Source organism: Alosa sapidissima, chromosome 24, assembly GCF_018492685.1.
Source record: "Alosa sapidissima isolate fAloSap1 chromosome 24, fAloSap1.pri, whole genome shotgun sequence".
Lineage (NCBI taxonomy): Eukaryota > Metazoa > Chordata > Actinopteri > Clupeiformes > Clupeidae > Alosa > Alosa sapidissima.
Window position 1 is genome coordinate 23,407,356 of NC_055980.1, and position 63,800 is coordinate 23,471,155.

A 63,800-nucleotide genomic window follows, 5' to 3' on the forward strand; every position below is an offset into this window, starting at 1 on the left:
TAATATTGTTAAAGGGATCACATATTAATCTTTACTGAAATTCAATCTTAAGTTACAATAACAAAGTGACAGTGACACTAAAGGCTATATACTGTATATACTGTTGTTGTGTAATATATGTGATTTATATTGATACATCACCCCATCAATGACTATCCAAAACAGACTAATACTGTGAGTAGAACTAGTGCTGACAGTTGGACAGACACAGATCTGTAGCTGTAAACCATACATACAGGTACCCTGTCTCTGCTAAGTTACTGAGGCTAAATGTGAGCTTGATTAGGATCTTTATGGGTGATCTCCTTGCAAGCTTAATTGCTGCTAGGAATGGTGGTGTTAGTGGCTGTCCATTACATGCACTCTCCTCTCTGGTCAGGATATTAATATCAACCCCAATGCCTTCACAACATCATGGATACGCTGAATTGCAGAAATCAGGCCTTTGAATGCAGTGGTGAAACAAAATCCTGACTCACTGTTGAAAGATTTGGGGGGTCCCTGAACCACTAGTCAATCCCAAGTGAGTGCCACATATTGGTGGTACATAGTGAGGTTTCCCCTTCACTGTAGTAGTTCACTGTAGTTTCAGACTGTAGTAAAACAATATACATATGTCACATGTTGCTGATGTTCTACCAGCATTAGAGTGTTTTGGATAGTCATCTACTTGATGGTGCGATGCATCAACATAAATTACGCACCAACATAGTATATAACCGTTAGTGTCACTGTCACTTTATTGTAATTTAAGATTGAATTTCAGTAAGGATTAATATGTGATATCTTTACAAATATGTGGGCCAGGGCAGTGGCTTTCTGGAAATGCATTGTGGGAAATGTAACATCAGTTAGCACACCTTGTGTTTAATAAACACACAATATACTTTACTTGTAATGACCAAGTTAGGTTAAATAGGAATTCTCATTAGTGTAAGTGTACTACACAAAGTAAGCATTTGTTTGCACAACAAAATACCTATTCCAGATTAGTCTGTAATTTCAAGGCAATCAGTTTGCATGTTTTTTTTAAACTAAGGTTAACTAACAGGTTAAGTAAGGTTAACTAACTAACTTCACAGTGTAGCAGTGACCCGTAGCAGTGTAGCAGTGTAGTTAAATTACTCCTTTTAGTCAAGTAATGTCAAAAAGCAAAATCATTCTTCCTGTTGTGGAATTGCTTTGAATTGCCATGAATTTAATTCCACTTCCTGTCATTCCAATTACAATTCAAATTCAACTTCCTGTGGGGTGGAGCCAATTCAATTCGAATTCCAATTTGTCAATTGAATGGAGATCCATTCTAAAATTCGGAATTTTGCACAAGCCTGTCGCTTACGGTAATTAGCTGATTCTAATAAGCACAAGTCTTCAGCCAGGTAGATCAGCTAATTAGTGAAATCACCTGTGTTAAGCGCACAGGTAGAACCAATAAGCTACATGGCAGGACTTTTACATTCTAAAGCCGGACGTTTATACCTCTGTTGGGGATCGATAAAGTATCTATCTATCTATCTATCTATCTATTTCTCTATAAAGTCTCTGGCTTACTTCAATGGTGAGCTTGGGGCTCTCTAGGACGAAGTCCTCATCAGTGAAGTAGGCCTCTCCTGGGCGCTGTTTGTCCCGCACCAACGCAGAGATCTTCAGACTGTTGTTGTCTAGCATCTTGGTACTGTACATGTAATATGGAATCCGAATGGGAATCTTGTGTTCTGTCCACACACACACACACACACACACACACACACACACACACACACAGGTTCGGAGAAGGGATGTTCAGATGAGAATTACTACCAACATATTGCTTGTTAGAGCAATAGATACTATAGATAGATAGATAGATAGATAGATAGATAGATAGATAGATAGATAGATAGATACTTTATTGATCCCCAGGGGAAATTCCAGCACCTGCCCCAGGGTGGGGTCCAGCACCTGCCCCAGGGTGGGGTCCAGCACCTGCCCCAGGGTGGGGTCCAGCACCTGCCCCAGGGTGGGGTCCAGCACCTGCCCCAGGGTGGGGTCCAGCACCTGCCAGCCATCGTATGTAGACCCTGCAGCGAGATCTGGACGCTTCATCCACCCCTCTACCCACACGTGGAAGTTCCTGAACACACACACACACACACACACGTGGAGAGACAGAAAGAGAGAGAATGAGCGAAATGAATGTGTGTGGTGGATATGGATGGCATTAGAAAATGTGTCAGGAAGTTGAAAACGTATCCCTCTGTGAGCCACCGATAGCTTTAGTATGTCTTTCAAACCTGTCACTCACATTCTGAAGATAGATAGATAGATTGACCAATAAAGTATCTATCTATCTATCTATCTATCTTTCTATCTTTCTTCAGAATGTGAGTGACCTGTTACCATTAGGTCAGTGTTGTGTACTTGCTTTCGGCCAGAGACACTCACCACACACTGTCATGACTTTGTTTAGTCTGCACACCATCGTCAGAACAATATTTGTCAATGGTCAGGCTTTTATCGGTGTCGTGGGCTGACTGGAAGTTGGTGACCACACGACATGGAATTCCCAAACACCTCATAACTGACACACACACACACACAGATACACATACACATACACACACACACACACACAGATACACATACACACACACACAAACACACACACACACACACATACACAGACATAAGAATCAACAGTTGAGTTGAGGCTAACTTTAATCCTGCAATCCAAACACACTGTGTTAGAATCAGACATCATGAAGGAGCCTTTGTTGGCGACTTGTGACACTAACACCATGCCCTCATAAGTACTGGTCGAGTTCTCTCTTGTTCAACAACATGCATTGGCAATGCAATTACTCTGAACCTGCTGTCTAAACATTCTTTACCCTACTACAAACACTACACTTACCCAACTTGTTCTCATGAGACTACTGAAATTCAGTATCTAACACATTACTCAATATCAAAAACATGCCAATCAAAAAGTCAAAGGCTAAAACGATTCCAGCAATGACATTACAGGAATAAAAGGAGCTTTATAATCTATTGATACTTCAAGGTCAAGGACTTAAACAAAACCATCATAATGTTTACAGTTTACAGTCTTTCTTGTCTATGTATAAAAATAAAGTTATAGCCTAATATAACGATAAATAGTTACAATAGTATCAATCGTTTTGTTGATCACTATAAGGCTTTATAAATGCTTTATAAGCCTTTATGGATGTATCCTATAATGCGTAATGGATGTATTGTTCATAGAAAGTGTTAACCAGACTTTCTCTAAACCAAGTGACCTTCATGAGTAGCCTACCACTCTGGCTCTCACCAGCACTGTTACCAATGAAATTAGACAATTGAAATAGAATGTTCAGGACAGTTCCAGTTCTCACCTGTGCACATGACCGCTGCATACACCCAGCACTGGCCGTACTTGACGGGGGAGTAGCTGGAGTCACGCCAGTACCGCAGGATGTCCACGCTGTCGTCCCAGTGGGTTGGGGCCCACGCCACCAGTGTACTGGCTGCCATTTGCCAGCAAGTATACCGCGGTCACCGTCGGCATTGATCTGTGGAAAAGACACCAAAGTCAGTCAAATTAGCTTAGTTTTGCTTAGTGTGTGTGTGTGTGTGTGTGTGTGTGAGAGTGTGAGCATTGGTCTGTGGAAAAGGCAAGGCAAGTTTATTAACAGCACATTTCGTACTTAAAGGCAATTCAATGTGCTTTACTCCATTGGAGAACAGAGAATAACAAACAATAGAAAATAAAGTTAATTATTAATAGTTATTCATTAAAAGGTTAAATAAATAAATAAACAAATAAATAAATATTGAAAGTTATGAAACATAAGTAATAAAATACATAATTAAAATACATAAAAGAAAATAAAATCAAGTCAAACTGGCCATTTTGTTTGTTCGTGTGAGCTTCGGCAGCTTTACAATGACTGAGGAAGCCTAGAGACGAGTCCATAGCAACAAGTTCATGTGTTGAATTTGTTATTACCCAGTGTGCTTTGTTAAATGGTCTCAATGTTTTATTGTTTTATTTCATGTGAATACTTACTAGAGGAGTAACTTATTTCAAGTAGCCTAGGCTAATGCAGTTGCAGGAAGTGTGCATTTAGTTTCCATGCTTATTGTGTTTCCACAACAATGTTAGTGAATAAATCTACTGAAATGGCCACCATCTCGGTGAAGTGTGATGTGTGATGTGATGTGATCAGAAAGCAGAGGGTGAGTTTAGAACGATAGCATACGTCGATGTGTTATAGCGCTTAATAACGTGATCGGAAGGTATCGACAATTGGCTGGGGAGGGTCATGTCTTTTTTGAAAAACCTGCTGGAGGGTTGTTGAAAAATTTTTTGCAGCCTTTGGAGGATCATGCGATTTGTGATTGAAGCACTCAAAATCCCTCCGGTGACCCCGATTATAAGTAACGAACGGTCCCTAAGCAGAACATGTGAAAGGAAGATTTGTTTATTTTTCCTGACATGGGATAAAGTTAGCCTAGAAATTTAGACGCTCCCTAGCGGTAGCAAATTTGCAGCCAGAGTAGGATGAAGTGTGAGACCAAACAAAAGCAATGGTTGTGAAAACAAAAACAAACTTAAAAACAACAATAGCAACAATCCAATGGTGGTGAAGACTTTTCAGGATCAGAATCAAGGTCTTGTTGTATTGGCCAAGTATGTTGAAACACACAAGGACACACAGTTGGACTCTATCATTCTCTAACATATTTCAGTACATTTATTAAATATCTTAACAGAATCTCATAAAGGTGTTATACAGAAACTCTTAGAGTAGGCTTTTTTTTTTCAGAAAGAACAAACAATCAAATGAAGAGTTTGGTTCCAAAACACTAAATCTCCATTTTTCAAAACATTAATAACTCATGTTATTTAATTATTATTAAAATATTGATACAATTGCAGTTTTGCTGTTTTGATTGAGAAAAGATAAATCAAACAACAATAACCCAATTACAGTTGCACTCAAATCACCCAAACTAAATGTAAAAAAAAATGATTTATGAAAATTCGTAGCGTTTGGAACCAAACTTTTAAAATTATGATTATGGTTGTGTATTATTTATGCATATTATATCAAGGGACTCACCTAAAGCCCCAATAGTGCACATTTTGGTTGGTTTTCAGCTCTCAGTGGTCTTGGTCTTAAAGACGTCTGGTCTTCTTCAGTGTCTTCTGTGAGTGTGTGAGACTTTTACTGACGGTGTGTGTGCTTTTAAACTCTACCTCGTCCTGCAGTTGAACGTACAGGAATTTGCAACGTTTTTAATCTTGGCCATGATACACGATGTAATCCATGCATGACATGGTCACTGTCTTTGTCATTATCACATCTGTACCAGCACACACAGATGTAATCTTGATAACAAATGGGTGGTGGCGTTATCACTGTAAAATATTGTAAAGGTTTTCAAGTTTGTTGGCCACAAGACAAAAACACAAGTCTAGTACTCATTATATCCACAATGGAGTAAATGACACACAACTAGATGTACCGCAAAGCGGTACAAATATGACCGCTGCTCAGTCCTGCACATTCTCTCTCTGTGTGTGTGCATGTGTTTGCTTGTGTGCATGCCTGTGTGTGTATGTGCGTGTAAGTCTATGTGTGCATGCCTGTGCATACCTGTGTGTGTGCACTGTGTGTGCATACCTCTGTGTGTGTGTGTGTGTGTGTGTGTGTGTGTGTGTGTGTGTGTGTGTGTGTGTGTGTGTGTGTCTGTGCTTGTGCGTGTGCGTGTGCGTGTGTGTGTGTGTGTGTCTGTGCTTGTGCGTGTGCGTGTGCGTGTGCGTGTGTGTGTGTGCTTTTGTCCAGGGGGCGCTGTGGCGCAGCAGGCTACAGCGCTCATACCATATACGGGTCCGAGTGCCCACGGGGACCCAAGTTCGAATCCGACCTGCGGTCATTTCCTGATCCCACCCCATCTCTCTCTCCAACTTGCTTCCTGTCTCACTCTCCACTGTCCTGTCCAAATAAAGGCAAAAAAGCCCAAAAAAATATACTTTAAAAAAAAAATACTTTTGTCCATTCTGAAATGTCTGAAGTGTTTCTATCAGTTCTTGGAAGATATACTGGCTGGTCCAGATGCTCTGTGATCTGTGATGATATAGAACTGTCCTGAGGGGTATTCCAGAAAGGAGGTTTAACAAACACTGAGATAAAACTTAACCTCTGGGTTGTCTGAACCTGTGGCGACTAAACCCGAGCTGTCGGTTCCAAAACACCAGTTACCAGTTAGTTCAATCAACCCTGTGTTAGATAACCCAGAGTTGTGCGCGTTCACGGCAAACTTATAAAGGCATCATCTATTGAGAGTCGAAACCATGAGTGAAACCGGCGAAAGGAAGAGCACCGTATTTTTCAGAGGCGGAGTAGTCGAGGCTTACGAGGAGGAGAGAACTGTAATAACAAAAAAAAAGAGCAATACTTAAGCGCCTGCGTCCGAGACCTTGCTTGGCAGAGAATAGCCTAACTGACCGTGTAAATGCGTATGTTTAAGATAGCCATGTCAAAAGCACAATTAAACAATTCACTGGACATCACGGATTGTATTGACTGCTTTCAATGAGGCTTTCTTAAACTAGCCTACCTTGTCACAGATTGAGTGGGCCATAGAATTCTTTGATAATCCCAAATGTAATTTTCTATTTTAACGCGGGTTCTGCAGCTGTGGGCCAAGTTAAACTTGTCAAAAGCACAATTCTGAGGATGTTGCAGGATGTTGCGCTCCATCATCGGAAGGGTGAATGTCGGAAGGCATGGGTAGCCTATTGGAGACATTTCGGTGCACATTTGGAAAATTTAATAAGTGATGCTGACCTGCCAGTTTGTGAAACTACACTTTAATGATCCTCGTGGGTTTGTGTCCAGGAAAACGAATGAAGTTGCGCAGGAACTGCTTTAGCGCAAGGCAAACTTTACGCACCGACCGACAGTTTGCCGATATGCTCTGCGTCTCCAACACTACAAAAACTCCCAGTCTTAGAGCGTGTGTAGCTTATTAAAAAAATATTTTATCCCAATGCCATCAGCATTCTTAACCAAACTTAGTGACAACATGCACACCCGGCTGAGCTGCACAGCTATATTTAAACTTATTTATTAATTTTCTATAGGCTATGTTTCCCCTTTTTTGTACTGTACTTGTTTTAATTAGCCTATATCTTCAATGTGTCTGAGATGTTGTTTGTCCATCTGTCTGGTGAGCCAAACACAAATGTCCATATGGTGTAGGCTAGCTAGCCTACATTAAAGATTTATTTTATTCTGTTCTAATCCACCATGCCTAATGTTGGGATGGAGAATGCTTTTCAAGTAGCCTATATTTAGGATTCAGCTGAAAAACTCTAGCGCTCTTGAAAAACTCGTTTGGAAAAGAATGAATGTGAATCATGTGATGTCGTGCTCTTCTCGCCCTCTCACGGTGAATTGCACGGATGAATATTACATGATTTCGTGCTTTTTTGTCAATTTTTTTGACAACCCAAAGATTTCTCTACGCTCATCAGCTAGCTAGCTGGCAAATAAGCCAAGCTAATGTGACAGTATGGTTCTTTGTTATCTGTGACTGAAGTGATTGAAGTTAAATGTTAATTTCGGTGGGAGCAAATAGGCACAATTTGCTTGTTTAATTTCTGAAGGGTTGTCAACTGTAGATATTTATTTTTTAAATGATAACACCAGAAAATAATTTTGCAGACCCCTTGACTATGAGTCACTGACTCATGACTATGGGTCCCTGGACCCCACTTTGGGAACTACTGGCATAGGTGACTAAAGTTACTGTAAGATCAACATTTTCACACATAACAGTGGTTTGATGCAACAGTGAATTTGTTTCTGTTATCATAATCACCATGTCCCATGTTCCCACAATGAATTGGCGATGAGATATGAGATCCTTTTGAATGTTACACAAACTCAGCATTGTGCTTAAAAACAAAAAAAAAGTGGTCACATTTTTTAAACAAATTTGTTGATTGTGCATACATCATCAATTCTTATTGACATCTTTTTAAATCTTTTGCTGCAGTACACTCAGGCAGGTGTCAGTGCACTCCTTCTTGGACCGGTAATTGTTACGGTTGCCCTGGCAGCCTCCATACATGAACTGCTCACACTTGTTCGTCACAGCATTGTGATACCAGCAGGGGATTACAGTTTTTCTCGATTGCTTTTACCTGCTTAAGTAAACTAGAACCCACTTGGTCTTCATGACTACTTTCTTTGCACAGCAGAAGTAATCTCTTGCGAATGTGTTCACACATTTTCATTGGGTTCACACATTTCTCACACCCTTTTGCAAAACAGGTAACACAGGTGTCATTCAAAAGCCCCAAACTCTATTGGTTTTCCCATGCTAAACAAAAGGAAAACATCTTTTCACAGGTGGTATAGATTCCTTGCATAAGTCTGAATCTCTGATACACCTGTGTGAAACTCCTTTGCACAATTCTTTAATCAGCAATCATTCATTATACATAAGAGATGTCTGTTCTGTGTTGCTATTTGCAAGTATGGATCTAATGCACATTTAGACAAAGTACTGTATTGCCTATTTGGTGGAGAAAACAGTACAAAAGGTGTTTACTGTAGGTCTATTTCGATGAAAGTTGTAGTTCAATGAAATTTACAGTATCTTACTAGGTGTTTGCTGTATGTCTTACAATGACTATTACATCTTGGGAGGAATGAATAAATTATTTTTTTATTCAGCACATTTTGTCTTTTCACAGTTTTTTTCTGATACCAGAAAAATGAGAAAGAACAGACATAGCAAAAATGCTCATTTTGAGAACTAGATTTTGCATTTTGTTGTCCAGTGTGTAATGATTGATTAAAGAGTGTTTTTGAATTGGCAACAAGTTGTAGTGTTTGAAGGCAAGATTTGCTTTTGCTGCATGTTTTAAGTGTTTTGAGAGAGTAACAGCCTTTTGCAAGCAAAATGTGTCATTTTGTCCAGAGTGCTTTTGTTCAGACACGGGTGTTAACTGTTTTGAGAACGTGATGTCAGAGTTGACACAGGTATCAAAACGTTGGAGAAAAACTGTAATGCATGACAGGGGCCCTGATCCATTGGAGCCAGACACTGATCTAGAGACAGTCGCATAAAATATACAATTACGAACAAATATTCACACATTTATCATACATTGCAGACACACACTCAAATATACATGAGTTACAAGAGTAGGGGATGGACACAAATTGAAAAACAAAATGTATTTTTTGCGGAGAGAATGTTTTTTAGTTTTTTTGTTTTGATTAGGGACAGAAAAAGAGTGAGTGAGTGAGTGAGTGAGTGAATGAGTGAGTGAGTGTGTGAGTGAGTGAGTGAATGAGTGAGTGATGGGTGAGTGAGTGTATGTGTGTGAGTGAGTGAATGAGTGAGTGTGTGTATGTGAGTGAGTGAATGAGTGAGTGAATGTGAGTGAGTGTGTGAGTGAGTGTATGTATGTGAGTGAGTGTGTGAGTGAGTGAGTGAGTGAGTGAGTGAATGAGTGAGTGATGGGTGAGTGAGTGTATGTGTGTGAGTGAGTGAATGAGTGAGTGAATGAGTGAATGTGAGTGATTGGTGATTGAGTGTATGTCAGTAAGAGTGTGAGTGAGTGAGTGAGTGTGTGAGTGAGTGAGTGAGTGAGTGAGGGGCAGCATGTAAGAGGTACCTGAGGAACATTTGCAGGTGTCAGTGCACTCCTTCTTGGACCAGTAATTGTTGCGGTTGCCGTGGCAGCCTCCATACATGAACTGCTCACACTTGTTCGTCACAGCATTGTGATACCAGCGGGGGATTAATGCGCGACAGGGGCCCCGATCCATCAGGGCCAGACACTGATCTAGAGACAGTCGCATAAAATATACAATTACGAACAAATATGCACACATTTATCATACATTGCACACACACACTCAAATATACATGAGTTGCACCAGTGTGTGTGTGTGTTTTCATCAGCAGTCATATGAACATAACTACAGTATATGTCTGCATGATGCAGTCTTACCTCTCAAAGTGTTTTCTCCAGGTTTAGTTGAAGATGTAGTTCACACACAGGACACACATTTACATTGGCCTCATCACAGACAGGAAGTGACTGTGTCTGGGGCAGGGGATTGGGAGGAAGGATGTGTCTTGATACTCTGTGTTTGAATATTTACTGTGCTTTCATTAGTTGTGATGTGGGATTCTTGAGGGGAGTACTCACCCCTCAAGAGCATTTGTAGTAAACATTTGTAGTAAACCTGAATGGGTACATGAACGCATCTTGAGTAAAGAGTTAACAAAAGAAATAATAAGTTATAATGATATGATATATATACCCACCATAAAGTTGAATCTAATCTAATCTAATACCTAATGCTTTAGTTGCAACATGGCATCAGGGGGCCATATGTAAGCATCATGGTTCCGATCTACAGTGTTGCTTTGATGAGAGAACATTTTAGAAGATCTAAGGCGTTCTAAAATAACGTAAAAAAAAAATGAAGATAGATACATCCCACTGCCCACCAGGTACGTCCAGGACATTTACATTAATTCATTTTGCAGACGACAAAGTGCCTTACATATGTAAATTATATTACAAGGGCCATTGTCCCTGGGGCAACTCTGGGTTAAGTGCCTTGCTCAAGGGCACAGCAGTGGATGCTGGGAATTGAACCCACAACTTTTCCAGGTTACTTCATGATAGCGCAGGTCCTTATCCACAACACTACCAGTAGCCGTTTTTGGCGTGTGCGAAGCGGGCAGCAGCGGGCATAGTATTTTTTCGCTTTCATTTGCGCTAATCAGTTTTCTATTGCTCGTTTGCACATCAACCGTATGTCACCATGTGGGAAGTGGGCGGCCTATATAGACCCTTTCAAGAGAGTTCCATTATTAGCATCATAGTTGGCCCCACAAGGCTTCCGTTTTAACATTCCATATGTTATCTTAATGCAGAGGAAGTAGATTGGGAACCAAATAGAACGTTCAAGCATTCTTTCAGCGTTTTTGTTTACCTTGTTGAAAGGGTCCATAGGCCCCTTTGTAGGAAGTTGAGAAGGGAAAGGAGGAGGGATTCACCTCTTGAGCATGTCTCCTTAAGAGCGGGGAATAGTAGCCTACATAGCCTAACTAACGCTAAAGTCATTCATGCTACGAATTGCTTCCAAAACCGCACATTTCATTCCAGGGTCCCCGCGGATCCTTAAAAAGTCTTAAAATGTCAATATTTTATTTCTGATATTGCCGAATTGTTGTCGTTTAGCTACTATTCAGGGACACGTTTCCCAAAACCATAGTTGCTAACAATTTCCCATTGCCAACCAACTAAGTTGCTAACAGGTTAGCAATTATGGTTTTGGGAAACACACCCCAGACTTGCCAGCCTAACCACATTTTGCATATACTGTATATCTGCGTTTTTGACATTGGAAGTACTCTAGTAGGCTACACTTTTTCCCTGCACAGTTGGCTTGCCAATAAGCTCTGAACCAGCTTAAAAGCTTTTGACCAATCACAATAATTTCCCTTGATTTCATCCATTAACTAAGCAGGAATGATAGAATGTGCTAATGCCACAAGTCGGTACCAGCACTCTTCATCTCTCGTTCCCCCTCTTCCTTCTGCATGTCTGGCTCCTCAAGTGACCGCTCATGAGCTCTTTTACAAAGGTAAACGGACTCGAAGCCCCCACCGTCGACTTCAAGGCAGCGCTGTGACCGTCAACTTCAAGGCACCTAGCCTTAACCGTAACCGTAACCCTAGTGCCTTCCATGCAGCGCAGCCTGGAAGACGACGTTGGGGGCTTAAAACACCAAACACCTAAACGGACAGGGAGGGATGTGGATTAAGAATTAAGTTATGTATGTATTTGCAAGCTAGTCTGGTTGTTCATAAGCTGACAAAGTTTACATTGTCCATGTAGGCTTATGCAGGTGGTTAACATAACTTTTCATAGTAGGCCTATCCTCCCTGTTTATAACCTCAACTAAAGGGTAGGCTACTCTCAAGAGCACAGTTTTGCAAATAGCAATATCTCGCAATGTTACTAAAAGTGTTTTTTTCAAAAACATTTCAAAAAGAGAGAGGCTTGAATGTGTCAATGCTTATCAATTGTGCTATGTTTCAGTGATGACTGACAAAGTAATTATCTTGCCTTTTTAACAGAACTTACACAGAAACATAAACAGAACACTTTTAATTACCTATGTCTATTTCATTTCATTTCATTTCATTTATTTATTTAAAGGACAGTGCACATTAATCAACATTTCTGTAAATGTGCCAGTGTTAGCCAGCAGGCTAATTTTCAAATTTCAAGTCCATTGGCAAGATATTATACTAGGCACATGGTGGCTAGAAAAAGGAACAAATTAAATCACACAGCAATTGATATACAGCAATAAAACATAATGCCATATGACTGGCTCCATTAAAACATTTAAAACATAAGACATACAACCCTTAAGGGATCAATAAAGTATCCATCTATCTATCATACATACACCATGGGTTACAGGACAGCTAAACTACAGAGGCAGACAAACATTAATGTATTATGAGAGGTGCTCACATTTTTGTATGCTTAAAAGCATGTCAAAAGTATGTCAATGTCTTGATTGACCCCCTCATTTTCATAAGTTCTCAGGGCTTTAAGGAACCGTGGGAACCCAAGTGACCATTAGAAGGTTGGCATGTTCTCCTTAGCAACATTCAAGACACACAAACAGCATCTTAACATATAATGAGATAAAAGGTCAAGTGTTCCTACTGTCCATAAAAGAGAACAGGACTGTCCCACTTGCCTTAAATGGAAATACCTAGACTAGATGTTGCAATCTCTAGTGTTTGCACAACTTCTAATTCAGAGGTTCTTGAAGGATGGCTGCTATAAGGCTTTACCAGCGGGACACATCCTCAGTTGTGTACCTCAGCATCACAGGGTGTTATTATCACAATACTCCCAATTATCACAATACACCCTCTGCTGAGGCAGGCCCTGTTCGCCTTAGCAGCCCAGGTGGTGTCGCTCCTCTTCAGGAACAGCCAATGGCTTGTCCTCTCGGCAGTGTTGGCCAGCACTTTGATGGCTTGTCCTCTCGGCAGTGTTGCCCAGCTCTTTGATGGCTTGTCCTCTTGGCAGTGTTGCCCAGCTCTTTGATGGCTTGTCCTCTCGGCAGTGTTGCCCAGCTCTTTCATGGCTTGTCCTCTTGGCAGTGTTGCCCAGCTCTTTGATGGCTTGTCTGTGAGCCTGACCCCTGACTCCGACCTCCCTAAGGAGGAACATCATGACGTTGCAAGGGATTCTGGGAAGGAGTTGACATTGCAAAGTCAGTGAAAAACTGCCCATTCTTTTTTTAAAACATTTATCTATAGCTGTTTGTGTGTGTTACATTTATACCTGCATCACAGAAATTACTTGGATTCTGTATTCAGTTTCAGATTCAGCCAATTCTTAAATCAGGATTCGGTGCATCCCTTATGTGCATGTTAGTGCATGTGTATGTGTCTTCATACAAGGAAAAAGTTGTAGTTTATCTTGGAATCATATCAAGGGAATTAGGTGAGAGACAGATAATGTGTGGGTGTGTATTGAAGAGTTTAGCATGAGTAATGTCAGCTCTGTTGTCACGCAACAATTTCATAGACCATTGAATGCACACTGAATGCATTGACCCGTATTTGGATGTCTAGTGTGTGTGTGTGTGTGTGTGTGAGAGAGAGAGAGAGAGAAAGAGCATTCACCTGTATTGTGTGTGTGTGAGGGAGAGGGAGAGAGCATTCACCTGTATTGTGTGTGTGTGAGGGAGGGGGAGAGAGCAGGGGGAGACAGCATTCACCTGTATTGGGTGTGTTTGAGAGAGGTGGCAAGACGTTACTGAATCATCTGTGCAGGTAGGGGCGAACAATAAACAGCAAAGAGGGAGGGGTGCCCATTTTCCGTCCAGGAGTTTACACCTTTTTGCAATAGCTGCACGAAAACTCTGTGGCTGTAAAGGGCTTAAAAAGCAAAGGATATTGTTAAAAATCTTGGCTTAATTGACAATCATCTAAATTTAAACAGCCACATGAAAGCAATAACTAAATCAGTCTTTTACCACCTCAAAAACATTTCCAAACTTAAAGGGCTAATGTCAAAACATGATCTAGAAAAATTTGTTCATGCATTCATCTCCAGTAGAGTTGATCACTGCAATGAGCTTTTCACAGGCCTTCCAAAAAAGATTATCATGATACAAAATGCAGCGGCTAGGGTTCTCATGAAAACTAAAAGAACTGACCACATTACTCCAATAAGTCCCTGCATTGGCTTCCGGTAAGTTACAGAATTTACTTTAAAGTGCTTCTGCTTGTTTATAAATCGCTAAATGGAATGGGACCAAATGACCTAGCAGTCAGCAGTCAGCTTCAGCAGTACACACCTTCCAGACCTCTCAGGTCTCAGGAGAAAATAAATACTTGTTAGTAAAACCTAATGTTAGAACTAATGTTGAAGCAGCTTATAGTTGCTATGCAGTTCAGCTCTGGAACCAACTTTCAGATGAGATCAAAGCCCCAGCTGTAGCCAGTTTCAAATCTAGACTTAAGACCAAACTTTTCTGTGATGCTTTCAGCTAACGGATCAAATGTTCATTGCCCAGTTCGCAGAGCACTCTTCGGCTGAGTACTATTGTTCCTTGTAGTACTATTGCTGTCCTTAGTTGGGCAAAGGGGGATTCTGTGAAGTAGTTGTCCTGATATTCTAACAAAATAGACAGATCGGGCATAATCAAAGTGTAACGGCTCATTTCGCACCGTCATTTCGAATCTTATCTGGTGTGTATGGCCTTTAGTTTGGCTTGCCACGAAGCAACTCGCTTTGGGCACCAAAATGGCCAGCAGCTGCACTGGTTAAGTGCATTAGTGCCTATGACATAATTCTGAATGAATGAATTCATTTTGATCAGGTAATCTACAATGCGGTGCAGTTAGTTTGCATTAATTGTTTTGAGAAATGTGCTAACTGTTGTGCAAATGTTAATACTGATACGAGAAATGCACCAAAGCAACTGAGAAAAACTTGTGATGACAACTTGTGCACAAGTTGAGTTTGAGCAAGCACGTCTGATCTGAAAAATGTGCCAAAGTGACAGAAAATAAACTGTAGCATCTATATGACTGTCTACCCTTCTTTGGAAATTGAGGCCAGGGCTCCTGACCAAACAGCCATGTGTGATGAGAAGGGAGTGAGACTGGGTTACAATGAACCATGCATTATGAGGCATGACTCAAGAAGTGAAATGTCAGTGCCATGTCAATGTCATGTGAAATGTCAATGTCAAAATGACATGCTTTATTGATCACCAAAATCACAGACAATAAAGTATTCATCATTATTCATGATTATTTGAAAGAGAGAGCTGAAAAAAAAAGTCAACCTAAACATACCACCACACAAAAGCACTTGATGCTGCACACTGTTGTTTTCAATCTACACAATATATGTGTTTTTACTAATCAACCAAACTGGATAATTACCCAGAAGTGGTAAAAACCAGAAGTTAGTAATAAATAATTCAGAATAATAGAATAATAAAGTGACATGAATAATAATAATAATAATAATAAATAAATAAATAATAATAACTAGATGTACCGCATTGCGGTACACAATATGACCGCCGCTCAGTCCTGTACATCCGTTCCGCGAAAATAAATCACACTTCAATTTGTGAAGTTCATCCATTCATCCATTGCAACTGGATTGATGAAAGGCCACTTACACCTGTAGGCTACATTGTATTTGGGAAAAGCAAAAAGTATCAGCATAATGTTATTTATTTATTTATTTATTTATAAACAAAAACATCTCTGTCAGTTCCATGCCGTTTTCAACAGCTATCAAAAACAAAGGTAATTTTTGGATGGATGGATTTTTGTGAATGTTTCTTCTTCTACATAACATTTTTGTCATCTTTAGTTCATGTAATAGCCTACTTTACTTTTTGTCAATGCACAAATTAAGTAACAGTACTAAAGCAGCCATAATGAAATGAAGGTGTCATTGTTTGGATACTTCACACACACGTGCTTTTTAATTTCACAGACTACAACTACCAAGCTGGAATCAAAGCACATCGATTCCCCTCTCACACCCTGCACGCACTTAAAACAAATAAACAGGCGTCTCAGTCTCACGCATGTATAGGCAAAACTGTGTCAGACCGGTGTAACATTGGTAAATCTTCCATTGCACAGAATGATTTTGTAGCACGTGCAACAAATGACAGTCGAAAGATACAATTACAGTGCTGCTATCAATTTGCTTGGTATAACCGCATTTATAGTTTTCTACAAATGCAATCAGTCAAATTGGCCTCCATCACTCAACCAACGCTAACGGTAACATTACCTAGGTCCTTATTGATATTATAAGATTAATGCACCTGCAGTAAAAACCAAGCATGTCCGATAAACATCCTCAGATTTATTTCGGCTTCAAGAAGAAATGGGAATTACATTTCACGTGAACATCATCCTATCCTTATTAGATGTTCTCTGCGGTAAACTACAGTCCTTGTAGGAAGCGTCCATTGTTTTTCCAACCCACTTTTAACTTCCAACAAAATTACGTCTCACTGCAAAGATGCGCCATCTATTGGACAAACGACTACTTATCGCCAATACTGGAAATGCAGCCATGATGATGATGAATATTTATTTTGGCTTTCTTTTAATCCTACTGAATTTGTAATTATGTATCGGCCGTTCTAATACCGACAGTATGTGGGTGCCTGTGTGTGTGTGCAAGTGTATATGTGTGCACCGCCATCTACAGGCCAATGAGTGTACAGTCACTAAATGTACACATAACGTAATTTTGTTTATACCCCCCCATGGATGAAATTCTACGAAACTTTCGTATTCCCCCAGAGAATGCCAGGTCAATCATACACATAAAATTTGGTGCAGTTCTGAACATCTTAACTGAAGATAGGGGCGATTAAAGCAGAATAATATTGCATTTTAATTATTTTTTATCGGGGGGGTGCAAATCACAAATGAGTGATTATGGGCCAGGTTGATGTGGGCCCTTGAGACCAACATACCATAAAAGATTCTTCATCCTCAGTGCCACGGTTCAGGTAGTTATTTAGGAAAAACTGCTTTTTTTGCGGTTCGGGGGGCCCAGCACGGGGGGGGGAGTGGCCCCCGAGTGGACGAAACGAAATTTTTCCGTAAAAGAGTGGGGCTACATACCCACCAAATTTCATGTGGTTCGGTGTCCCGGGTATCGTTGACCAAAAATTCAGGAAGTAGATGACGGAAAAAAAAAAAAAAAAACTTTGACAATCCCTATATGACCGCTCCGCTAGCGGCGGTCATAATAATGTTATTAAAATGGGATGAAGTCCATGGTGTTCATAAGTGTTGGCATGTCCAGTCATGTTGAGGAGTCTAATGGCCTGAGGGAAATAGCTTTTCCTTAGTCTCTCAGTTTTGGCCTTCAAACTGCAGAAGCGCTTGCCTGACTTCAACAAACTGAACAGACAGTTACTGGGATGGGTGGAGTCCTTTACGATTTTAGTGGCTCTGTTCTTGCAACGTCTGATGTATATATCATGCAGGGAGGGGACAGAAGTCCTAGAGATGCGCTCGGCTGAGCACACCACTCTCTGCAAGGCGTTGCGGTCTTACTCATGCTGTTGGCATACCACACAGTGATACACTGTGTCACTATACTCTCTATGACCCCACTGTAAAATGTTTTTAAAATCACTGGGGGGAACCTGATTTTCAACTGATTTCCAGAGTTGTCTTAGATGGTACATTCGTTGTCTGGCCTTTTTAACCTGAGCTTGGATGTGAGTAGACTAACCCAGGTCAGGTCCTCAGAGATGTGCAGTCTCATCGTTGTCGGAGATGAGGCCCAGGACTACTGTATCATCAGCAAACTTAACGATGGAAGTGGAGCTGTGAGATGACACAGTCATAAGTGTAGAGAGAGTAGAGCAGTGGGCTCAAGACACAGCCCTGTGGAGCTCCTGTGTTCAGAATGATGGAATTTGAGGTGAACTGGCCCATTCTCACTACCTGGGGTCTGCCAGAAAGAAAGTTCAAAATCCAGTCACAGAGGGAGGTGTTTAGTCCAAGACCTTTGAGCTTAGAGTCCAGCATGTGAGGAACAATGGTGTTGAAAGCTGAACTATAATCAATAAACAACAGCCTCACATAATTCCCTTTTCCACTGTCAATATGCCTAAGGGTGGTATGAAGGACATGAGAGATGGTATCCTCAGTAGATCTATTAGATCGGTAAGCAAATTGCTTAATAAATACTAGCCTTTAACATATTATCATGTTATAATTGACATTCTAAAACATGACTCTAAAAGTCACTCACTCACATATTCTGAACAGGTTAATAAAACCCTAGATTAGGCTATAGTCTAGGCTAGGCCCAGTATATAGCCTACCCCACCGGTGTGCAGGTATGTTTGTGTGTCTGAGAGACGTGTGTGTGTGTGTGTGTGTGTGTGTGTGTGTGTGTGTGTGTGTGTGTGTGTGTGTGTGTGTGTGTGTGTACTCCAGCTGAGAACAGCCCAAGATTCAATTAGTGGTTAAGGAGCTGGGCTAACATACAGCAGCTTGAAAAGTTGTGGGTTCAATTCATGTCAATTTTATTCATATAGTGCAAGAACATAGTGCAATATGCAGAATATAGTGCAAAGTCGTTTTTTTTCCCCTATTCATTCAAATGGCATTTTCTACTCGCTTATACTTGCGCATAATCTTATAGTAACACATTCTACAACGATGGCATCAGCGCTGTTGAGTTGCACCTTAATCACAGTCTGGGGGACAACATTCAGGGCAGTAGTTCGTTGTGAAATCACGGCAAGTAGGATCGCTGCATCTGTCGGAACAGCATTCTACAGAAGAGAAAAGGCATAGTAGAAAGAGAGGGAAGAGATGATGAGTGAGCGGACAGAGCTAGGATGTCAAATATGCGTGTACGCAATTAAACGTTTTAATACCCATTTATGGCGTTAGAATATTATGCAAAGAGTGTAGAGATCATCGAAAAATAAAATATATGTTTTAAAACAAGGACAGATTTTTTTTTTACATCAAACATCAAGAGCAAGAGTCGTGTCTGTCGGAGTTTGTTTATTAGAACATAACCGCATGGCACACAATGATTTGAAACATCAAAGAAGAAAAAGGCCGCACTTTGCATACAAACGTGTTTATTGCACAGACGTGTTTCATCTTAGGGCCTGGATTTGAAATCAAAGCAAATATGCGTCAAACCAAGTGACAATTCAAAGCCTATTCCTCAAAGAGAATTCCTCATAGTGCCTTTAAACACTTATCAGCTATCGGCATTGCTTAACCATTGTTTCTTCAGAAACAGGACAAACAAAATGCTAAATTTTAAAAAAGTATACTTAATGCCATGTCAAATTAAATATTTATCAGATTTACCAGATTTTTACCTTTATGCTAGCTGCTATAGTGCTACAGTACATTCTGGGGCATGAACATGGGGGCTCATGAACATGCCCCTGGAGTGTAGCACTGTAGCTGCCTGGTAGCTCTAGCTGTTGGCTGCAGCAACTCGAACTAGGTAGAACCAATTGTTTGAATTTATTTTCTGTATTTTTTTAATTCTCCTTTAACAAGAAAAATATGCCTTAAAAATCTAAATAATTTCCTACGAAATCAAATTGATGTATTCTGCTGAGGTGAAATCTGTGTGACAGCTGGCCAACCTTTATTTCATTTTAATGAAATGTCTGATGCAGTTGACAAAAATATAACTGTGAAACCATCTAAAAACACGTCATTTGGAAACAGTCTTGGTCATATTAGACATTTGTAATGTTCCTTCTCATGATGCTTTCAATAGTAAAAACATTTGAACACATTTTATTAGGAATGACTGAACCCCTCTCTGGACACACTCATTTAGTAATAGGGAATTGTTAATCCTTAATAACATTTGCAATTAAAAATATGTTATTTAACTATATAACATATGTTGTTTAACCTAATTCAGTAACCTAATTCACAACTGCTCAACATATTTTGTCCAATTTCTCAAGAATCAACTAGAGGACGATGCGAGTGTGTGAGTGAGTGTATGTGAATGATGAGTGTGTGTATGTATGTGTGCCGAAGTGCGTGTGCATGTGTGTGTTGTGTGAAGCATTAAAAAAACCAAAGTCGTTGACGAGACCGTTATCTGATGGTTCATCTGGTTCCTGGGTGGGGTTGACCTCCACGTTGCAGCTGGCCTTGATGTCCCTGAAGGTACAGCAGTCAAAATTGACCACCAGCTTCTTGGAGCCGGCTCGGTAGGGCACGAAAGGGATCTGAAGACGCACGCGTTGGTCATGCACCACCTCAGCAACTCTAAAAAACAAACAAATACAAACGTTGTAATCTGTAATCAATCTAAGCCCCTTGACTGATTTTCTTAATTTTATATTGTGAAACTTTTTTGATGGATGAAAACAGAGTTGGTTTGCAAACGTGATAGACACAACATGGGGTCGTATTTATTTTCAAATCGTATGACAATTTTGTACGGAAAAGTACAGTGTGTGAACACTTCCTGTCAAATGTGATAAATCTAATTCAACAGCCTTTCTCCAGAACTGCAGATTGTGCCATACATTATTATTCATATCAAGCAGTAGATCTACGTTTTCACTAACTCATTTCAGTTATTTTTATTGAAATGTGTCCTCTGCACTGACCTACCTACACTGTCAATGATAAACATAATGATAAAGCTAAAAACTACTATAAAAGCTGCTTTAAAGTGACTATTGCTTGAGTTTACAAGAACAACAATGTCCACACTGCATTCTACCATGAGATCAACTCCACTCAACCAAGGTTACATCCGTAACCCTCCATTCTCTTTTGGTATCGTAACGGGTCACCAAGATCTATGGAATGCCTTCACGTATCACGTGAGACCTCTGAGAGACATTTTACATTAGCACTGGGTGGGCCTTAAGGCTTAAGTGAAACCTTCTTGTACCAATCTTGTGCGTGGGTGCGTGCGTGTGTGTGTGCGTGCGGCTGGGTTACCTGAGCACCACAGAAGTATGTAACAGCCCACTGCCTGATATTGTGAAGACCCCGTCTTTGAGTGTGCTGGGCACTGGGTTGTGGAAGGTGATCTCCGCTGTCCCTTTAACCCACTGCTCACACGTGCTGGGGGCCTAAACACAAGCATACGTCATGAAATAAAATGGCTATTATGAAAACAATACAGTACAATACAATACAATTGGGACGGTGGTAGCATAATGGTTTAGGAGCTGGACTAGCATTCAGTGGCCTGAAAACTCCCGACTTCCACCGTTGTGCCCTTAAGCAAGGCACTTAACCCCAAGTTGCTCCGGAGACAATTGGTAGGGCAAGGTATTGTTGACAACACCAAGGTTATGAGTTGAATACCCTGGGAGTGCAGTGCTTACTGTATATTCCAAAAACTGTTGCTTTTCTATAAAAGTGTCTGTAAATATTGCGCAATGTTGGTTCATGAATGAACTGTGCAAGTCAGTGTGGACAAACCTGGATGGTGAGTGAGGGCTCCTTCAGCACGATGTTCTTCTCAGCTAGGTAGCCGTCTCCTGGGTGTTGCTTGTCCTGCACCACTGCAGACACCTTCAGACTGTTGTTGTCCAGCATTTTGGTCCCGTACGAAGAGAACGGGATCCGGATAGAAACCTTAACATCTGAAAAGACACACACACACACACACACACACACACAAACACACACACACACACACACACACACACACAGAATTACATTGGCATGGTGCCATTACTGCTGATAAGATTCAGATTAAGAAATGTAAACACTTCATTCATATATTAAAAGAACTCGAGCACTTGTGTAAAGTCCAGTTTCAAGTATCTTCAGGTTTCAGCTATATTCAGGTATCAGGTACACCCACCCTTTTTGGGCTGAATCACGACGTCCTTCTCCTCGTGCCACACCTGGCTGTCTGGCACACCTGTGTACCTCATGGCCTGGGCGTTGAGCTGGACGCTGAGCTTCCGCGAGGTCGCCTGCTCGCTGCGTAGGACCAGACACAGCACGATGTCCTGCCCCATGACCGCCTGGCTCTCCTCCGTGATCTTCAGCGTCATTGCGGCCGGCTCTGGCTTGTCCGGCTTCTCTGGACGGGGCTTGGTCTTGTTTCCTCTCCGCACGGCTTCCTCAAACACCTGACGTTCCTTCTTAGAGCCTGAGGAACAAGAACCGACCGGGATCAGCATGTAGGGCAGGAAAACCAGTCAGGCCAATGGTTGATGTTTTCACTATAGACCCTTTCAACAATAAAAACAAAAACAATGCTTGAACATTCTATTTGGGTCCCAATCTACTTCCTCTGCATTAAGATAACATATGGAATGTTAAAAAGGAAGTCTTGTGGGGCCAACTGTGATGCTGATAATGGAACTCTCTTGAAAGGGTCTATAGTGACTCCTTATTGGGCCCTTGTGGTACAAAGTGGAACAACGAAAGAATGGGCCACAGCTAGCTGTTTAACTTCCTAACGACCCAAGTTCTTTATTTATTTTCAGTTTTTTTCTGTATATTTTAGTTATTTTTTTTTTATTTAAAACCCCCTTTTAAGACAGCCATTCATTTGACAGAGGGTGTGTGGCTAGCTAGGGTGTTTGAGTAACTCTGATTGATATGTGCATTCCAATGTACATCATGGGCCAAAATTGAAACCTCCCAAATCGCCCCCACCGAGAACTACAAACAACACATAATCTGATTATGTCAAATCTATAAGGATGTGTTTATGGAAAGCTAATGCCCAACCCCTCAAAATGGAAAAACTTCCCTATTCAGTGCTTGTTATCACTTGTGTGTGCATTCCAATGAACATCATGGGAGACAGTTAAAACCTCAGCAAAAAAACATACCAGTTGACATCACATGGTAGGTCAGCTGATTGTAAGGTCTACACATATCCCTTCATCAAATGTGTCCACCATTTGCCTTAAGAAGACCCAGCAGGGTGGAAACGTTGCCTTTTGTATATTAAATATATGGGAGTCAAAAGCAGTGTTGCGGACATTATATTTTTTCATTTGAGACCATTAAAACCTCCCAAACCGAGAACTACAAACAACTAAGTTGTCATCATCACATGTGTGTGGGACATTCCTCTCACCCTCTGGGTATTTGTAGTTTCCCCCCCCCCCCCACCCTCACCCTCTGGGTATTTGTAGTTGCCCCCCCCTCACCCGCTGGGTATTTGTAGTTGCCCCCCCCCCCCTCACCCTCTGGGTATTTGTAGTTGACTGTGATGTCGTCTCGTTTGTCTTCGCCCACAGCTTTGGTGCTGATGTTGCGGCCAATCTGTGAAGTGTCCGTGTGCAGCTTCCGCTTTGAGCCGTCTTTCATGAGCATCCAGTAGACCTGATCAGCGTTGACTTCAGCGAAGACGAACGGCACGTCGTACTTCAGGTCAGTGTGTCCCTCCAAAACAGCCTTCACAGAGGATGGACCGCAGCAGTACACTCCTACGAGAGAGGACACGAGGAATTTATGTAGCGTGTGTGTGTGTGTGTCTGGTGTGTGTGAGTGAGTGAGTGAGTGAGTGAGTGAGAGAGAGAGTGTGCATGTGAATGTGTGTCTGTGTGTGTGAGAGAGAAAGTGTGTGTGTGTGTGTGTGTGTGTGTGTGTGTGAGAGAGAAAGTGTGTGTGTGTGTGTGTGTGTGTGTGTGTGTGTGTGTGTGTGTGTATGTGTGTGTGTGAGAGAGAAAGTGTGTGTGTGTGTGTGTGTGTGTGAGAGAGAAAGTGTGTGTGTGTGTGTGTGTGTGTGTGTGTGTGTATGTGTGTGTGTGTGTGTGTGTGAGAGAGAGAAAGTGTGTGTGTGTGTGTGTGTGTGTGTGTGTGAGAGAGAAAGTGTGTGTGTGTGTGTGTGTGTGTGTGTGTGTGTGTGTGTGTATGTGTGTGTGTGAGAGAGAAAGTGTGTGTGTGTGTGTGTGTGTGTGTGTGTGTATGTGTGTGTGTGTGTGTGTGTGAGAGAGAGAAAGTGTGTGTGTGTGTGTGTGTGTGTGAGAGAGAGAAAGTGTGTGTGTGTGTGTGTGTGTGTGTGAGAGAGAAAGTGCGTGTGTGTGTGTGTGTGTGTGTGTGTGTGTGTGTGTGTGTGAGAGAGAGAAAGTGTGTGTGTGTGTGTGTGTCAGTGTGTCAGTGTGTGTGTGTGTGTGTGTGTGTGTTACCTGTACTCTTCTCCTGTGGGGTGGGGTCCAGCACCTGCCAGCCATCATATGTAGACCCTGCAGCGAGATCTGGACGCTTCATCCATCCCTCTACCCACACGTGGAAGTTCCTGAACACACACACACACACACACACACACACACACACTCACACACGCAAGTGAATTCATCAGTGTCAGGCAAGTGCATAGCTTCCTCCACAGGCTGAATTTGAGATTATACCTGTCAAACTGGCACAGACAGTCAGACAGAAGCAGTGAGAAAAGGTGATCACAACAAAACTAAGCACCTCTTAACGTGAATCTAGGCAGGGGACACAAGTCTCATTTACTCTGCATGCCAAAAGCACCTTTTAAAGTGAATCTAGGCAGGGGACACAAGTCTAATTTACTCTGCATGCTAAAAGGGATTAAGATGAGGCTCTAAACACCTGTAATGTTTGTAAGCAATATGATATAAGTGAGAGGGGGGGGGGGGGGGGGGGGGTTGGTCGGTGAGTTGTGTGGTAGCTAAAGGATAACAGCTGTGTGATCAGTAAAGGATAACAGCTGTGTGGTAGCTAAAGGATAACAGCTGTGTGGTAGCTAAAGGATAACAGTTGTGTGGTCGGTAAAGGATTACAGTTGTGTGGTCATGTGTACAATTGGCTATCCTTTACCGACCCCAACTGCAATCTTGCATCATATTTGATTAGATTTTTATTGTTCTAATTTCTGGTTGGACTCACCACACACTGTCGTGGCTCTCCTTAGCTAGGCTCTCCCCATCTTCGGAGTAGTACTCATCGATAATCAGGTTTTTATCGGTGTCGTGCGCAGACTGGAAGTTGCTGACCACACGGCATGGGATTCCCAAACACCTCATAACTGACACACAAAACAAACAAACACACATACACACACAAACAAACACACACACACGCACACACAAGTGAGACATCCTTTTGCTGTTGACTGTTGGTGAACTCAATGCCAGGCAAAGCATCACAAAACGTGTAAGATGGCTTAAATGATAGCCTGACTGATCTATGATTGAGAGAGAGACTGAAAAGAGACTGATCACATCTGAACTGAAGCCATTTCACATCAGGACAAACAGAAGTCAGGTGTTACATGGTGGCTGCACAGTGCTTGTAGGTGAATGAATGTGTTTACAAAGAGCTTACCATTAGCAGCACTGTTACCATAGAGACAACAGAAATAGATTGTTCACATGGGGTCCAACTGCCCATGGGGACCTGGGTTTGAGTCTGACCCAGGTAATTTCCTGATCCCACCCCATCTTTCTCTCCCACTCACTTCCTGTCACTCTCTTCACTGTCCTTTCACAATAAAGGCAAAACAGCTCCATAAATATACTTAAAAAAACACAACAGTTCCAGGTCTCACCTGTGCACATGACCCCAGTACTGTTACCATGGTGATGGAATTAGAATGTTTAGTACAGTTCCAGGTCTCACCTGTGCACATGACCCCAGTACTGTTACCATAGTGATGGAATTAGAATGTTCACGACAGTTCCAGGTCTCACCTGTGCACATGACCCCAGCAAACACCCAGCACTGGCCGTACTTGACGGGGGAGCAGGAGGTCTTGTACCACTGCCGCAGGATGTCCACGCTGCCGTTCCAGTGGGTGGGGGCCACTCCGCCAGAGTACGGCGTTTGCCAGCGACCCGCCAGGACGCCGCGGTCATCATTAGCATTGATCTGGGAGTTAAGTGAGTAGTAGTCTATTTATGCTTTCATGTTTATGGTATTTAGCCAATGTTTAGATCCAAAGTGACTTACAACCTTAAAAATGAACAGTTTATAGTAAAATCAAGTATTATGTATTAATTAATCAGTATTATGAATAGACCAAATAGGATAACTATAACCATAAACTTAACAAACTGTGACTCTGTAAGGAAAAAAATATTAATTAGAAAAAAGGTAGGCTCAGATATGTCTGTAGGTGCTGTTTGAAGATTTAGCAGGAGCATTATGCAAAGCAACACAGAATCACAGCGGCAAATGATTGTCAGGTTGTGACGCTAACACTGCTCCTCCACACACACACACACACACACTATGTGAGGACTTATAAATATCACATAAGCAATAAATAATACACACTCTGTAGGATTTTCAGTATCAAACTAAAGTTATCACACTAAGTTAGCAGGTTAAATAGCTAGCTTTGGACTGTACTCTCTTGTCATATCACATTGAACCACTAGAGGCACTGTATCGAATCAGTGGAAGTCGTTGTGGACAAGATGGTGCGTCCCCTTTAAAGAAATTGTTTAGAAATAATGATGAATAAAAAAGAGGAATAACAACATGTGCCTACCATAGCACTGACCACCCTCCCTACGTAGATGGCGTTGCAGCGGGCAGAGAAGTCCTCCACAGCGTCCTTCAGACACTTGGGGTTCATGTCCAGCAGCTTTAGGCAGATGTCCACCATATCCTCCTCAAACTGAAGGCAAATGAGACATCCACATACACATGAACACCCACATCAACGCTAGGCAAGGCAAGTTTATTTACATAGCACATTTCATATACAGAGCCAATTGTTATGTTTAAATAGATATGGGAACTACTTTTGGTTATATTGATGCGGTTATTTTTCTGTTATGCGTATGATACAATTGATGCTTGGTACTGATCAGCGCATTGATACAAACAGGTTACTGAGTAGTGAATGCGATAGTGAAATGTAACATGATTGTTGATAAAGAAAAAAACAAACAAGGCATTGTTTAACTTTGGTGTCCATGGATTGTATGTTGTGAAAATGAATACACTAGACACATTCAGTGATTTTAGGAAGTCATTACACCTGTCCAAAGTCCCAGGCCATGGGGCTGATGTAGCTATCAGATCCTCTGTAGATGAGGCCCTGTTCACTCATCACGTACTCCTGCCTCTCTGCTTCCTGTGGGAGGTGCACCCAGTCCTCTTCATACACACACACACACACGCATGCACACACACACACACAGACACACACGCACACGCACACGCACACGCACGCACACGCACACGCACACACACAGACACGCATGCACGCACACGCACACACACACACACACGCACACACACACACAGTCAGATAGAGAAAGAGAGTGTGCACAAACATATACAAGGCAAAAAAGGCAAAATACAGGCCTGCATGTGAGTTTGTTTCATGTGTGTGTGTGTGTGTGTGTGTGCGTGTCAGGGAGCTGCTACCTGCACACCAGGGGTTGAAGAGGAGCACCAGGCTGGTGGTGATTCGTGGCTGGGCATCCTGTGACCCTACCCTCATAGACAGGTTGTAGGAGCCCACACTGGCATCGGCTGGACTGCTTATGGCGAAGGTCGTGGATTTTCGGTTGCTCTTCTGAACCTGCGCTGTCCACTTTCCGTCTGTTAGCTTCGGGTAGCCAAACACACAGCGCGTGCCCTTTGCCTCTGATGCCTGGGGTCCTGAAGGACGAACACACACGCTCTTAATGCTGCTGTGATGTTACTCAAAATCCATTGATGTAACTTACACTGGTTTCTGACTAGAGGATGATTCTTTTCTTTTTCGTTTTACAGTTTAATATACTGATCTGAATAATGAATAAATAGAATTAACTTTGAATAGAATACTGAGTAAGCATACCTGTCTCCACGGTGAACAGGAGGATGTCGGAGTCCGGTTGGAACTGCTGCCGGGTTTTGATAGTGAGCAGGAAGCTCTGGCCGCGACGCACCAGCAAACGTTTGAGACTGATGTCACGCGTATGGTGCTCCTTGTTGTTCCTCCACTTGTGGAGCTTGACCTTCCTTATCTCTAACAAAACATCACATCAAAACGGACCTTCCTTATCTCTAACAAAACATCACATCAAAACGGACGCCAACTCTGAATTTTCCCATTTCAAGCATGCATCTACAACAATGGAAGACAAAGCATCCTACATGCCTTAAGATCTTCGCTGAAAAATCTAGCCAGCTCCTGATGCAAACTGCATGTCAAATTAGTTTATAGGTTGCAAGAATAGAAATTAATTTTGTCCTTTGAGACTATGAATATATTCTGAAAAATCCCTAAACTAAGTAAAGAAATGATCAGTTTCTCTTTTTTACTGTTATACATTTCTGTTTCTTCAGTTTTACTTAACATATTCACACATTTGACAAAACTGTGGTCTCAAGTAGAAATCTCCTGTATAATTGAAGGTATGTCCGGGGGACTTACTCAGTGGCATTTTTGCGGTTGAGAGTCGTGTGTGTTCTTTTCTCCGCGTGATGTAGCTCAGTGAGCAGTCTGAGAGAGAGTGGATCTGGGGGAGAGAATGTGTGTGTTTTTAAACTGTGTGTGTGTGTTTAAACTGTGTGTGCGTGTGTGCGCACGTTTTTCTGTGTGTGTGTGTGTGTTTAAAACTCTCCCAGGTGTGCCACAGGTGAAATTGTCATCATCAGTACACACCCTCAGGGTGAGGAAACATGACATCATCATCCACATGTTTATATAAATAACCTTGCCTGACCTTGCCTGGCTTATCACCTACCGGTACATACATCTGTAGGATACACTTAGATGTTGATGTGAGTTTGTGTGTGTGTGTGCATGCGTGCGTGTGTGCGACGTGCGTGTGTGCGTGCGTGCGTGCAACGTGCATGTGTGTGTTTGTTGGGCTTGTGCCATTAAATCCAGGCTGAAAACATTCCCAGTTTGATCAGCCTTTCAGTCTGGTGCCTTGCCTTACTTGTTTTTCTTATACACAGAGGCAGTTCAATGTTCAATTCAATTCAATTCAACAGCAAAGTAGCAAATAAAGACAAATGTAGTTGAATAAATTCAGTACAACATTTCAATTTAAGTTTAATTTTAAATGTGAGTTGTGATGTAAAATTAGACTGCAAGTTCTAAATCTTCAATAGATGTATTTATTGATGATTGATCATTGATTTATTGATGATAAATTCATGTAATTCATCCAATAAACATGCTCTGGCACTTACAGTGATGTGATCTAATGTGTATCTTTGTAGTTAAATATTTATTTCATCTCTTGTCGAGATCACAGCCTGATCTCACCACCTTCTTAGTGTGTCATGGAACCTTGGGTAGTTCTTAGCAGACAGACAGACACACACACACACACAGAGAGAGAGAGAGAGAGAGAGAGAGAGAGAGAGAGAGAGAGAGAGACCCCACAATAACTCAATTTGATTTCTGGATTTATGGTGCTGTTGTAGCCTATGCATCATTGTGCACTATGACGTTCCTTGTTTTGCCTGGATGGGCAGTGGTAGCATAGTGACTAAGCTCGGAACAGGCATGCAGTAGCCAGAAAAGTTGTGGGTTCAGTTGCCGTCTGCCACCGATATGCTTAGTGCACTTACCCACAAGTTACTGTTGGGAGACTGGCCCTTAATGTAAGTGACTTTGGATAGAATTGTCAACCAAATGCATAAATTACCCATAGGCCCCCTTGTGGTACAAACTGGTAGTTTTAGAGAGGATATCCTGAGTCAGCTAATTAGGCCAAATTGAGTGAGTATCTAGGTGTTATTGACATGATGTAAAATCCCCTAGTCCTGCAACTACTTAACAAACCTCGCGCCTTCCGTCCTGTCAATGTATTTCTTCACACACAACCAAAGTGCAGCCACCACATCTGAAAACCATTGCTCCTTGAATTCTTGTTTATCCTCTCTCACAAATTATACTTCTGTAAATATTCTGCAATCAATACAAATGACTCCACACTGTGCATATACACTGTCATACATCATGAGAATGTTGTGTCTGTGCAAACCTCACTGAGACAAATCTGCAACAACAGATCAAGTATACTATATACTAACTTACTTTGATGACACCGAAGTGCACATCTGTTGTCGCATTGCAGAAGTATACTTCTGCCAGTATGCAGCATTCCTAACTACTGCAATGTTTGCCTGTGTGTGTGTGTGTGTGTGTGTGTGTGTGTGTGTGTGTATGTGTGTGCAAGCACCTCTGTACATGTGTGTTAGTCTGTACAAAAGCAGGGTCGCACATAGGGCCAAACAACCCCGGTCCAACCCTGGTTATTGGTTTGGTACAGCTGGATCTCACCACCTTCCTTAGTGTGTCATGGAACCTTGGGTAGATCTTAGCAGACAGACAGACACACACACACACACATACACAGAGAGAGAGGGAGAGACCCCACAGTAACTAAATTTGATTTCTGGATTTATGGTGCTGTTGTAGCCTATGCATCATTGAATTTTCCCATTTCAAGCAAATTACTCGTAGGCCCCCTTGTGGTACAAACTGGTAGTTTGAGAGAGGGTATCCTGAGCCAGCTAATTAGGCTAAATTGTGTGGTAATGAGTGGGTATCTAGGTGTTTATGACATGGTGTAGGCTAAAATGCCTGACAAGATGTAGATGTAGTATTCTTACTTAGTATTCTTACTTACTTAGTTAGAATACTTATTCTTACTTGTATTCAGAGCAGCCTAAAGAGAGAGGGGGGGGGGGCATGATGATGCCAGTTGGGCAGGGATACATGGTGGCATGGGGCGAATAAAAGAGCCAAAACTGACTTATCTATTACATTACATTACATTACATTACATTTGGCTGACGCTTTTTTAACCAAAGCGACTAACAACATGGTAAACAGTAAGTTTTAGAACAATTCTCACAATTTTAGGACAGTTTAAAAAAAACACATTAGAGTACAGTAAGAATAAGTGCGTCGGTGAGTGCTGTATTTTAACAGTTACTTGTCAGTTTAACGGCTGGTGAGTGCTAGGATCAGTAAGACTTGTTGTAAGTGTTGCTATGAGAGTAGATGTTCTCTAAAGAGCTGGGTCTTCAGGAGTTTTTTGAAAGTGGAAAAGGATGTCCCTGCCCTTGTAGGAACTGGCAGTGTGTTCCACCAACGAGGAACAACAGATGAGAAAAGTTTGGATTGGCTTGAGCGTACCGGTGGTAGAGCTAGACGTCGTTTGTCAGAGGAGCGCAGCGGTCTGGAGGTAGTGTAAGTCTGTATGAGGGCATTCAAGTAGGTGGGAGCAGAACCGGAGACTACTTTGTAGGCAAGCGTTAGAGACTTGAATTTGATACGGGCCGCCATAGGTAGCCAGTGTAGCTGGATGAGCAGCGGGGTAACATGTGCCCTTTTGGGTTGGTTGTAGACCAGGCGCGCCGCCGCGTTCTGGATCATCTGAAGTGGTTTCACTGCGCAGGCTGGGAGACCTGTCAGGAGGGCATTGCAGTAGTCAAGTCGTGAGATGACTATTGCCTGAACCAGAAGTTGGGTAGCATCTTGAGTCAAGTAAGTCCTGATTTTCCGTATGTTGTAGAGTGCGAAACGGCATGACCGGGCGACTGAGGCAACATGATCTGAGAAGTTTAGTTGGTTGTCGAGAACAACTCCTAGATTTCTTGCAGTCCTGGTCGGTGAAACAGACAGGGAGTCAAATTTGATGTTGATGTCGTGGTGTATGGTAGGTTTAGCTGGGATGACCAGCAGTTCAGTCTTTGAGAGGTTCAGCTGGAGGTGATGTGCCTTCATCCATGTAGCTATGTCTGAAAGGCAATCTGAGATCCGTGCTGAAACCAGGGGGTCGTCAGGTGGAAAGGACAGGTAGAGCTGTGTGTCGTCTGCATAGCAGTGGTATGAGAAGCCGTGCGAACGGATAATCTGTCCCAAGGAGGTGGTGTAGATAGCAAAGAGGAGGGGGCCCAGCACTGAGCCCTGGGGGACCCCTGTGGTGAGATGGTGAGGTGCAGATAGCTGACCAAGCCATGATACGTTAAACGAGCGTCCTGTGAGGTAGGATTCAAACCAGGAGAGAGCAGCTCCGGAGATTCCCATGTCAGCGAGTATAGAGAGAAGGATACGGTGATTAACTGTGTCAAAGGCAGCCGATAAGTCAAGCAGAATGAGTACTGATGATCGAGCGGTCGCCCTGGCTTCTTTTAAGGCTTCTGTTACAGACAGCAGAGCCGTTTCGGTAGAGTGGCCGCTTTTGAACCCAGACTGATTTGGATCCAGAAGGTTGTTCTGTGAAAGGAAGTCAGAGACCTGTTTGGAGACTGCTCGTTCAATGCCTTTGGATAGGAAAGGCAGTAGTGAGACAGGGCGGTAGTTCTCGACTTGAGCAGGGTTGAGAGAAGCTTTCTTAAGTAACGGTGTTACCCGGGCCATTTTGAACGCTGTTGGAAATGTGCCGGAGGTTAGCGAGGCATTGATCACATGTGTGATAGCTGGAGCGATGGTCGGGCTGATGGACTGAAGTAGGCTCGTAGGTATAGGGTCCAGCGAGCATGTGGTAGGACGGCTGCATGTCAGGAGTCTGGACACTTCACTCTCGGAGAGAGGCGTGAATGCTGAAAAAGATGTTCCAGCAGTCCCTAGAGGTTGTAGGAGTGCGGTAGGTAGTGCTAGTTAAAAATAGCTTAGTCTAGGGTGCAGTTACTTTAGTTTGAATATTGATTGCACATAAAACAGATGACAGGCAAATTATATGGCTTTAGAATGTATTGTAGTTAGCAAAAGTTTGTAGTAACGGAGTCATTCTGTGTCAAATCAGACAAAATCCAGGAAAATGGTTGCAGCACCGACTCCTCGATTTTCCTCAAAGTTTGTCTATACAATGTTTAGGTTCCATAACTAAAATCTGTAAAATATTTTTGTTCAATTCTATTGTTTTCATAGACTTTTTGCCCTTGATTGTTTAAACTCTCTAAAAGGCCTTATCTTGGAGGCCATGTTTGGACATTCATATCTTAAAAAGTATTATCCCTAGTCTCACCAAACTTTGTAGCATGGAAGACAAACATGTACGATTCAATCATTAAAAGTTTGTACCACAGTCTCATTGGTTTTATAGAAGTCCCTAGTTTCAGAAAAAAACATGCAAAAAAGTTATATTTGAGGAAATATAATCCTTTGTTGATGTTGTCCAAAAATGTTAAGTCTCTAAAACAAAAGGCCAATAATAAGGATAAAACAAGGTATGTTTGTATTTTTGTGTCATTTTCAGGCAATTGAAATGGTATGTGGGGTAGCTAGTAGGACCATAAAAATCTATGTGGAGCAAAATGCTGTTGTGTTTCACACAAAAATCTATTTTTTATTGTAAATGTTATTTTGCCTGTAACTATGGATTTATTCTGGGTATAGGGGTTGGGACAATATTGGTACTTTACACATTAAACATCTATAGATTACCATATAGATTTGTATGGTTGCTTGAAAATGACACAAAAATACAAACACGTCTTGTTTTATCCTTATTATTGTCATGGTCATTTATTATGGAGACTTCAAATTGTAGGAAAGCATTAATAAACTGATGTATTTGAAGAAGAAATAGTGACTGATACCAAATGAAACAAGAAAAACTGTTTTTTTTAATACCCTCAATATAATACTCAATGCACATTTTTCTGAAATGTAGGGCCCTTTCAGAAGTCAAGAGACAGACTTTAAATACAGACTTTAGTACAGACTTTAAATTGTTTACACATTCTTGTTATGAGTTTGTCTTCCACCCTAGAAAAAAAAGGGAGGCTAGGGAATATATTTGTCAAGATATGAATGCCCAGACATGGCATGTGTTTTTCAAACTGTAAAAATTAAAGAATTTCAAGGTCTGAAAAAGATATGAAGACAGAAGATTTGCACAGAAATATTTCACAGGCCTTGGTTTTAGGACCCATTGATGATATAGACAAGGTTTGAACAAAATTTGAGACAGTGCAGCAACAACCTTATCTGATTTAACACAGAATGACCCAACTAGCAGTTAAGCACTATAGTTCCACTTAAAAAGAGCACTCACCAAATGCTACGGATGAGGAAGGGTGGAGAGAGAAGACAGGGTGTGATTTCTCAAAAAATAATAACTAATCTGTACATCAACTTTTTGTAATAGGCATTTTGTAGTTCCATGGTATTCTACAACTTTCACAAACAGTAAACATTGGCTCAAGAGTGGATTATTGTGCAAGTCAAGCCAGTATTTTTTCTAGCAATTCTCTGTCATCAAGTTTCTTCACTTAACTAAGATCATCTCACCTCGGCATTTGCTTTCTCAGTCAGATATTTAAAGGTGTGTTTATGTTTATTAACAGATGCTTTTTTGCACAAAAAACATACATTATATTATAACCAAGGACCAAACGAAACACGGCAGAGAGGTAGCTAAACCCTCATTCCACGCAGGGTTTCATTTTTGTTTGGGTGACAAGCTGCCCCCACTTTGATTGTTTCCAGTTTTCTGAGCCTGAGCTGCCTACAGAGATTTTTTTTTTACTGTGTATAACCTAATCATGGAATAGGCAGCTAGGGGTCGAGAGGAGATGATTGCTGAATGTGACAAAAATATTATGTGCATGAAATCGTGTAAAATCCCTAACTGTACCTTTAACCATTTAGTGATTACAAGTGATTATTTTGCACAACAGTGAGTGATACTACTGTAGCCTAACTTATGGGGGGTGGGGGCGGGGTGAACATTTTTATATATCCCGAGCCAGCTAATTAGGCTAAATTGTGTGGTAATGAGTGGGTATCCAGGTGTTTATGACATGGTGTAGGCTAAAATGCCTGATGTCTTACTTAAAGGTAAATTCAAGCAGTTCTTCACACAGCTCTCTGTTTCTCGAGGTCACTGGGCACAGTCAGGGGAAAAAAAGGGAGAAACAATTGGTTCTGCCAAGCTCAAGAATGTCTACACAGTGTTCCTACCCAAACAGCAACTTCCTATTGATGGGTTTCATCAGGTCCCTTTCCACAGGTGTATTAATCAAGCACCATGCAGTCTGCATTGATAATCAAGGTGCTTGATTTTATACACCTGTGGAAAGAGACCTGATGAAACCCATGAATAGCTGTTTTACCAGCGATAAAACCTGCTCAGAGTGCGGCAGAAGTGCCGTAAGAGTTTATGTGCCATCAAAATGATTTTGGAAACGTTATTTTGAGGTAAAAAAATCATCAAAACATCATAATCACATCCCTATGTGATGATATTGATGATATTATGGTATGAAAATGTTTACCATTGCTGTGTGTGAATTTTGCATATTTTAGTAGACTACATGCATTGCAGAGGCATGCACATGGGCAATATTTGCATGAAAATTGTTTTTATTCTTTATTTAATCTTTAAATATTTATTTATGACAATATGATGGGTTAACTGTTAACTTCACTTTGTCGCAAGAACGCACTGAATCACTCAGGCAGTCACCATCAACAGCTGTTCTGCTGTGCGTGCGTGCTTGTGCGTCAACGACACACTAAGAAGGGGGTGAGATCAGGCTGTGATCTCATCAACAAATGAAATAAATGTATTAGGCTACTATATATATATATATATATATATATATATATATATATATTACACATTAGATCACATCATTGTAAGTGTTAGAGCATGTTTATTGGATGAATTACATGAATGTATAATCAATAAATCAATCATCAATAAATACTCATTTGAGCACTCTTTATTTGTTCTTTTGCTTGTATTGTCTTGTAACAGAAAGTAAATGCAATAAAGCTAACAATGTCTCAGACTGAGATGAAAGGCTGGTCAACTGGGAATGTTTTCAGCCTGGATTTAATGCTACGAGCTACACACACACACACACACACACTCACATCAACATCTAAGTATATCCTACAGATGTAGATGATAAGCCTAGAAAGGCAAGGAGAGGCCAGGACAATTTATTTATATAAACTCTCTGAAGACTCAAATCAAAACAGCATCAGCTAGTTCCCAAGTTCTCGCTGGGAAGGAACACGTCAGCCACACTGTTAAATCCTTACACTGGCTAACAGTTTGTTACAGGGTGGGGTTTAGGGTGTATAATGGTTCACACTGTTAAATCCTTACACTGGCTAACAGTATGTTACAGGGTGGGGTTTAGGGTATAATTAATTAAAATTAAAAGTAAAAGTTGTTGTAAATGCTTGTCAGCTGAACATTTTGGCCGCTGGTGTTCGTGGGCAGTTGACAGAACGTGTCAGTGCAGTTATAATATTGGTTAAAAGAGGAGGCTTAAAACTAATGCGTTGAAAATAACACAACTTGTGTTGTTTTAACACATCTCTGTGTCCAGATAGGGACAACACAAGTTTGTGTTGTTTCCTTTTTTATTTGTTATACAAAATGTGTTGAAAATAACACAACTTGCGTTGTTTTTTTTTAACACATCTCTGTGATGTAGTCCACAACTGGTCCATTCAGGAAAGGTTTGACCTCCACGTTGCAGCTGGCCTTGAGGTCTCTAAACGCACTGCAGTCAAAATCAGCCACCAGCTTCCTGGAGCCGGATCGGTAGGGCGTGAAAGGGATCTTGATACGCATCCGGTGGTTCTCCCTCATCACGGGAACACTGAAAACACACAAATACATACAAATCTGGTTTAAAGGCATTTTGCATTCTGTGCTGAAAGGCTATGGTAGAAAGCTGCTCAAACACTGGTGAAGAAAAACGGCTCTCCATGACACACACACACACACACAGACGGTTTGTGTACTACCTGTGGTTAGGGTAAAAGTAGGCCTATCCTGGAATATGAAACCTTGTATGTGTGAACAGGAAGGTGGGTGTCATGTGATTACAGAGCTGCCAAGAGCAGGTCATAGCCAATAACTGATAAAAACAATCTGTTAAAGACAATCACCTCTCAAGGTCAAATGGTCTACATATCACAAGAAAAAAACAAGAAAATCATCTCATTTCAAACAACGTACATACACATGCATATATCATTACATGATATGATTTTCTCTTTATCTCCCTTTAAACACACCAGCTAACCATTTTGCACCATAGGTTTGCTCATCTATGACTTAGTGATGTCGCTTTGGACAAAAACTTCTGCTAAATTCCATAACCATAACCATAACACGGTAAAGAGGGTTAAATCAGACCCATTATGGGACTGTTATGGCATACCATACATTCCCTGTGCAATAAACATTCCCTGTGCAATAAACCATACATTCCCTGTCCAATAAACTTCATAGCTGCCTTAAGTTAAGATGACCACACTTCATCACTCTCCCCTTGATAGTGCAAAGGTACTTAAAGCTGGTCATCAGCAGTTTCTCTCCTGTTTGGTATTTGTCTGTGACAGGACATTAGTAGCCTTTGAGCCCAGAACACATTCCATAAGAGTGATGGTGGCCATGTTCACTCCTCATGTGACGCACTTTTTGACGTACTTTGCATCAATCGGCTTCTAAGGGTTAAATCTCACGTACCCCCTGGAGTGCCTTCACGTACCCCCAGAGGTATGCGTACCCCCATTTGAGAACCACTGATGTAAGAGGTTTCATTTAGGAAGCAGGTTCGATACCCACGTGGAGTTATTATTAGGCTATTTAGGTATTTATTTTTTTGGTGGCATATTCATGGTCCAGTGCATGTAGCGTAGGCCTGCTACAGACAATTTTGACATTTAAATATGTCATGCATATTTGTATTTGTTCGTCTCCAGTTTCCATCAGAAAGTGACAAATCTGCAAGCGGCCACATCTGTCAAAGAAACGTCATACCTCGTGAAACGTCACCAACGCAGCCAGTTAACATGGGTGCCAGTTGCCATGTAACACAGGACATGGTGAGAGACGTGCACCATAGAATCCTGCTCAGTGACTCAAATAGAGAAGTCCATGACCTCTTCACTGTGGGGGAGTGAGTGCGCATCGCACAGAAACATTTTCCATTTTGGTGAGGATGGAGGTATTTGCAGAAATCTTGAAATGCTATTGCGGGTGCAGTCATTTTTTCACATGACAACAACATGGAATTTAGCTGACTTGTGTGAGTGAGTGTGTATATGGTCATAAAGAGCAACCAAAGGTCAACCAGAGGTCAGGGGAACACACACCACCAAAGGTCAACACATCATCAGGGGAACAGTCACACTCTCTCTGCTCAGACACAGATACAAGAGCTCTTTGAATGGAATACATTTGCCATAGTGCACCTGGGGTATAATTACAGAGGTGCAGTCCGTCACTCTAATCAAACAAACTTTTTGCCATTTTTTGTAAACCCTTGGTCACAGCCCTCTAGCTGCTTCTTCTGTGGGGGTGTTCGAAAACACAGCACTGGCTCTGGCAATAGGTAACAGCTGGAGCTGCCAGTAACTCAGGTCGAACCGTACATTATTGCAATCCATCAACACATTGCAACAACACATTGCAAAAGGGCAGTTGTGTACATGACAATTGATAATATAGTGAGTATATCTGCATTTTCAGAGACACATTGGGATCACACACTCTTGTTCAAATGTTTCCACCGTCATGAGAAGCACTAGCCTGGTCCTATCAGTCTCTCATACATTTCATAACGTACAGAGAGTCTGGCCACTTTCTATTGCCAAGTGTTAACTTCCTTAAAGGCGAGTACTCTGTTGAAGTTTATCTGTCCAGATAGATCTGCCCAGAGCCACTCTGGATCTGCCATAACCAATCGCTAACGTTTGGTCGTGACGTTTGGTCGTGACCAGGGTGCGATTTGTGTAAAAACCAGAGGGGGGGATGATTTTGAATAAGTTTGTAACCCCCCCCCCCCCAAAAAAAACCGATTCATAGCCTAGTAATGTCATGGCTAATAATAGACTATATTAATTTTGCCACCTTTGTAACATTTTAGTTTTAGTTTACCGTGTTGTATGTTTAGTTTAGATTTTTAGTTTGTATGTTTGTTTAGGTTTAGTTTACCGTGGTGTATGACTAAACAGCGAGTGTGCTTGGTATGATGATCAGCTCCTCTAATGCAGGGTAGGACTACGTTTTGACAAGGATACAAATTCACCTTGTTCTTGCCCCATCTGAAATGACCCCTCTACTTTTGCTGCCTCCATCCTTTCTGTATTTGTTGTGTAAAAAAAACCTTGTATATGATGGCACTGAAGTCTTAAGTTAGTGAATTGGCTAACAGTGTTAGTTGGTAACCTAATAGCCTACACATTGCGCTACACGCTGCGTAGGCTACGTGCATTCTCTCTCCTGCTGATTTGCTCAGTAGCCAAGTGCGTAATATTGCAAAAGTTGAAAAAATAAATGTGTTTATTGTAGCCTACAGAAAATAAATAGCCTAGGCCTACTATCACACTGTCAGTTAATTGGCTACAGTGCAGTGAAGAGTTTGGAGAGTAAAGTTAGGGCAACTTAAAGTTTTATGAAAATAATTTACGAACCAGAACATAAAGACCATGAAGCTTCTATTTCTTGCAGCTGTTAAAACACCCGCTAGATAGTTTAAATACCCACCAACATTCGTTTTTGCAGTACAGATTATTTCTGAAAGTTATTTGTCTACTAGGCCTAGCCTACTGGCTGATTTATCAAACGAGTGCTTTCTCGTTCGTCCTCCGCAAACTACAGGTGTTTCGGTAGAGAGCCATTGAATAAACGATGCCAAGCAATTTCTGTAACACTTTTTGTGACATTCAGCAAATATCTCCTCATTTAATGTAAGTTCCTTCGGACAATAGGCCTACGTTCTACTCTATGAGCAGTTGTCCTCAATCTCAGTTGCATCAGTTTTCTAATTTTGAAGGTTCTAAAATATGACGATATGCTTCACTGAATCCTTCTTGTTTTCTTTCATTTGTCCAGCTAACTTTTACATTGAAACTAGCCATTTATGATGGATTACACACTCGACATTCTGAAATGTCCTGCACGATCCAGGCCAAATTAAGTTATCACACAGCCACTGTGTCAGCAGCATGAGTGCTGACGGTGACGGTGCGTTTCTGATGTCAGATTATTATGTAGGCTAGCCTACTAGACTGTTCTCACGTTGCAGCGCTTTACTTATATGAAGTAGCATTAATCAATATGAGGGGCAGAGGGGGATAAATGTTGTCCCCACCGGGGATAAAAATAATTTAGCAGAGGTAGGGATAGGAAAACCAGAGGGGGAGAAATCCCCACCATCCCCCCCTACAAATCGCACCCTGGTCGTGACTTAAGTCATGCTCAAACAAGCGCACAACCTCAACGTCATCGTTCTCAGCCACCCCCTCTGTTCGCTGATTGGACAGGTAAAATTTAAGAAAAACCGCGAATATACTGAAATCCCAGACAACGTACTGAAGGAAAATGAAAATTGAGCGGAAGTACGTAGGAGGGCGGAGCCAGGCTAGAGATGCAACATTATTAACATTAACATGTGTGTGTGTCTGTGTGTGTATGTTTGTGTGTGTGTGTGTGTGTGTGTGTGTGTGTATGTTGTGTGTGTGTGTGTGTGTGTGTGTGTGTGTGTGTGTGTGTGTGTGTGTGTGTGTGTGTGTGTGTGTGTGTGTGTGTGTGCGCATGCGTGTGGGTTACCTGGTCACCACGGTGTGATCCAACAGTCCACTGCCTGTTAGCGTGAGGACGCCATTTCTGAGTGTGCTGGGTAAAGGGTTGAGAAAGACGACCTCGGCAATGACCTCCGTAAACTGGTTACATGTGCTGGGTGCCTAGGTACAGATATACTTCATTAAATAATTGCACAATCCTCAAAATTCCTCGCATCGTTATATAATATTTTTATGTAACGGTCTGTCTTTCTTAGCTCAAATATAAGGGAAAGGAAAGTAGGGAAAGTCAGGCACATTACACGGGACTTAGAAATGCATAAATGCTCATTTACTAAACCCTTTGAATTAGTAAGGTGACATTTCATTTATGAGCATAATCAGTGAAATTACAAGGGTTCGTTTCACTGGTGGCGTCAAACACCTGTATGGAAACTATTAAACAGAAAATTTAGTATCGAACACCAGTATGAAAACTCTTCGACAGTTTAGCGTCAAACACCAGTATGGAAACTATTAAACAGTCAGTTTACGTATGGGCTCTCAGCGGATAACCCACAACAGCAAACAAGGAATTTAATCCGTGGCCTACGTCTCTCCAGTTCAGTCAGTCAGACGGGCAGGGATTCCTGAGGGGAAGGATATTGGCAGGTGCGGAAAAGCTAACGTTTTTAACTAACTAGGACTGTAATCCAGGGAGTAAACGACCTGTCTGCAGCACTCACGTCTCGCTCCTTTCCTGCACTCACGCTTTATGAGACGCGGAAACTTATAGGCCTAATTAAGGTAGGTGTGTCCTAAACAAGGGACATTCGGCAAAGTCGCAAGTCGCACATCTCCATTTGCCGGAGTGTCACAGTAGTTACAAACACCTCATCTGTAGGTTACAATCTAGAAAACATTTTAGATAAGTAGTCACCAGTGCTAAGCTCGTAAATCATCCGTAGATCGACAGACTGATTTTTTTTTGTAGCATGTGCTACATACTTTATATGTAGCACTGTACAGCCCTGCTTTGGGAAATCAACATTTTCATCAACATTAGGGGCAGCCGTGGCCTACTGGTTAGCGCTTCGGACTTGTAACCGGAGGGTTGCCGGTTCGAACACCGACCAGTAGGCACGGCTGAAGTGCCCTTGAGCAAGGCACCTAACCCTCACGGGATCAAAAGAGTATATATACTTATACTTATACTTATTCTTATACCCCTCACTGCTCCCCGAGCGCCGTTGTTGCAGGCAGCTCACTGCGTCGGGATTAGTGTGTGCTTCACCTCACTGTGTGTTCACTGTGTGCTGAGTGTGTTTCACTAATTCACGGACTGGGATAAATGCAGAGACCAAATTTCCCTCACGGGATCAAAAGAGTGTATATACTTATACTTTTTCTCACTCCTGACTTTTCATCGATCAAACCACTAATCGATTAAATTAGAAAATAATCAACAGATTAATTGACTATAAAGATAATCGTTGGGTTGCAGTCGAACTGTAAACAATGCAAACACCAGTGTGGACAAACCTGGATGGTGAGTGAGGGCTCCTTCAGCACGATGTTCTTCTCAGCTAGGTAGCCGTCTCCTGGGTGTTGCTTGTCCTGCACCACTGCAGACACCTTCAGACTGTTGTTGTCCAGCATTTTGGTCCCGTACAAAGAGAACGGGATCCGGATAGAAATCTTAACGTCTGTGAAGGCACACACACACAGATAATTGCATTGACATGGCCCGACTACTGTCAATAAGACTTCGCATTAGACGTCAAATTAGGGTCAAATGAAACCCATGTGGCAAATTCATTTCAGTCAGAAATACAGACAAAATTCAATTCAAAGTCAGAAATGTAAACACTTCATTCATATATTAAAAACACTCGAGCTCTTGTGTTAAGTCCAGTTTCAGGTGTCTTCAGGTTTCAGGTATATTCAGGTATCAGGTCGGTACACCCACCCTTTTTGGGCTGCAGCACGACGTCCTTCTCCTCGCACCACACCTGGCTGTCTGGCACACCTGTGTACCTCATGGCCTGGCCGTTGAGCTGGACGTTGAGCTCCTGCGAGGTCGGCTGCTCGCTGCGTAGGACCAGACACAGCACGATGTCCTGCCCCATGACTGCCTGGCTCTCCTCCGTGATCTTCAGCGTCACTATGGCCGTCCTCTCTGGTTCTGCCGTGCCATTGGTCATTGGTGGACGCTCGTTTCCTCTACGCAGAGCTTCCTCAAACACCTGACGCTCCTGCTTAGATCCTGAGGAGAAGGGACCAACCGGGGTCAGCACATAGGGCAGGAAAATCAGTTTGGCCAATGCTTGATGTTACTACAGACTCCTTCAACCTCACAAACGAACGAATGTGCACAGCCGTGGCCTACTGGTTAGCGCTTCGGACTTGTAACTGGAGGGTTGCCGGTACTGGAGCCCCGACCAGTAGGCACAGCTGAAGTGTCCTTGAGCAAGGCATCTAACCCCTCACTGCTCCCCGAGTGCCGCTGTTGTTGCAGGCAGCTCACTGCGCCGGGATTAGTGTGTGCTTCACCTCACTGTGTGTTTCACTAATTCATGGATTGAGATAAAAGCAGAGACCAAAATTTCCCTCACGGGATCAAAAGAGTATATATACTTAAAGGAAAATTACGGTATTTAGCACTTTGAGTCCCTTTTCTGGTTTGTTTTGGATGAACTAGAGTGGACACCGAAATTTTGATGATTGGTCTTGTCTCGACTTTTCTGACTTGTTTTGAATCGGCTTTGACTACTCAGAGTGGCTGCCAACAGGCATGCTCAAACATGTCCTAAAACAACCCTTAACGTTCGTTTTCAAAACTGTGCAACTCACCGAGTGGTTAGTGGTGTTCGTTGATTATTAGAATCAAATGTATCGGCGCAATGTATGATTGTATGATTTCCAGTCGTCTTATTTGATATTGTGGAACTATTTTTTCAGACACCTCACAACCGCGTATAAACTTCCGCTCAATATTTGAACCTGAAGCATTGGCTGTGATACACCCCCCCCTCACCCTCTGGGTATTTGTAGTTGGCTGTGATGTCCTCTCGTCTATCTTTGCCCACAGCTTTGGTGCTGATGTTGCGGCCAACTGATCTGGAGTCAGTATGGAGCTTCCGCTTTGAGCCGTCTTTCATGAGCATCCACGTAACTCGATCGGCGTTGACTTCAGCGAAGACGAACGGCACGTCGTACTTCAGGTCAGTGTGTCCCTCCAGAACAGCCTTCACAGAGGATGGACCACAGCAGTACACTCCTACGAGAGAGGACACAAGGAATTTCAGTAGCTTGTGTGTGTGTGTGCACGCATACATATGAGTTTGTGTGCATGTGCATGTGCATGTGCATGTGCATGTGCATGTGCATGTGCATTTGCAAGTGTGTGCGTGTGTTTGTGTGTGTTAGTATTAGTGTGAGTATCAGAGTATTAGCATTAGAGTGTCAGTATCACTATCATGTGTGTGTGTGTGTGTGTGCGTGTGTGTGTGTGTGTGTGTGTGTGTGTGTTTATGAGTGTGTGTGTGTGTGTGTGTGTGTGTGTGTGTGTGTGTGTGTGTGTGTGTTTATGAGTGTGTGTGTGTGTGTGTGTGTGTGTGTATACGTTTATGAGTGTGTGTGTGTGTGTGTGTGTGTGTGCGTGTGTGTGTGTTTATGAGTGTGTGTGTGCGTGTGTGTGTTTGTGTGTTTATGAGTGTGTGTGTGTGTGTGCGCGTGTGTGTTTGTGTGTGTGTGTGTGTGTGTGTGTGTGTGGGTGTGTTACCTGTACTCTTCTCCTGTGGGGTGGCGTCCAGCACCTGCCAGCCATCATATGTAGACCCTGCAGCGAGATCTGGACGCTTCATCCACCCCTCTACCCACACGTGGAAGTTCCTGAACACACACACACACGCACACGCACACACGCACACACGCACACGCACACGCACACACACACACACACACACACACACACACACACACACACACACACACGTGGAGAGAGAACGAAAGACATTAATGTGTAAACAGATGACCTTAAGCAGCGCCCAGGATAAGGCCACCTACTGTAGCTGAGAACATCGGCCTGAAGGAGCCGCCTCACTATCGAAGTTTGTCCGTACATTGGTGATGAGCCATGTAGGTTGTGCCTTTTTTGTGGCTGTCATACTTTTAATTGGCTTTGTTACTTCGTTAAAAAGTTCCTCTTGAAAGCCCTGACATCTGAAGGGTTCCGTCTTCTCTTCATTTCAACTGGTTATGTGGTAATTTGACATGTGAAGTTGTGACCCACAACCCGAGTAACTGTCTGCAAACTGCAAGTGTTTCTGTCAGCAAAACTAAAGAAAACCGAAAACCTAAAAACCTAAAACAAAACAGCTGACGGAAAGGCAGGCGCTTCTCAGACCGCAAACACTTGTTATGTTCAGATGAGCCTTCTCTTCAGAGGATAAAGCTTTGTACCTTACCCTCGGTGTTAGTGTAATACACTCTAGAAAGTGATGAGTTAAAATGACATATCGCTGTATGTGCTCAGGGACAACACATTTTGTGTCAATTTCAACACCGCAATTATGTGGCTGGGTGAAAGGTTAAAGTCAAATTTCAGCTATCGAACAAAAAAATCCTGTATTTTAAACTCTCTTTCACCCAGCCAGCCACACAATTCAGCTATCTCCACACAATTGCTGTGTTGAAATTGTCACAAAATGTGTTGTCCCTGAGCACACACAGCAATGTGTCATTTTAACACTTCACTTTTTAGAGTGTACTAGTTAAGACAAATATCCACGACATAAGGGAGGTCATGGGTAGGCTGAACTGATTGATAAGGGCTCTCTGCACTCGTTTATGTGTTTTACAAAGCTCAGTAAGGATAACCTGCATGTTAGGCTACATTAACTTGAGTAATCAAGTTAATTTGAAGCAGTTCGAGTTGCGGTCGGGTGTATTTAAATATCGGGCGAGTGCGTGCCATTTCTGAATGGACCCGTCCACCACAGGCAGGGCTCTACTGAAAACAATGGAATCTCATGTAATCCAACGTCGAAAGCAGAGAACGCCATACTCATGTCGGCATCTATATGAGGAGGCCTTTACTTTTACGTAGATGACGACTCCACTGTTTAATTAGTTTGCAATTCTGCACAATTTTTTTTTTTCAGAGTATGGGGTAAACCTCCTAATAGAAGAGCTGTGTGGCTTCATTTTCCTAACAAAACAATGCTATAGGGCTCTTGTTGTAGGAGGTTTACCACTTACTCTGAGTTAACTTACCCAGGTTTGTCACTAAACCACGTACTTGGAATACCCCCCTGGACTCTAATGGCAAATAAATAAACGTGCTGAGAAAACTTTCTAAAACCTTTGCACAGCATATTCAGTACATATTAACAGTGTCATTTCTGATTTATTTCCATAAGCAGACTCACCACACACTGTCGTGGCTCTCCTTGGGTCGTACCCCATGGTCAGAGTAGTACTCATCAATGGTCAGGCTTTTATCGGTGTCGTGCGCAGAATCAAAGTTGGTAACCACACGGCATGGGATTCCCAAACACCTCATAACTAATAACAAATACACACACACACACACACACACACACGCACAAACACACACACACACACACCGCACATGCACACACACAGACAAAAATTGTGAAACATCAACATTTGAGCAGCTGGCTGCTGATGATGAATTGAATGTTGAGTGAAACAGCAGGCAATAGCCTAAAGAACAGCCTGATTGAGCTTTGATTGAAGGGATTGCTCTGCTCTTGTAAAGGTAGACATCATTTTACACCAGGAAGAGGGCAAATCAGGCATCAGGCTATGTTTGGTAGGCTACGGGCTGAACTCAACCGAGGTGATCATGAAGCCAGATGAGTCAGCATAGGCCAGATAGCATGTGGTAACAACCGACAGAGGAGACTTCCTCTGGTGACATGAAGCTTCTAGTCAGCATGAGCCACATAGCCTATGTGGTAGTGAATGACAGAGAATACTTCCTCTGGTGACACGTGGCACTTTATTTGGAAGAAAAAAAATAGAGAACTTCTTCCATCTGATTTTCTGCCATTAGTTCTGCATTACATAATCTACATTTTACATTCATTTCTGAGAAGTATTATGTTTAACATTAGTGAAAAATGTAACTTGGACGTTCACTGCTTTAAAGGGCTGCCACTCAGCAGTACTGTTACCATAGTGATGGAATTAGAATTTTTAGGACAGTTCCAGGTCTCACCTGTGCACACGACGCCAGAGCCTTATAGATAGATCTATCTATCTATCTATCTATCTATCTATCTATAAGGCTCTGCATGACCCAAGTACTGTTACCATAGTGATGGAATAAGAATGTTTAGGCAGATGGGTTGGGCCCCTGAGTCGTGGATCTGCCCGAGGTCTCTTCCTATATGTGTCCCCAATTCTAGGGAGTTTTTTCTCGCCCCTGTTACTCATGGGCTTTCTCTGTTTATTTAACACTATGTAAAGCGCCATGAGACATGTGTAATGTTTTGGCGCTCTATAAGTGAAATTAAATTGAAATTGAAATTGACAGTTCCAGGTCTCACCTGTGCACATGACCCCCGTACTGTTACCATAGTGATGGAATTAGAATGTTTAGTACAGTTCCAGGTCTCACCTGTGCACATGACCCCAGTACTGTTACCATGGTGATGGAATTAGAATGTTTAGTACAGTTTCAGGTCTCACCTGCGCACATGACCCCAGTACTGTTACCATAGTGATGGAATTAGAATGTTCACGACAGTTCCAGGTCTCACCTGTGCACATGACCCCAGCAAACACCCAGCACTGGCCGTACTTGACGGGGGAGCAGGAGGTCTTGTACCACTGCCGCAGGATGTCCACGCTGCCGTTCCAGTGGGTGGGGGCCACTCCGCCAGAGTACGGCGTTTGCCAGCGACCCGCCAGGACGCCGCGGTCATCATTAGCATTGATCTGGGAGTAAACACCACAGAGGATGCATTGTGATTTAAATGAAGCCTTTAAAGAGATGAACAATGTCTCAAACAGACAGAAACACACACAGAAAGAGAGAGAGAGAGAGAGAGAGAGAAGAAGAAAGAGAACAAGAGAGAGAGAGGAAGGGATGGACAAAGAAAAAGAGAAATAACAACATGTGCCTACCATAGCACTGACCACCCTCCCTACGTAGATGGGGTTGCAGCGGGCAGAGAAGTCCTCCGCAGCGTCCTTCAGACACTTGGGGTTCATGTCCAGCAGCTTTAAGCAGATGTCCACCATATCCTCCTCAAACTGAAGGAGCAGCAGATACAGCATTCACAAACACATCGACCATGTCAGCACATTAGACTGGTTTGTATTCTCCCTGATTGTTATTGTTGTTTATTGGTTTCCCATTAGCTGGGGCATAAGTCCTAGCTATTATTCCTGGTTATTCCTCCGATAATAATGAGGTTAAAATTGAATTCATTACATTAGACTAACAAACATTGGGTTAACAAGAAATCATACCCATGAATATACAGAAGTTAAAAAAAAAAAAACATTAAAATTCATAAAACATGCGGTGTGGTCATTGCACCTGTCCAAAGTTCCAGGCCACGGGGCTGATGTAGCTATCAGATCCTCTGTAGATGAGGCCCTGTTCACTCATCACGTACTCCTGCCTCTCTGCTTCCTCTGGGAGGTGCACCCAGTCCTCTTCATACACACACACATACACACACGTATGTACATACACACACATACACACACACATACACACACACACATACAGACACGTATGTACACACACACACTTCCTGAGTGTGTTTGCCGGAATAGCAATACAGTTGACCGCACGTATAAGCTAGCGGACAACAGCATAAAATTGCTTACATTTGAGCCTTGTATGTCTGCATATGTTTGCAGTGTTTCCCATACATTGACTTATTTGTGGCGGCCCACCACAAAATCAACATTGACCACCACACAACGATTTTCCAGGTTGTACTAAATTGTGCTTACAGTGAAGCTGGTTAGCATCATAACCACTCTGCGCTAATTTGTTAAAAAATGTTGCATTCAAGTTAATTTTGCAAACCTACCACCACAAATAAATTCAATTTTGTGGGAAACACTGGTTTGTGTGCGTGTGTGTGTGTGTGTGTGTGTGTGTGTGTGTGTGTGTCAGGGAGCCGCTACCTGCACACCAGGGGTTGAAGAGGAGCACCAGGCTGGTGATGATTCGTGGCTGGGCATCCTGTGACCCTACCCTCATAGACAGGTTGTAGGAGCCCACACTGGCATCGGCTGGACTGCTTATGGCCATGGTAGTGGACGATTGGTCGCTCTCCTGAACCTGCGCTGTCCACGCCACCTTTGCATCGGTTGGCTTCGGGTAGCCAAACAGACAGCGTGTGCCCTTTGCCTCTGATGGCCAGGGTCCTGACGGGCAAACACACTTGCTCTTAATGCCAATGCACATTTGTTTACTGCAAATTCATGATGTAGGGTTTTTAAAAAGAGGATGACTTAGCCTTTAACTTTAAACTATCCAGCTACATGCATGTCATTTATCATTTGTATGATTGTGGTAGCCTATCATGTCAATGTAGTTTGAATGTTGATTATCATTGATACATGACTGTACAAATAATTATGGGTCGTCTATGGACATCGTCAACAGATACAGGAAAAGCTGAACGGCATTCCTTGTGTAATTTCATAATTTAATAAAGATCTAGAGTAACTATACGTAAACATACCTGTCTCCACGGTAAAAAGGAGCGTGTCGGTGTCAGGTTGGAACTGTCGATTGGTGTGGAGCGTTAACTGGAAGCTCTGGCCGCGCCGCACAATCAAACGCTTGACGCTGATTTCGTGTGCGCGGTGCGCCGTGTTGTTTTCCTTCACATTGAGCTGGACCTGTCTTATCTCTATCAAACATAACCAACACGAAGGACAGATGTGAATTTTCTTAATCCCGCCTTCCTGCACTTGGCTAGACAACAGCGCAAGACAAGCATGCAACGTTGATGGAAATATGTGCTGAAAAGCAGTGCTGCACTCTTACCAAATCGTTTCAAACGTGTAGCAATCAAGTAAACGAAGGTTTTAAATGCAGTTTACTTAATGCCAAATAAATACACGTCCATGCGATTGTGTTTGCGTTTTATGGACATTGAAAATGGAATCCTCTTGGCCAGACGGACGTGCAAAGCAAATTCCAAATTTGTCGAAGTTTCATAAGGGTATACCAGTTTAATTTTAATTTCACTGTTAGTTACGACCCTGCTGGGAGTCCCACTCCCATTAGGCTACTGATTGTGAAGGTCTGGGCCAGCAGCGCAAAAGTCCAGGCTATTGCGCTGCTGGACTTTTAAGTGTAAGTGTAAGATTCCTTGACCTACTACCCATTGTAGGCTATAAACTACCCACAGTCTTTGGCAGGCCAGTAAAGACTAGAGGAATGAAGACAGTTCTGAAGCACAGTTGCATGTCAATAATGTGTGCAACACGTCAAACATGAACAAGCAACAAGGGCCTCTGTCAAAAACTATTTGAAGTAAATACAACTTATAGCCTATTTAGAGTGCACATTTAATTTTTAAATGCCTCCACATTTTGACATTAAGCGATTGGCTACGCGATTTCATCTTGTCACATTCAGAAATCTCACGACCACTAGCTGTCCATTCTGTGAGTGGGCCTATCACTGTTAAAAATAAAAAAGTCAGGTCTGTCTGCAGCCTATAAACTCCGAAAACGAGAAACAAAAAGTGAGGGCAGCCTGCCAAACAAAAAAGTGGAGTTTCTCTAGGAATACTGAATACTGAAGGTGGGTGAGCTAACTCTGTGGTCAAATACAAAAGTCTGAGCCTAGGCTACGTTGTTTTGGACAAGGCGTCTTGTAATAAATTAAAATAACAACATACACAAACAGACGCGACTTCCTACGCAATAGCTGAATGCACTTCTAACTAAAATTAATAATAGACTGCTGTCCAGTCAGTGTGTTTTAGTAGGCTACGAAATGTAAACGCATAATATGTCAGCCTACGCTCTTAATGCATTATATTTTAGCGTATTAAAGTTGTTTTTTACTTTACTTATGCCCAAGTAAGTCTACTTATGCACAAGTAAGTTACTTATGCCCAAGTAACCCTGGCTTTTTAGAATGTTTATACTCGTCAGATATTCGGCTACTCCTGTCTCTTCTCATGCAACAGGCAACAGCAAAATGACTTACCGAGCGCCATAATAACGGTAGGGAGTCCTGTTCAGTGTTCGTGTCTTTCTCAGTGAAAGTGTGTGTGTGTGTGTGTGTGTGAAGAGAGAGAGAAAGAGAGCCCGTATTTAAACTCTGTCCCGCTCTGGATTTCAACACCCAGGCATGCCGGCGGGTGTTACCCGGCGGGGTCACCTGATCTGATTTCCAGATTTACGATATTTTGTCTTCTTTGGAAGGGCTCAGCCCAAATTTGCATGACAACATTTTCTCTTTTATGACTCGGCGTTGGATGAAAGCTTTCTGTGGTATTGTCTATGACATGAGCCATTCACTTGTGCAAAAATTACCAATAACCAAATAATAGTAGGCTATACCAGAACATATTTCAATCAAATTGGTTGGAATAACCAAAATGACTATTACCCAAATAATAGTAGCCTAACATATAGGCCTACCAGACTTTGACCAGTATCCAAAACATTGGTTTGGTTCACCTCGGTTCTTGGTTAGGCTACGCGTAACCCTTAGCTCAGCTCAAAATTTAAAACCTCAATCTTTGATGAAAACCTTTTCTTTGACCTGAAACCTATGGCAAGCCAATTGAGCATTTATTCAGATATCTTGATATCAGGCATAATTGTCATGTACATGCAAGCCATTTCTGTAAACTAGTTAACTAGTGAGCCATTTCTGTGTGAACTAGGTAACTAGTGACAGCCAAAATGCTCGCTAGTTAACTAGTAAGGCCCAAATTGCACTAGTTAGCTAGACACTCAAATGTGCACTAGTTAACTAGTTTAAAGACTTCTATATTTTACTAGTCATCTAGTAAGGTAAAAAATGTTTACTAGCTGACTACTGAATGTCAAATTCCCACTTGTTAACTTCTATGTAATTTGGCCAGCCACTTGGGCATTTATTCTGATATCTTGATATCAGGCCAACATGCAAGCCATTTTTGTCAACTAGTTAACTAGTGAGCCATGTTTGTGCACACAGCATAAATGCCCACTAGTTAACTAGTGAACACATATTAGCTTCACTAGTTAACTAGTGAGAGCCAGAAATGTCCACTAGTTAACTAGTAAAGGCCAAAATGCATACCAGTCAGCTAGTTGAAGGCTTTTGGGTCTCACTAGTTAACTAGTGACAGCCAAAAATGTGCACATGTTTACTAGTGAAGGCAAAACTCCTCACTAGTTAACTAGTTGGAGTAGGTCAATGTCACTAGTTAACTAGTGAACCATAAATGGCTTACTAGCTAGCTAGGTGATGGCAGCAGGCTCACTAGTTAACTAGTTGATGCATCCTTTGTCCAAACTAGTTAACTAGTGAGGTCATAAATGTATACTAGTAAACTAGTTGAAGCCTAAATTCACACTAGTCAGCTAGTGGTGCAGAATTAAAATTAGGAGGTGGAGAACTTTGGAAATTGAGGCTTTCTATTGGCTCCCTATGTCCAAATAGAACATGGCAACCAATCACAGCGCAGAATTTCACGAAATCCCACCCACAACATTTGCATGTGGCACACAAGTTAACATGCTAGCCAAAGGAACTTTAACTAGTAAACTAGTGGTTTCAATGTGACACTTACATGTAAACTAGTGAAGGCAGAACTGCTCACTAGTTAACTAGTGAAGACACAAATGCCCACTAGTTAACTATGAGGTCTAAAAAGTGTCACTAGTTTACTAGTGTGCACAAAAACACCCACTAGTGAACTAGTGATGGCAATTTCCATTCGACTAGTTAACTAGTGAGGTGCAAAAAGTGTCACTAGTTTACTAGTGTGCTCCAAAACGCCCACTAGTTAACTAGTGAAGGCCATTTCAGCCCCACTAGTTAACTAGTGAGATGCCAAAATGGTCACTTGTTAACATGTAAAGGTGTTGTGGGCCTTACTAGTTAACTAGTGGCATGTATATTTTGTTTACTAGTTACACCTAAAAAGAGAAACAAGCTGACCGTTTTTGTCCACTAGTTAACTAGTGGAACAATTTAAGTCTCACTAGTTTGCATGTGTGGCAGTGAAGCAGCTCACTAGTTAACTAGTGCCTGAAACGGCTATTATGCAAATTCTAATGAGAGGGTGGGTAGAAGACTCCTATTGGGTATTATGTAAAAATCCCACCCAGTCTAAATGTAAATTTACTGTTCATAGCCTCGCAATCAGGTCCTGATGGGTGCCCCTAGTGGCTAAAGTGACACACTGCTCTGCAACGGTACTTCAGTATAGATAGTAAAGCAGAGCCTGCAGTATGCAGTATCTCATATTCTGTCAAAATGGTTTTTAATAATAACAGGGAAATCCCATGCTTTAACAAGTAAGCTCTTAGTGATCCACACCAAAGATTCAAGGGATCGATTTTAATATTATTCTTTGTTTATTGTTGCAAGGCAACCACAGACATAAATGTATCCATTCAGTCGCGCTTTTCTGATTAATAACTGAAAAACAAAAGATTGTACACATTAACTGCACATGGTTTCAACAGTAATTAAAAGCTCAAAGATCAAGAAAAAAACTTCATGCACATCTACGGAATTGAACCCTGGTCTCCCACATGGCCTCCTGCTGCTTAAAGGTCCAGTATGTAGGAAATAATGGAAAATAAACTGTAACCATTCCAAATATGATTACCATATGTTGTCAGAGAGTAAGGAAACACGATGAATTGAAGTAATGGCTTATTTGACAACATTACTCTAACCCGTAAAACCCCGTAAAACCCATGAAAAAAAAATGAGTTACGGGGCGGAATCTCTTGGAATTTTCGTTTATGTTTTGAACGATTAATGAGAACGAGAGAGCTTAGTTTCCGGAAGTAAATTTCCCATTCATTTCACTCCCATTGACGTTTTGGAAAAATCCGTATCTAAAGAGTTTTAGAGGATGTCTTAGGCTAATCAGCTACGGCGTAACTCATAAGCATACAACATATCATTTCGAGTGAAAAAGCGAAGAGAAAGTCAAAAAAAGTCAAAGGCACAAGACTGTGTACATATTTTCATTTCCGAGTGAAGGAACTACTCATCCCATAAACCACCGCGCCGAACCAGCGCGAAATCATTTCCAACAGGCGACAGCACGCGAACCATTTCCTCCAAACAGTGATTTTTATATAGTTAATAGCATAGACTGTATATATAGAACTGGACAGTGTGCCGTCTGTTAAGAGTGATGCGAGCGTTAGTCCAGAGCCCCCTGGTGGCTGGCTGCAGTACAATGTGTAACTCCGCCCATCCCCATGTATTTCAATCAGCCACACTGTCCAGTTCTATATATGCAGTCTATGGTTAATAGCAGTTATTTCAGGAGTAATCGTGTAAATAATAGTGTTTTGGTATTGAATGTTATATTTACCATTGTGTATTTTATATCGTGTGTGTGTGTGAAAGCGGTTAACGTTAACGTTAGCAACATTGTGCAGTGCTTCTTATCCGACTGCCATCCTGATGCATGGACCGGTGCATGGTCTGCTCTTGGACCACCATATTCAGTTTATTAACTTGCTGTGAATTATTACACAAAATATTCATTAAATGTACGAAGAAGTATTTCTAGGTTAATTGATTATATGACTCGTACAGTATGAAGGCTACAGTAGCCTGGCTAATGTTAACTAGCATTACCAACCTCCCTGCAAAACTCACCACACAACTTCGTAGGTTTGATAGGTCTTGTCCCTCATGCTGGCCCTTACAAAACCCACAAGCTGACCCTCGACACACAACAGTCAATAATGTGACCCGATTTAAAGTGGTTTTCATCCCTTTGGACACTCTTGATTTCGTCCTTGAAACAGTGAAATATTTACGGGGGCATGGACGGTTTGCTAACCATTTTACTGCAGTGCATCCAGCAGCTTGTGCTATCAGCTAGCTAGCTAGTTCAATGGGGATATACAGGGCTTTTTATGCCTCGACTAAATTGATGTTTCCTATAAACAACAATTCATGTTCATAGAAACAACAAGGTCACTAAAACATAATATATGTCATACCTGTGTTGCAGCATGTAGGCTAATGTTAGCAGCATTATAATGACATTCTAATGTCTGAAAGGCTACCTGAAAACTAGCATTTACAGTGTTCTATTTGATGGTGTATTGGCCCTGACCAGAGCCGCTCTGGCCCTGACTAAGTTCGTGTGATATATAAACCACAATCCTTGTTGATACAAGTACCAATGTTCGTCTAGAAAGTTTTTATTCATATTAAGATTTTCTCCATAGGCAGTAAAAGACTCCGCCATCTTTGTCAATAATTTTCGCTGATAAAGTTTCAAACTATGATCATAACGGCCTTTCCACTAATCAGAGGCATCACTGTGGGATTGTTCAGGATTGTGGGTAATGAAGTACTTATCCAAGACATCGCGAATAAAAGACATTTATCTCAAAACGAGGTTAGTGCCTGTGAACTTTTGGCGTCTATATGAGCATACACAATCGCTTAGTACAGCCGTAGCTGGTTTTGAGTCTACCATGTGCAGTTAAGTTTTTATGGCTTATACCCGAATTGTCAATGGAGAAATTGCATTGAATTCTTACTTCCGGAAACTCCTGTGGGCGGGACTGTGATGCTCTATGGACCAATCAAAATCCTTGTTCCGCCTTCTTCATTTGCATGCAAGTGCGACATTGCGCACTAGTTAACTAGTGGCCAATGTTACGTCCCACTAGTTAACTAGTTGCACAAAATGCCAGCCGTTTGTGTATTTATTCAAATTCCACTAGTTTACTAGTGTGAGGGGCATTTTTCTCCTGCTAGTTCATTATGGACAGTGTTTTGTCCTCACTAGCTAACATGTAAGGCTTAAAATGCCCTCTATAAGCTAGTGAATTAGGCATTATTATGGAAGCGTATGGGTAGCTTTATTCAAATGAGAATGCAATCTGCAATATGCAATTCAAAAAGACATTACATTATGCAATTGACAATTCATTATGCAATTTAATATTGCAATTTGCAATAATATCCAACAAATTGCATTTTAATCTGCAAAGTGACAATGAAATCCTAAAATCAATTCCAATAATTTTGGTTAAAAAATAGAATAAACATGGATTGAATTGCATTCCATTTTGCAATGGTACTTCAGTCTCAAAATTCAAATGGCAATTCATTTTGCATTTCAATTTTCAATATTCAGTTTCATCATTTAACTGTCAATTCGTTTTGCAATTTAATATTTAAAGTGCAATGTAGGATTGCATTTTAAAAACATATTTGGCAAAACTGTCAATGCCAGCTTGAAAAGATTTTGGATTATTTTGGGCAAAACGTTTTGCCATCGTTTTGAGGCATTTTATTCAAATGGAAAAGAAATAGCGCCCCTCGTGATTGCATGAGAAATACGGGAGATCTCTTATATGTTTGAGTGTAGTCTCATTTACAACTTGTTTCTCCTTAGGAGAAATAATAGAGCAAATGAGGAGACATTGCAATGAGAAACTGTTGAGAAGTAGGAGTTACAATTGAGATATCAGTTTGAGGGTCAAAAAATAGGGCACTCCATAGCATTTCAAACTTTTATTTTATAAAACAAAGCAAAACAGTTGTACTTGGACTTTAAGCAATGGGAGCTTGCACAGTTGCACTTTAAAATGGACTTCAAGCAATGGAAGCATGTTAATGCCTTGATATGTTCTTTTTATAATGTGTATTCTTATTTTTTATTTTTTGTGTGTGTGAGTGTGTATGTGAGTATTATTTTTAAAAGCTGCACAAGCAAATTGCATTGTACGGACCAACTGCACAATGACAATTTAAGTCTATCTATAAATCATACAACATGGAGAAATGAACTAATAAACAATAACATAAACAAACTGAACTTGTGCCAAAGCGTGCCATACTGTGTACAATGGTGGATGAAAGCGTGGGCTGGTCAATCTGCGTCTTTTATCCTGGTGGTGGAACCAACCAAAGGGAGGAGGGAGAGAAGAGCAGAAAATAGAACATTGTTAGTTTGTGAGCCACTCAAAAATACAAAGTAAGATATTTTTTTGACCGTCTGCTTTCATAACTGTGGGAATTTTGATACAGCACAAAGATCAGACACACCTTATTAATCACTTAAACACAGAATGGGGGATGTGATAGCTACCACTCACATTTGCTATATGTTGTCCAATTGAAAAACAGATTTTATTGATATATTTGTCAAGCTTAAACAAGTTTGTTGAATTCCCTCACCTCATCTAGTGAGTAAACTGTATTGTCAGGCTAGGATTAACCCCTATCCAGCTTACCACTAGGCAAAACCTTGTTTTGGTTGGACTAAGCCTATTCAGTGTAAAAAAAAAATGGGCATCTGAAAATAGTTTAGTTCAGAGTCCTGATGTCAAAAAAGTAATTTGGGCATTTTTTTTTTGTCATCTGGGAGCTGGCTCCATAGTCAGAACGCATAACAACTAAATGCAGCATTGCCTTGTTTAGTTCTGATAGTGGGTTTCAACAGGAACATTTCTCCTGTGATCAGTGAGGTTTAAGTGATGAGTATTGCTGGAACATGTCACACAGTCTCATTGAAGGGCAAATCTGGTGTAAACTGATTCAAAGCCTTGTTGTTCGAGCTCACCAGGCACTGTCCAAAGGACAAAGAACAATAAAATGTGTCATAACCTAGACAAGTTATGGACAAGAAAGTAAAGCTGACTCAATTTGGCAAAAAAGCCTTCGGTATCTTCTTTCCATTACAGGGTTTCCCCAGGTTTGACCACCCCAAATAAGACTTTTTTTAAGACCACTTACATGAAAATTAAGACCTACATCACACCCATTATGCGGTTGTAAAACACCAGATCAAATCCATAATGACAATTAAAACAACACTTCCCCATGATGTGCTGTCCTCTCCTTTCGACTGATTATGTTGATTCATTGCTGCCGGTGCGAAAACCCGAAGTATTGTTTGCGCACATCCTAAGAAATTAGACTAGTGTAGTGCCACGATACCAAAATTATTGTTTCGATACCGATACCACAAAATTAGGTATTGTGACAACTGCTAATAGCTATTGCGACACTTTTGTAGTATCGGTGCACCGTGCAACACTAAATTAGACGATCTCTGACGTTAATCAACCCCCTGTTGAATTTTCACATTGTTGTTGTTTTTTCCTAGCCTAGAAATCTAGACGCACCCTAGCGGCGGCAAATTAATTTGCTCATCCTGTACGTCTAGTATCAAACCATAGGGATTTCTATTGGCTGACGCCGTGGACGTCATCCAATCACAGCGCTCTATTTTGTTAGAGTCTTAAGGCGGGCTTAACAGGATGGCGACAGTCCTGCGACAGTGAACAACAAGGAAGGTGGCTATGGCAAACGAAGAGCGGTTGTTTGAATCGGCGTTGGCGTCAACTTTGGAGGAGTTGGACTGTGCTTTTCTTTGAAAGTTGAGCAACACAATGCACTTAAGTCATTCCTTTCGAAGAAGGATGTATTTGCCGTTTTGCCGACCGGATACGGATATGGTCGTAGCGCTGGCCTATTGCATGCCTAGGCAGTTTGAAAGACAATTCTCTGCCCGCCCCTTGGATTAAGCGAGGTGAATGGCTCGATTCCAGACTATACATTTCAATGATATAGGATGGCCCGCCAGGCTAGTTTTTTCCCCCATTTCACCTTGCTTGCAGGCTAGTATAATTAAAATTGAAGACCTTCGTTTAAAAAAGACTTTGGCAACGGAATTTAAGACTTTTTCAGACCTTAATTAAGGAACATGACATTTAAGACCGTTTAAAGACTTTTAAGACCCCTCCATAGTCAAGAAGATTGTAGGCCTAGGCCTAATGTTTAATGTGAAATAAAATAAGTAGCCTAAAAGTCAACATTCGAAATGAGGAGAAATAAGGCAAGATAAGAGTGATTGGGGAGAAAAACTAAGTAGCCTTGGCTATTTTTAAGATCTTAACGTGAACTTAAAATAAAATTTGAGCTGAGACAAGGCTGGTTCCTTCAACCCATTAATCAGCAAGTTTAATTTAATTTTTTTAGTTTTTTTTTTGTTGACCCGAAATCCTGGAAACCCAGGAACATCACGTTGTTGGGCAGTGAATGCATGTTGGCTTAACTAGATTGTGGTGGATCTATCATATTGCCTTCTTAAATCGTAAAATATTCTGTGGTCTCAGTTCACTGTTGAATGGGCCTAGCCTACCCTATGCTTGCTCAATATGCTTTGTCTACACTGTAACAAGATTCTGTGATTTTCACAGCATCACTGCTGTTTTTGAGAAAAATGTGTACTGTATTTGTGAATACAGTATGTTGCTGTAGTTTCGCTATGAATTATGGTCAAAAATGGTCAAACTACAGTAATAAAAATTTGCTGCGAATCATAACACCGTAATAAATCTGACTCCTCCCTCACTTGTCAGCTTTTTGAAAATTTTGAAAAAACATGGCGGAAAATCAGTTGGGGTTTTCTGTTTTCTTTTTGCACATAAATACAAAGTTAAGCTCCCAGATAGCAAGGTGACATTGATATTATGTTGATTTTCCATCCAAATCATAATTTTGAAAAGATATTGAAAAGTCATGGATTTATGGTTTACTGGAAAATTTTGACGTGGTGATTGAAACGTGCACCGCGCGACGACGTTTGAACTGTCCGGCGGCGGGAGATCATTTTTGAGCTACAGTTCAGTCAGTCAGACCAACGGTGTTCAGCACTCTGTCAAGTTCGCAGCTCCACCTTAATGGTAAGCAAGCATTTATTCATGTAACGTTAATGTTTCATTGTGAAATTGTACTACATTAAATTCGGGCATGTGTACAGTCTATGTACGTTGTACTGTCTAACTTACAAACTCATCCATGCTTGTTGGATCAACTAAGTATCGTTAGGCTAGCTATCATAGTTGCTGTTGCTGTGAAGGTGGCATTAACGTTAATGTTTTATGTTACGTTAACGTTTTGGCAGTCTCGTTTATATTAGGCCTACCTTAGTTCTCAGTAAGTTACAGTTTATTATATTCATATAATTTATATAAAACATTCGCTAGTAGTGCTAGGCCTAGTATATTACTGTCACAATGTTAGGCTGAAGATGATGTGCTGCTGGTTAACGTTAACGTGGAGGTTTAGCTGCTACCAGCTAGCTTCTAACTTATGTAACGTTAACTCATCGTAATCAGTACATATATCTATGTGTTGCTGCAAGCAAACATCATCAATGAGCTCACCCAGCTGGCTAACGTTAGCAGCTAAATATACCTTGCGAAACTGAGTTATGCTAACACCATCTTCAGCCTGGCATTTTGACAGTAAACTCAAAAAACATACAGTATATATATAAATTATTATTCTAAAGTTTCACTTGTAAGTAGCCTTCAGTTTCAGTTGAAAATTGTTATCTAATACTGTTTATCTTTTTTTCTTCTATTTCTGCTAGGTGCTGCTTCACTCTGCTACTGGTGGTGGATCAGGCTGACTGCAACCGTTGGTCTAACGTTAGGATGTAGCACACGAGAATTTCTAAACGGAAAAAAGTGAATAAATGTACTTGCTTTTCAAACTGATAACAAGTTGTCAATGGTTATTTATGCAAGTTTGTGTAGCCTAAACCATACCTAGGCCTAGTGAAATTTATCCTGGCTGTAGATAAAGCAGGATATGAATTTCCCAAAATTACTGTATATAATATTACAGCACTGGTATTACTACTGTACTAAGTTACAGTATGATCCATAAGTACTGTGATTAAAAATACGGTAGACAATTCAATACTGTATACATTACAGCACTGGTAGTACTACTGTAGTTTGCATTTACAGTATCAGGCATAGGTACTGTGATTTCGCATACAGTAGGTGTACTGTAGAGTGAAATACAGCAACTTGCTGGTTATTTGCTGCCAGCAAGTTGCTGTAAATTTTACGTTAAACTTTTTACAGTGTAGTAGAGGTTCTTCAAATTTCAGAATAGAAGAGGTCCAGGGCAATTGTGCGCAAAACTGTCACATCCATATTTAGCCTAGTTGGCGTTACGGACGTGACAGTTTTGCGTGGTATTGCCCCCGTATCGTTATATAAAGCTCTGTTCTCGCTAGTGCCCTAGCTGAGGCATGTGGTCCTGCAGAGCGGTTTGGGCAGGGCAGGGCAGGAGTCACATCAACAGGGTCGAGAAATTCCTTTTATTTTCAGCCAGACAAAAATCCCTGTAAACGACACGTTGACTGATAAGGTTTGTAGGAGCAGGAAGTCTCATTATAAATATCCGGCAGCAATCTTTACAGGAGAACAATGACTGTTGTCGGCAAAGATTCTAGAACAGCTAGAGCTCTGTTCTAGAATCTTTGGTATACTCTAACCGATTTTGGGTAACGTCACTTCTGTTGACGTTCAAACAAAACAGAGAGCTAGCTCGCCCCTCTTTCCCCCTCCCCCTCCCCCATGTGTTCTAATGCATTTGTTATTTAAAAATATGGGAAGTGCCCTTTTTTTTTCACTTGAGCCCAGGGCTCAACGTTAACTTGTGGAAGTGGTTCAAAGTGGTAGCCAGCTTGGCAACCAGGCATGAGGTTTTGGCTATCAAAGCCAACCAAATCTGGTTGCCACTTGAAACAATTTGGTAGCCAAGGGCAACCAGGCAACCATTAATGTCGAGCCCTGCTTGAGCCCCTGCCCCTCAAAACATCTGTGCACATCCCTGCTGGTGATACCTGGCTCATGGTCAATGTCTGAGACTAGAGATACCTGCACGGACAGGACAGCTTGTGTCTAATCATCACAGACAAAAGGAAGAGGAAAGCATTGACCACAGGAGTTTAATTATCAGATTTTGTGTTGCCTGGACCATGAATCCGTGAAGGTAATCCGTGTGTGTGCGTGCGTGCGTGTGTGTGTGTGTGTTTATGTGTGTGTGTGTGTTTACTGACATGGAAATCACCATGAATCCATGAAGGTGATCCATTAATAAATCAGATATGATGTTGTTGGGGTTTTTTGGCACTTTGAGCATATTATTGCTATTATTAAAGTATATTATGATTACAACATTGTTCCATAGGCTCTCTCATATTCAGAGATCCAGATAGTATAACACTTGTCTTAGTCAGGGCTGAGGGCTCTAGCATTTGTCATGTGACTATTACAGTTACAGTAACAAGGAAATGCTTGCCCAAATATTGAATGTTGAAATCCTTTACCATGAACCCCTTCGTCATGTCAGGGTTAACAGGGATTGTGGGAGTGTATTACTCTGAATAGTGAATTTCATGGTTATCTCTCTCTCACACACACACACACATACACACACACACCGTTTATTTACATGTAGGCTGTGGCTGTCATTCTTTCTCACGCAGAGCAGCGTCTCAGCCAGAGGCATTTGTCTCATTAAGATTATCTGAACTGCAGAAGTAGACCAGTAGCACGTGGTGTATGGCAACAGATATTTTTAAAGGCTAAACAAGAGTAGTTACAAGTCAGTAGAATGTGAGCCAACCCAGAGGTCACCAGCAAAGATTCTAGAACAGAGCTCTGTTCTAGAATCTTTGGTCACCAGTGAGTCTGCTCTATTTTCTACAGTCTTTGGTCTGCTCCAGTTGACACTTTTAATTGGTGGAATAATACTACAGGAAAATCAGCCTCACAATTCCTTTCTCTTGGCCCTGTGGTTTACCATGATTGGATACCAGTTAATGAAATCTCAGTAATGGTTTGCTATAGGGACTTAGTTATTTGTTACCATTTAGAATTTGAGTGCAATGTGTAGTTTAGAGGTGTGTCTTTCACTGCTTCACAGATGGGTTTATGGACAGTTAATGATGACTCTTGCACAATGCACATTGTATTCATCCCATTCATCATCAAGTCCATCATAACATCTTCAATTTTCAATGATAAGGCCTCTTCACAGGGAGGGGAGTTGCATATATAGTTGGTGAGTAGTAGCTGTCTCCGTTCTCAGTCTAGGCCCCCCCCGCATGCCACGTTGATGACCACTGAAGCACGGCAGCTGCTTTCGACATTGACACAGACCATGCACCCTGACTCTAATCTCTGGACCGGTCTCACTCTGGCTGTCTTTCACAACCACTCCACTGGCTACTCCAACAAGAAGTATTCTTGCAATAGCTGGCTCCACGTGACTCCCCATCCCAGTGCATGGGAATAGTTGGGAGGGTTGTGCGCTAGTTTTTTGTTGATCTGTGTGCTTTGTTTGTCCTGATGCAACTTCAGTGGGTGCTCTGCTGCTCATTTCAGTTGTGCTAAATGGATTTACAGTACATAGCACTTTTCTATTTCCCTGAGCACTCAAAACACTTTACAGAGTTATGCCTCACATTTCACCTACTGTATTCACTCACATTCTTACACTGATGGGTTACCATGCCATCGGGAGCACTTTTTTTACCCCTGCTAGCGCTCTGAGAGCTTTACAGAGCCTATTAACTCAAACATTCTTACACCAATGGCAGAGGCACCATGGAAATTGGGAGCAGTTTGGGGTTTAGTCAAGTCAAATCAAGTTTATAGCACATTCCAAACTCAGGGATCATTCAGTGTGCTTTACATAAACAAAAGCAAAGGGTAATAGTAAATAAAAGCACACAAGCACCATAGTTCTTCTCTAAAAACGGTTTAAAAAGTAAAGTACATAATAATTAAAAAGAAAACATAAAATACACAAGGTATAATTAGACAGATTCAGAATGATAACCAGTGACAATCAGCGATAACCAGGGAGTGCATCAGCAGAAGGCATCTATGTGTTTTAGTGTGTTGCTCAAGGACAGGAGGAGACGAGCTTGAACCAGCAACCTTACGATTACTGGACGACTCCTCTTCCTTCTAGCTGGAGGCCACCGGCCCTGCTATATAAAAGCATTTTCTTGTCCACTAACTTGACTCCTCCTCCGATTCTTATCTTAATGCAGCCTTCCTCAGCTTGGTACAGCCAGATGCTCCAAATTCCTCCCCCCCCCCATGCAGAAAGCCCCCTCTTTGTGCTTTTATAGTAATGAATGTGGTGTAGCGTTAGCCTGGTGCAGGTGTTACATAACGGAGTTGTTTACTATCAGGTCCT

The 63,800-nt window shown here is 41.7% G+C and overlaps 3 protein-coding genes across 3 annotated transcripts in view; 1 reads left to right on the plus strand and 2 right to left on the minus strand.

Annotated features, from left to right (window-relative positions):
* ccndbp1 (cyclin D-type binding-protein 1) overlaps positions 1 to 3,631 on the plus strand; it is a 20,317-nt gene extending 16,686 nt beyond the window's left edge. Inside the window, exon 12 of the mRNA XM_042082083.1 lies at positions 3,603 to 3,631. The gene's annotated coding sequence lies outside the window, so the exon portion shown is untranslated. The remainder of the gene's footprint in view (positions 1 to 3,602) is intronic.
* A 15,504-nt stretch (positions 3,632 to 19,135) lies between these two features.
* Positions 19,136 to 28,626, minus strand: LOC121699729 (protein-glutamine gamma-glutamyltransferase 6-like). Its single transcript, XM_042082080.1, has 13 exons — positions 28,475 to 28,626; positions 27,896 to 28,066; positions 27,478 to 27,714; positions 27,086 to 27,204; positions 26,591 to 26,719; positions 25,788 to 25,965; positions 24,985 to 25,123; positions 24,258 to 24,367; positions 23,313 to 23,555; positions 21,968 to 22,261; positions 21,580 to 21,743; positions 21,091 to 21,224; positions 19,136 to 20,403 (listed from the first exon to the last, which is right to left on the minus strand). Exons 1-13 carry the CDS (start codon positions 28,482 to 28,484, stop codon positions 20,100 to 20,102), a joined length of 2,232 nt encoding a protein of 743 aa, XP_041938014.1. The 5' UTR covers positions 28,485 to 28,626; the 3' UTR covers positions 19,136 to 20,099.
* A 7,097-nt stretch (positions 28,627 to 35,723) lies between these two features.
* LOC121699730 (protein-glutamine gamma-glutamyltransferase E-like) lies at positions 35,724 to 50,871 on the minus strand. The gene is made up of 13 exons (XM_042082081.1): positions 50,772 to 50,871; positions 49,288 to 49,458; positions 48,725 to 48,967; positions 48,123 to 48,241; positions 47,705 to 47,833; positions 47,338 to 47,515; positions 45,979 to 46,114; positions 44,331 to 44,440; positions 43,584 to 43,826; positions 42,516 to 42,812; positions 42,089 to 42,252; positions 40,596 to 40,729; positions 35,724 to 36,633 (listed from the first exon to the last, which is right to left on the minus strand). Exons 1-13 carry the CDS (start codon positions 50,779 to 50,781, stop codon positions 36,444 to 36,446), a joined length of 2,124 nt encoding a protein of 707 aa, XP_041938015.1. The 5' UTR covers positions 50,782 to 50,871; the 3' UTR covers positions 35,724 to 36,443.
* Between the last annotated feature and the right edge of the window lie 12,929 nt (positions 50,872 to 63,800).

Coding starts and splice junctions, on each gene's coding strand:
- LOC121699729 (XM_042082080.1), bottom strand. Junction 25,966..26,590: donor GGAGGGTGGTCAGTGCTATG/GTAGGCACATGT, acceptor CTTAACTCCCAG/ATCAATGCTAATGATGACCG. Junction 21,225..21,579: donor AGCCCTCACTCACCATCCAG/GTTTGTCCACAC, acceptor GCTTGTGTTTAG/GCCCCCAGCACGTGTGAGCA.
- LOC121699730 (XM_042082081.1), bottom strand. Junction 47,834..48,122: donor TGGCCTGGAACTTTGGACAG/GTGCAATGACCA, acceptor CTGCTCCTTCAG/TTTGAGGAGGATATGGTGGA. Junction 42,253..42,515: donor CGTGCTGCAGCCCAAAAAGG/GTGGGTGTACCG, acceptor GTGCCTTCACAG/ACGTTAAGATTTCTATCCGG.